The 72,089-nt window shown below is 35.6% G+C and overlaps 2 protein-coding genes across 8 annotated transcripts; one reads left to right on the top strand and one right to left on the bottom strand.

Annotated features, from left to right (window-relative positions):
* Positions 1-14,835: 14,835 nt before the first annotated feature.
* LOC132302863 (RNA-binding KH domain-containing protein RCF3-like) lies at positions 14,836-23,741 on the bottom strand. Of its 4 annotated transcripts, none has more exons than XR_009480946.1 (10): positions 23,586-23,741; positions 21,895-22,497; positions 20,676-21,068; positions 20,321-20,575; positions 19,971-20,234; positions 19,679-19,743; positions 19,445-19,518; positions 18,404-18,570; positions 18,283-18,320; positions 14,836-15,619 (listed from the first exon to the last, which is right to left on the bottom strand). XR_009480946.1 is itself a non-coding variant. In XM_059799849.1 (8 exons), the coding sequence occupies exons 2-7, from the start codon at positions 22,474-22,476 to the stop codon at positions 19,470-19,472; spliced, it is 1,608 nt and encodes a 535-aa protein (XP_059655832.1). In that variant the 5' UTR covers positions 22,477-22,497; positions 23,586-23,741; the 3' UTR covers positions 18,921-19,272; positions 19,445-19,469. The 4 variants fall into 4 exon arrangements, 1 of the variants encoding a protein (XP_059655832.1); XR_009480947.1 differs by having other exon boundaries at positions 18,038-18,320; XR_009480945.1 differs by having other exon boundaries at positions 14,836-18,320.
* A 4,940-nt stretch (positions 23,742-28,681) lies between these two features.
* LOC132302864 (SAC3 family protein B) lies at positions 28,682-42,400 on the top strand. Of its 4 annotated transcripts, none has more exons than XM_059799850.1 (16): positions 28,682-28,766; positions 29,077-29,192; positions 29,838-29,933; positions 33,603-33,836; positions 33,928-34,161; positions 35,996-36,142; positions 36,249-36,502; positions 36,880-36,980; positions 37,093-37,308; positions 37,538-37,765; positions 37,844-37,935; positions 38,026-38,119; positions 38,458-38,550; positions 38,651-39,420; positions 39,513-39,627; positions 40,536-42,400. In XM_059799850.1, the coding sequence occupies exons 1-16, from the start codon at positions 28,755-28,757 to the stop codon at positions 42,309-42,311; spliced, it is 4,578 nt and encodes a 1,525-aa protein (XP_059655833.1). In that variant the 5' UTR covers positions 28,682-28,754; the 3' UTR covers positions 42,312-42,400. The 4 variants fall into 4 exon arrangements, with proteins under 4 accessions (XP_059655833.1, XP_059655836.1, XP_059655835.1 ...); XM_059799851.1 differs by having other exon boundaries at positions 28,715-28,766; positions 29,088-29,192; XM_059799853.1 differs by lacking the exon at positions 33,928-34,161.
* The last annotated feature ends 29,689 nt before the right edge of the window (positions 42,401-72,089 follow it).

A 72,089-nucleotide genomic window follows, 5' to 3' on the forward strand; every position in this document is an offset into this window, starting at 1 on the left:
TCCTAACATAATTTTACAATCTTTTGTATATAAATAGAGGCTTAGACCTCCAATAAAGGGATCAAGCAATTCTACGCTTCTCTATACACTGTTCTTATTTATTCTTATTATTTTTGAGTGAGTTGTTTGATTTTTCTCAATCATTATTGGTTGAGCAGAATTTTGCACCTACACTTTGGCGCCGTCTGTGGGAAACGTATAAAAATATACTCCCACTTGTTCTTCAAATCAAATCCTTAGTCGTATCTGGAATGTCAAACGGAGAGTCAGCAATGAATCAACAGATAGAATTGATGCAAAAGATACGAGAGGAGTTCTTGCACCAATTTGAGACACTCCAGCAAGCAAACGATACGAGTGTCGCCCAGATAGCTGCGCTTCAGCAGCAGACTCATACGCTGCACACGGCAATGGCCAGGCTAACGCCACAACCACCACCAGGCGATGCTGCAGCACCACCCCCCACCCAGAATTTACCTCCAGTTCACCAGCCTCCGGCCAACGGGACACCACCCAACGGGGCTCGACCTAATGAGGTTCAACAAAAGCAAGGGACGAGGTCCGAGGCGGTTGCTTCGGATAATCTCCCGCGTCGCACACAGGACGAACAGGCCGAGTCCAACCATAGGCTTACGGTATGGTCCAATGGCGTTCCAGATGGCGCACGCGTACAAGATGCCTTCGACGAAAAGAAGCTATTAAGAGTTCAGACACCAGCCGAGATGGCTAGAGAGCACAAGAACTCCTTGGTCAAGACCCCCTTTACTGACGATGTGTACCTTGTGGAGAGACCAAAGAAGTTCACTATGCCATCCTTCACCTAGTTCGATGGGGCAGGAGACCCCTCTCGGCATCTCGATCATTATGCGCAAAAGATGGCACTGGACGATCATAACGATCCGTGGATGTGTAAGGTTTTTCCTACCAGTTTAACCGGAGCAGCGTTAGAATGGTTCAGGAATAGGCCGCACAAGTCTATCCCTGATTATGAGACCTTGTGCACTATGTTCTTAGCCCAGTATTGCGGAAATAAGAAGCAGAAGAAAAGTATCGCCAGCCTTTTCACCATAAGGCAAAGGAAGGGAGAAACTTTGCAAGATTTCTTATCCAGGTTTAACATGGAAGCCTCGGAGATAGCAGATTGCCACCCTGCCACGGCAATCGAAATATTTAAGTTGGCAATGATCCAGGGAACCAAGTTTCACACATCCTTGATCAAATATTCCCCCCCGGATATGCAAACTTTGAACGCTAAGGCACAAATCTACATTCTATTGGAGGAAAACGTAGCCCACCGTGCACAGCACGCTACCCTCGTCACAGTAGAAAACAAGTCTCGAGAGAAAGCTGCAAGCATAAGGATGCAGAAGGTTCCTCATACCGCCACACAAGTCACCTAAGCGCCTGAGAAGAGGCGAAGGACAGAGGACAGGCTTACCCCTCTCCATACTACCTTAGCGCGCCTATTCCAAGAGAATAAGACGAGGTTCGCAACTCCTCAGCCCATGAAACAACCCTTGGAGCAGAGGGACAAAAGCAAACATTGTGCCTACCATAGAGACTATGGGCATACCACCAATGACTGCAGATCCCTTCAGCGACAGGTAGAAAGCATGATAGCGAGATGAGAGTTGGTGGAGTATCTCGCCACGAAGGAGTACGTAAAACCTCGGGAGGTTAACCCTCGACAGGTAGAGGGCGGTTAGGTAAAGGTTATCCATGCCATATACGGAAGGTCAGAGGATGATGAAGAGTCTGAAGAGTGGTACAGATCCAGGCTGAGAGAGGCTCATAAGTTATGAAGATTGTCTTCGGTAAACACGGTTGCACCAGGCAGCATCAACATTGGATTCAGTAACAATGATCTGTCTAGAGTCCAGCGCCCGCATGAGGACCCCTTGGTCATTAGCCTCCTGGTAGCGAATTATATGATCAAAAGGGTGCTGATAGATCCGGGAAGTAGCGCCAACATCATTACAAAAGCAGCTTTTGATCAGTTGGGGGTTTCACCATCGTCCATCAGGCCAACTTCCAGCCCCCTAATGGGATTTAATGGTACTAAGGTGAATCCGCTTGGGGTGATCGATCTATCCGTTACTGCAGCAAAGAGGACTCTGAAGGAGAACTTTGTCGTGACGGAAATTCATCCATCTTATAACCTCATTATGGGGAGAGGTTGGATCCATCGTATGAACGGAGTCCCCTCTACCCTTCATCAAGTAATGAGGTGTTTATCCCCAGATGGCAGGGAAGTCATCGACCTCTGGGGAGACCAGGTGGCTGCAAAAGAATGTTACATGCTAACGCTACATGAAGCAAAGAAGGCGTCGAAATCACCTCAGTTAGAGGCGAATCCCAAAGACGCAATCAAATAGCAGTTACAGTATCCTCTGCCCAAGTATCTCAAGGCAGAGGAAGAAGCCGAGGCTGAAGCACCTACCGAGGAGTCCCTCGAAGCTATAGAGGTAGTCCTCGGAGACCCTCAGAAGGTCACCTACATTGGCTCATCTTGCACAGCCGAAGAGAAGGAAGCATTGATCAGGGTCATTCGGTGCAATTCGGATGTCTTTGCCTGGGATCACTCGGACATGGTGAGGATCGATCCTACGGTCTCATGCCATAGTTTGAGGGTTAACCAAGAATTCAGGCCAGTCAAGTAGAGGCACCGACGGTTCGCACCTGAACGGAATCGCATAATAGCCGAGGAAGTAAATAAACTATTACAAGCAGGATTCATTCGAGAGGTGCAATACCCACAATGGCTCTCAAATGTAGTAGTCGTTCAAAAGAAGAATGGGAAATGGAGGGTATGCGTGGATTATACCAACCTTAACAAAGCTTGCCCAAAAGATAGCTTCCCTCTGCCCAAGATTGATCAAATGGTGGATGCTACGACAGGTTATGAGAGGCTCACATTCCTCGATGCATACTCCGGCTATAATCAGATTCCCATGAATCCCGAAGATGAGGAGAAAACCGCTTTCATCACAAAGACGGGCACTTACTGCTACAGAGTGATGCCCTTCGGTCTAAAGAATGCCGGAGCCACCTACCAGCAACTTGTCAATAAAATTTTCAATAATCTACTGGGGAATACAGTTGAAGCCTATATCGATGATATGGTGGTCAAAAGTATACGAAAAGAGGAACACCCAAAGCACCTCCAGGAGGTCTTTGATACTCTCAAGAGGTACAATATAAAGCTGAACCCCACCAAGTGCTCCTTCGCCGTCTCGTCAGGACAGTTCCTCGGGCACATCGTAAATAAAAGAGGAATAGAAGTAAGCCCAGCTCAGGCAAAGGCACTCATACAGAACCAAGAGCCAAAAACCCGCAGGGAAGTGTAAGTTCTAACCGGCCGAATTGCGGCTCTCAGCCGGTTCATATCCCGATTATCTGATAAGTATAAACCTTTCTTTGATGCTATTCGATCCAAAAACAAAGATATGTGGGGACCTCAGCAGCAGGAAGCTCTCAATCAATTGAAAAGCTACATGACAAAACCCCCAATCCTTTCTGCTCCAACGCCCGGAGACACTCTCATCCTGTACTTGGCAGTATCAGCTGTAGCAACAAGCGCAGTGTTGATCAAAGAAGGAGGCAAGGTTCAGCACCCAATCTTTTACACAAGCAAAACGATGACGGATGCCGAGACACGGTACAACAAGACGGAAAAGGTAATCCTGGCGTTAATTTATGCCAAAAGGAAACTTCGACATTACTTCGAGTCTCACAGCATAGTGGTACTTACAAATCACCCTATACGGGCCATCCTAGCTAAACCAGACTTGTCTGGTCGAATTACAAAATGGGCTATTGAACTTAGCTCTTTTGATATCACCTATGCACCGAAGGTATCTCACAAGGGGCAGTCAGTAGCGGATTTCCTACTAGAGTATGAAGATCAATCTGAGGAACCGACACTTCAAGAGCCGTACTGGGAGTTACGGGTTGATGGCTCTTCTAACTAGAAAAGGGCAGGGGCTGGGATTGACATCACAACACCCGAGGGTACCAAGCTGCAGCAGTCAATTTTGCTAGATTTCCCAGCTACTAATAACGAGGCCGAGTATGAGACGTTACTTGCCGGACTTCGGCTAGCTAAACAGTTACAGGTACGGTGTTTAAAAGTTTTTAGTGACTCACAGCTTGTGATCAATCAAGTGACAGGGCACTATTATCCCAAGGAGGAACGTATGAAGTCATACAAAGATGCTGTAGAGAGTGTCATCCGGGAGTTCGATCAAATCAAATTCCATCAGGTACCACGAGATGAAAATGCCGAAGCAGATCGATTGGCCGCAGCCGCATCATCTTCAGACGAAGAGTTGATTCGGCTTGTTCCAATCGATGTTCTCGAAGAACCCAGCATTAATCCCCGGCAAAAGGTGATGGTGATCCCGGAAGTTCCACGCGAGCCATGCTGGATTAATCCAATCAAGGCCTACCTCAAGGAGGAAGTTCTCCCAAATCAAAAAGCTGAGGCAAGGAAGCTTAGGCTTACCGCGGCTAAGTACCCAATCATCAATAACCAGTTGTACCGAAGGTCATTCTCCGGTCCTTATCTCAAGTGTTTAACCCCTACTGAGGCTCTCACAATTCTAAAACAAATTCATGAAGGAGATTGTGGAAATCACTCGGGAGGAAGATCCCTTGCACACAAAATTCTAACCCAAGGTTATTTTTGGCCATACTTGGCTCGGAATGCCGAAGAATACTCAAGAAGATGTGACAAGTGTCAGCGCCATGGTCCAATAAAGCATCAACCTGCCGAAGGTTTGCACGCCATGGCTAATCCATGGCCGTTCGCCCAATGGGGGATTGATGTAGTAGGACCGTTACCCAAAACCATGGAAAAAAAGGAGCATGTGCTTCTGGCTACGGATTACTTCACCAAGTGGGTGGAAGCTGAAGCCTTCTTTAGCGTCACCCACGAAGAAGTAAAGCATTTCATTTGGAGCAACATTATTTGCCGGTTTGGGGTACCAAAAGTCATCGTAATGGACAATGGTAAGAACCTCGATAACAGAAGTACAAGAAAGTTCTTTAGCGAACATGGAATCCTGCAAAAATTGGCTGCAGTTAGTCATCCACAAGGCAATGGGCAAGCTGAAATAACTAATCGCACGATATTTGGGTGCTTAAAGAAAAAATTGGAGAAATTGAAGACAAAATGGTATGAGAATCTCCTTCAAGTGCTCTGGGCATATAGAACCACTCCAAGACGACCCATGGGAGAAAGCCCATTTGCTATAGCATATGGATCCGAAGTTGTCATTCCTACCGAGTCCATAATCCCAACCCTTCGGACATCCTTGGTACTGGAAGGGAACAATGAGCAACAACTCGAACATAGCCTTGATCTTGTGGATGAAAGGAGAGATGCAGCAGCAATTCGGCTCGCGGCATACCAATAGCAGGTGTGTAACAGTTATAACAAACGCGTCAGATTCAGGAGCTTTGTGGTAGGCGATTGGGTTTTGAAGCAAGAGACAGCTCATGTAAAGAAACTGGAACCTAATTGGACCGGACCCTACAGGGTTACCGAAGTAGTGGGGAAAGGAGCATATCGTTTGGCCGAAGCTGGTGGACGTCCCATTGCGCGTCCTTGGAACGCAATACACCTTAAAAGGTATTTCCATTAGTTAAGTTTGTCAATTTTGCTGCAAATTCTTCACAAATAAGGCTGAGTATGTCCACAGTCAGCCAAACTTTTCTTTATTTTGCTTCTATATTCAGTACAACTCTACTCTATTTATTTCTTTCTATAAAAATGGGGGCCATACTACTCTATGATTATGCAACTTTTATGCATGCGTCGCATTAGGCAATTTTTATGCATGCCAAGTCGCACTATGCAATTTTTATGCAATTAGAAGCAAGCTGCTAAAAAGCATTCATCACAATGATTTTTAAGAAAAAAAAAATAAATAAATAAACATGAGTTATGGCCTATGCTTAAAACTTTCTATCCCACATCGACAAAAAAGTATGTGTTACATTCTGTTATATATGGGAATATTCAAATAGTTAATTACGGTGTAAGGAGGGCCCACTGGTATTTAAGGCTGTCAAGCTCGATACCAAAGGCATTCCTTACACCAACCTTTTTGACAAAATTTAGTCTATATCCCACATCGGATAGAAATAGAAAAGAAATGCGGTTCATATATGCGTGGTCCACAACATTTGGTTGCCAAGAAGGGAGTATCAATGGAGGAGGAAAGTCTCCAAAGTCAACAAATAGGAAACTTCACAGCCACTGTTACTCGCTTTCTTGGCCTTTTATCATTTTTGAATCCTCGGCCTTATGATAAGTTGTTTGAGAAAAAATATAAACAAACTTCCCTCAGGCTCAGCGCCGTGGAGTAGTTCATTCACCTCGGACCCTAAGTGTCCGGTTCGGCAAAACCTCCCCTCAGGCTCAGCGCCGGGGAGTAATTTATTTAACCTCCCCTCAGGCTCAGCGCCGGGGAATAGTTCATTCGCCTCGGACCCTAAGTGTCCGGTTCAGCAAAACCTCCCCTCAGGCTCAGCGCCGGGGAGTAATTCATTTAACCTCCCCTTAGGCTCAGCGCTGGGGAGTAGTTCATTCGCCTCGGACCTTGAGTGTCCGGCTCGGCAAAACCTCCCCTCTGGCTCAGTGCCAGGGAGTAATTCATTTAAACCTCCCCTCAGGCTCAGCGCCGGGGAGTAGGTCATTCTTCTCAGTCCCTAGGTGTCTGGCTCCGCAAAAATCTCACCTCGGACCCTAAGTGTTCGGCTAAGCAAAAATCTCGCCTCGGACCCTAAGTGTTCGGCTCGGCAAAAATCTCGCCTCGGACCCTAAGTGTCCGGCTTGGCAAAACCTCCCCTCCGGCTCCACGCCAGGGAGTGTTTAATTCGCCTCGGATCCTAAGTGTCCGAGACAGCTTCGGACCCTAAGTGTCCTATTCAGCATTATTCCTCCACGACTCAGTACCGAGGGACAATTCGCCTCGAATCCTACGTGTCCGAGACAGCTTCGGACCCTAAGTGTCCTATTCAGCAATATTCCTCCACACTCAGTGCCGAGGAATAATTCGCTTCAGACCTCTGGTGCCCGGATCAGAACTCTTTCCTCCGGACTCCAAGTGTTTAATACCCTGTGGATGTGGATATATCATAAGTTCATCATGATCCACCCCACATCAGGAACACACGAGAAGGAAAGAATATGTATACGTCTACTACAGGCAAGTCAAAGGCAAGGAGAGTTCACTTAACAGTTAAATCATTGTCCATATGAATCATCCTGAGATATCAACTAAACTGTTAAAAGGATCTCCTTCTCCAACCATCCTTGCTTTTTCTCGGATAGCATAAATCCGAAGCATAAAGACAATGTGTTTTGTTTGTCATAAAAACATTACCAGTCAGAAAAATATGAACAGTATCAAAAGCATACAGCAAAAACAAATCAGGTATTGAAAGCCTAAAGCAAAAAATTATATTTATTATCCCAAACATACTGTCAATAAAAACAAAATACATGGTTCTACTTCCTCTTCGGATCGAAAGGAGTAGATTCAAAAGCATCCACTACAGTAGGACTTGGGGTAGGAGGAATTGAAGCCGCAGGGGCAGCAGAGCTAGGAGTACCCTTCAGGTGCACCTTTACCATCTCGACAAAGCGGATTTCAGCTTCCAAAGCCTCTGGCCCTTCATTATATGGGAAGTGCACCTCCACCTGCTTGTCAAAAGCGTCCGGATCCATCGTCCTAGGGCCTGAGCCCTGATTATAGCCAGACCGGAACGCTTTAGCGCTAGCCAGGAGTGCCAAATAGGAGTAGCGCCCCTGCATTTGCTTCCCCGCCTTGAAACAAGTAGTAAGAGCCTCGGTCAAGCGTTGAACTTCGGCCTGAAGAGAATCCACCTTAGCCTCGGAGGCAGCCAACTGCCTCTTATACACATCCTTGGCTTCAGAAGCTATCTTCAGATTGGTAGAGGCAGTGGTGGCTTTCTTCTTTGCATTGTCAAGATCCTTCTCCAACTTTTTGATGGAGAGGGATTGGGCTTCAGCAGTGGCGCAGAGGGCCATGGTGTGGTATAGACTCTGTATAACAGAGGAACAAATATGAGCATAAATGGAAACATAAGCAAGCAAGAGTAACATAATTCTGAAGGAGCAATGCGAACCTCTATGGCCCGGACCGGGGCAGAAGGGAGTAGTTGTTCCAACCCCATTTGGCTGATGGCTTCCTCGTCCTTTGGGAGCCACATCCCTCGAGCCACCGCCAGTGCAGCTGAAGGGTCTGTGATCACAGAATCCCCTGAATGCAGGACTGACTTGTCAGCCCTGGTGAAGGAAGGAGTCCAAGGAGCCCCAGTCTCAGCCAGAACAAATGCCCTGACTTCATCTTTAGGTTCGGCCTCTCCGGCCTTTTTCCCTCTGCTTTTAGAAGGGACCTTGCCCTTGCCAGAGGATGGGGGGTCGAGGCGAGATTTCTTCATTGGTGGTTCCTCAGCCTCCACCTCACCCTCAGTAGATCTAATAACGACCAAGGGTTGGGCATCTTCGGCTTTCTTTTTTAAAGCCTCAGCCCTCCGTATCTCCTCCTCAGTAATGGGGAAACTGTCAAAGGATGGTAGAGACAGATCCATGAGGTCTGCAGCAACAGCACTGGAGGCAATATCCTCGAGGTTTGAAGAAGTTAGCAGGTCCTCGATAGGCGAGGGGTCACTCCAGACTCGTTCCTCAAGAAAAGAAAGTCTGTTCCTTGCTGCGGAGGATGGGAATGTAGCTGAAAAAACACCAAGAAACTCATAAGTACGGCGAAACATTAAGACTTGGCAAGGAAAACAGCCAGAACACTTGGTATGAAGGGAGGTTAAGTATTCTATACCTAATTTCCCGAACTTGCGCGGGATGGGGAGCGTAATTGATTGGGGCACGAACCATTTTCCTTTAACTATAACCATCCTTTCTTTCCACTTCTTTTTGGATGAAAAAAGGTTCGTGCATATCCTCTGATGAAGGGGAGAGGTAAAAAAGAAGCGACCAGGCTCGGTCCCATGCTTAGATATATTGTAAGTAAGCAGAAGGTCGGCAAAGGTCAAATCCAGAGCCTCTAATTTCCGGCGCACCAACAGTGCCGAAAGGATGCGAAAGAAATTAGGATTTACCTGAAGGGGGGCAAGACCTAACTTGTTGAAAACTAAATGATAGAAGGGATGAAGAGGGAACCGGAGGGCGTTAAGATGCCCTACCGAAAGAAGCAATTCACTCTCTTTAATTCCCTCGCCGGAGGTAAAATCGGCACCCTCGGGATATTCCGCAATTTCTACTCCCTCAGGAATATCAAATTCTTCCATTATCGAAGCAATAGAGAACTTGATGCGGTGAATAGAGATGATTGCTTTCCTCTCTTCATGAGTAAGAACATAATCAGAGCCTGAGGTGGATGTCTCGGCTGGAAGGGGGGAAGTACCTAATTGATTCAACGAAAGACGATCTGTAGAAACCCTAGGAGGGGGAGCCCTAATGCGAACGGGGGAAGATGAAGGTGTGGATTCAGAATCCCCAATGTCTATACATTCGGGAGTAGATGAAGTACTCATAATGAAAGATTGAAGAGAAAGATGCGAAAAAAAACTAACCTGACAAAGCGATGGAATGAAGAACGCAGAAGTGCAGCAAGGGCGAATGTAACTCTTGCAAAATCTTGTATGACGAAGTAATAATGAAATACCTCGAACCGTTTCTGAAGCAAAGTAAAAAACCGATTTCAATTCCCTCTTTAATAGGAGCCGTCACTCAATTAAAAATGAAATTTGGGGCAAAGTGTGGAGGGAAAAAAACTCCCTCCAATAAAAAGCGCACACTTAATCACTACACATATCTACATTCCAAGGACATATAAGGTCCATCATGCTCAAGCCCAAATTGAGGGTATTTATAGCCCAAGACCATTATTGTTTGTCCTCCAACCTCCATCAAGGCCAAATCAAGAGGTCATCAGCCCAACTTGTTAATATTTAACATCCGGTCCGTTACTCAAGCCCAGCCGGATCAAAATATGTTCAGCCCAGTTATTCAAGAATGCACAAGTCCTACCAGTTGAAGGATTTACCGTAGAAGGAAAATTCTGAGATAGAAAGTTCTGTACAAGGCAAGTTCTATGTATGGAAAATTAGACAATGGAAAAAACTCTATTAGTAAAGAATGTTTATATAGAAAGAATTGGAGGGCAAGAAACGCGAGTCCTACCATAATTTTACAATCTTTTGTATATAAATAGAGGCTTAGACCTCCAATAAAGGGATCAAGCAATTCTACGCTTCTCTATACACTGTTCTTATTTATTCTTATTGTTTTTGAGTGAGTTGTTTAATTTTTCTCAATCATTATTGGTTGAGCGGAATTTTGCACCTACAGTCACCAATGAGCATTAGCTCAGATTCTATGGTCTCTCCCTTAAGGAGGGAGAGGTTGAGTGTTTAAACCATATTTTGTGCAGACTGTTCAGTGGGGTATTTCGAGTTATTTGTATTTTTTATTTATAAATTTTGATAATTATGCAAGTACCCCCGGAAAAAAAATTTGCATAGGACCTTAACAAAAGCCTTCCAAATTTCGGAAGACCCCTTATTTTTTAACTCATTTGCCTTTTTAAGGTAGAGTTCGAGTGTTTAAGCCATAGGAACAATATTGTTCAGCCAGCAATTACTTTTGAGTTATTTGTATTTTTTATATATAAATTATCATAATTATGAAAGTAACTCTACTGAACTAAAAAATTTACAGAGGACATTAAAAAAAAAAAAAAAAAAAAAGCTCATTTGCCCAATAAAATTTTCCAAGTTACAATTTTTAAAAATCAAAATTTAGAAATAAAAACCCCTTTTTGTTATTTATTAATTTGGTTCAAATTTTTCAATAGCATTATGCTGTTTTTGGAACTTTGCTTTAGGATGGGAATTGGATTTCGAAAGGGAATTCACTTATTTGAATTATGGTATTTTAAAAAGGAATTGGATTTGATAGAATTTCAAAGGAAATTTTGTAATGTAGAGAAAAAAATATGGTAGGATTTGGCACGTAATACCAAAATTATTCTACCTACTTTTTTTTGTAACTGTTACGTATCTTTACCCAAATTGGTATAAAAACTACTTTGTTACAAATTCCTTTTTACGTTAAATAAGAATCCTATTTTAATTAGGATCCAATTTCTTTTTTAATTCCAGTTTCAAATCCCAAAAGATTTGGTTCCAAACAAAATTGTTAATGGATGTGTACTTACTATTGGAAATAAATAAATAAAAATAAATAGAGAAAAAATTAGATTTTGGTGACCAAACTTAAACAAATCTATTCAAAAGTGATCCCAAAGTCAAAAAAAGATGAAAAGTCACCAATTTTGAAACTTAATTATTAATGAGTGACCAGTTGAGCGTAATTTGATCAAAATATTTACTTATTTATTACACATTTTAAAAATAATTTTTAGATGCTAAAATTGCCCTTGGATTCATCCACCTCGTTCTCATCCAACCCTTCTCTTTTTTGCTTTTTAGTTTACAAACTTACCAATTAAAACATTAAGTTTCTTTAATAACTCTATCTCTTAAAATTAGGGTTTATGTAAACCTTACCTTTTTGTCAAAGTTCTTCACTATAGTTGAAAGCAGACTAAGTAGATAACCAAAAGTAAACACAAATATTACTTATTTATATTCAATCACACGAGTTTATATATACTTTAAGTTTACCGTAAGTTTCTAAATCACACACCTATCAAATTATACCTATATGTGTGTGTGGTATATTATACAACTATCCATGTAACAAAGTAGTCATCACATTTTCTTAGTAAACATCTCAGTTTATTATTCTACAGTGTATGCATAATAATTTAATATGTTTAATTGTGTTTAATGTGTAAGGTAAATTTTTTCAATTAAAAAATAATATATTACTAGAAGGATATTTAAGTAATAAGCTAATAAATAGTCACTTGCTAGTAATAAAGTTTTAAAATTAGTGATTATTAATCTTTTTTCTCAACTTTAAAGTCAGCAATTTTGTTTATACATTGTCTGTTTCCCCACCCTATATTCTTCGGCTTTGATTGATATAATAGAGACTTCATGGAAATACAAGATGGAGACAATTCTTAGCACAAAAGCCAATGTTAAGGCTCATTCTCTCTCTCTCTCACACACACACACGAGGAATTTTCCACGCGTTAGAATGAAAGAAGTTGGATATATGAGATTTATATAGGTGAGGAGATTTGTGGAGAACAATAAACGTAAATCTGGTTATAATATATTACATAATATAATAATAATATATTCTACATCCTAAAAAAGCATTAGAGGATGGTCAAATAATATCAAAAATTTTGCTTACATGATGAAATTCCTCTTATTTTCTTTGGTCGATCCTGGCTTGTTTGGAACTTTGGACCGTATACATTGGTTTTTTTTTCTTTATTCCTCTGCTTTGATTGACAAAATGATATGATGGAGACTTCTCGGAAATTGATGTATCTTCGAATTTGATACAAGAATGGAGCTGCTTCCTGGAAATACAAGGTTGGAGACCATGTATGCTTAGTATAAAAGGCAATGTTAAGGCTCATTCTTACACACACACACAGCAGAGGAATTTCCCACACCTTGGAATGAAAGAAGTTGGGTATTATTAATTGGGATCATCCCCAGTGTCGAAAATGAATAAAAAAAATTCATTAGAGAGGAAGTGATTTTTGGAGCTGCCTTTGTCACAGTTATTGCTCTGCTTCTGCTTCCACTACTGCCGGCCATATCAGAAAATAGGTGGCAACCCAGTGCCAACCATCATCTTTAACGACGACAACCCTTCATCCTTCACTGCATTCGTTAAAGATGATGGTTGGCACTGGATTGCCACCTATTTGGGTCTCTCCCTCCCTCGATCATAATTCTAGCTTGATTTAGTTGTACAATTTGTTGTTTCTCTAGTTATGATGTAGCTGTTGGGAAACGTGCTAGTTTTAAAAACTTTTCGAGGGATTTAAATTCATAGATCTTGATTCATCACTTAGAGACAAGTTTTATGCAAAAATAAAACATGATGTATCATTCAATTAAAAGATTGAATACTTACATCAAGGTTTGAGTAAACCTTAGATCTCTCCTCTAAAGTGAATGTTCTCACTTATTGTAGATCCCTTTTGCTAGACACCTTTTCCATGGATCTCCATCTTCTTGGTAATTCTTTTGCCTTTAGGAATCACTCATATGCCTCCATGAATGACCTTGGAAAACTAGGCTTGTGGTAGCCTCCATTAGATGAGAACATAAACCCTAATTTTCTAGAGAGAGAAAATTTATTCCTTTTTCCTTCTCATAAAAATCACACCCTAAAATATACATAGACCATGTATATTTATAGGCAACATAAAAATAAAGAAAAGGAAACAACAAATCCTTCTCCATCTCTAATTCATATGTCTCAAATCTAATATGATTCCAATATCAAGTTGGGCTATGAGTGAGAATCCATTGGGCCTATTATTTTATTGGCTACAATGAATTAATAATTGGCCCGGTCCATGGACTCAATTCAATTAATTCATAAATTAATTTCTACTCCACTAAAAGAAATTAATTGAACTCCAATTAAATAATAAATAACCTCTAAGTCAATATTGCACTTTGACCCCTCTATGCATAATTAGTTATCGGATAAATATAGCCATCAATCCGACTACTTAATTAATATATTTATTTTGGTACCTTTGATTATTTCTGACTCGATCACAATAAAACATTTGTTTGACAAAAATAATAATTTAAATAAATAAATATATAATAAATCATTTTGTCTAAAAACACACGAAGGCCTTCGAATTTACTTTGTGATCAACCATAATCAATACAAAATAAATACAAGTAGCAATGATGCAAATATTGAAAATATAACCCTCTAACTATTAATTACATAACTACCCAAAGTGTCGGTCTAAGGATCCCGAAGAATCCGCCGAACAAATCAAAGTAATTATTAATTAATAAAAGAGTCTATACTTTTTTCATGCTTAAGAGTCAAATGCCATGACGGTGATAGGGAGTAATTGCATACGACGGCTCTCGCAATATATCTCAACCTAACGCGGATCCAGTTCAAGTCTTAATTAATTATGAGTCCATCCATAATTACCGACTATGAACAATTTATAATTACTATTTATATATCATGCATTGATTGTCATCACATACATATATATAAATATTTCTTGTAATTAACTGGACACTATCAATTTCATAGTGAATTGAAACATAATACATTGAATTCACCAATTATATAAATCATAAATATTTCAGATATGTCAGGAACATATGTCAATACAATCCAGATAGGAATTTGCTATGCCAGGGCATATAAATCCCAAAAGTAGCATATATGGGTATTTTTGGTTTCTCTCAACACTTTGCTTGCCCTTCTATTTTGTAATCGGGTGATTTTTTCTCAATTGGTTTGCAACTTACGGATGATATAGGAAGTTTTTATCAATTATTATTATTTCTCAATTGTTTCTCTTTTCTGAAAATTGTTTCTTCATTATTATTCTTCAGAGCGGCGGCAGAAGTGGTGCTGGGCAAGATTTATTTTTCTCAAGCATTGAAATTGACTCTTCACACATTGTCGTCTTGACTATGTCAAAACTGATATTCACTTGTTGACTTGATAGAATTTAAAAGGAAAATTTTTTGGAGCGTAATATCAAAATTATCCTTAGTTTCTCATTATAACTGTTACGTATCTTTTACCCAAATTGAATAAAAAAAAAAAGAATCAACAATTATAGTCAAGCTCAAATTGGGTGTCCAAATGAAAAAAAATCACTCTCCAAATTAAGTTTGAAATGAGATATCTAACTCTTAACGGGGTAACGTCTGTTTCTTTTGGTTTTATTCATAATTCAAGACACCCCGACACAACTAAAACGAAAAAAACGTTATCCTAATCAACAATACTTTTAATTACTAAAATGGAGAGGAGGAAACAATAGTGGGAGTGAACACTAAACTAATAATGAAATAAAATACTTCCTATAACTGCATCGTGAAGATCGTACAAACCAAATGATGCTCCGTTTAATGAAACTGAACCACCAACAACCATATAACGTTAGACCAACTGGGCACCAAACCCCAACCCGCAGCAGAGCGCACAATTGCTGCCATTAACAATAGCCACTTGCATACTTCATTATGCATGCACTTACTCTCCTTGAAGAGACAACACCAGAAGGCCGGCATTTTGCAAATCATTAGTCAATAGTTCTTGCAACTTCTGCAGAAATCAACTAGTGATCCAACTATTTATCGATTGCACTTCATCAGACAATCACATGATTAAGCATGCTGGAAATATAGACCCTGCAGGTTGTAGCATTGAAAAACCAGCAAGATAATGCACAAAATAACATTAAGCCCAATGATAGATTTTGAACCAACGGCTATTAAAGCACAGTGGGGTCCCCAAGAAAGCAGCCATATCTATGCAATCATCTTCCGTGTAGAAGCGGACATTGATCAAACCAGCTGTATCTATAAATGATAAAGAACTTCCTAGTACCCTCAAAAAATCAACATTTCCTGATTACTGCAAGGACAAAAAAGGAATTCACTTGATGCATATATCAAACTAGCAAACCAATTGAGAAGAAAACCCAATTAACAAATTGGGAGGAAATTGAAAATCCAGGTGACTAGTGATATAAAGATTCCAAAATTTTCTTGAATCTTATGTGCTTGAATTGGAACCAAAAATAGGAGGGAAGCAATGTCCTAAGAGATGGCAGTAGTACATTATAAAGCTGCACCACATAATCCGGTGAGAGACCAAAGAAGCACGCTACATAACTAGAGAAACAACAAATTGTAACACTACTAATCCAAGGGTTGGTGTGACCCTAAAGGAAGTCTTGGAGAAGGTTGTTCTCTAAGCATTTGAGAAGTGGTGTACTTCTTGTTCCGGTTTGCTCCCTACTCGAAAGGAGAAGCCTAGTGGATTGGGAAGTCTCAAGAAAGATCTTGAACCGTGAAGTAGGAGATTCTGAACCTCGCTAAAATCTTGGTGTCAATGCCATGTTTGGTGTGAGTGAATGGAATCAAATGAAGTAGGAATGGAATGTTTTTGTTTTCATTCTTTAGTATGGTAACTAACTTTTAAAGTTGAAATGATGATTCTTGTCCATTCTTCGAGAATGGTGATTCCCACTAATTCATTCCACTTTCCAACTAAAGGAATGACCATTTCATTCCCACTTTAATAATAATAATAATAATAAATAAATGAATAAAAAAAACATTTGATGGAACTACATATATATATACATACACACACACACACACACACACACACACACACATATTTTTTTTACAAAAATAGGATGTTTTTCTGTGCAACCAAACATGCGAATGAGAATGGTCATTCCATTCCCATTCCATTATATGATTCATTCCATTCCCATTCCATTATCTGATTCATTCCATTCTCACTTTATTTCATTCAACCACACCAAACTAACCACCCAAGTGTTTTAAATTTCTCTATCCCTTACCTATTTATTTTATGTTCATTTTTTAAATTTCTATCTAGCATAAAATTGTATAGTTACTTTCACTTAGATTTTGATTGAATCGATTAAATTCCATTGTTTGCCAAAGACCCAATTCACCCCCCTCTAGGGTCAATTATTGGGTAACATCTCTCTCTCTTTATATATATATATATATATAAAATCTCTCTCTTTGTGTGTGTTTGTACGAATGTTGTAGATCCAGTGCATAAAGGCAATTGGCCACAGTATGGACTATATGGTGGAAAGGTACTTGCAAAGGTAGGGAGCAAGAGGAGGGCAAGGAGAATATTCTTAAATTACTATTTTGATAAGTTACAAAGAATGAAAGAAACAAATAGGAATTTTTGTCTAAAAAGACAGGTACGACGCTGTCCCATTTCAAATCAGAAGGATTATATTATTCCCTCTACATGTAGTCCTTTTTTTATATTTTAAGTTTCTCGGATGATGGAGATTTGTTATGCAACCTGACTTGTTGACCCACACACAACTTTATACATCAAAACAAAGACATGGGTAGGACTGTTGTAGGGCTCATCAACCTCAACACCTCACCCTACATTCTCTTTCACTTAATAAAAGGAGTTTAGTCCTTACTGAAGTAAAGATTTGGATACATGCAATTGCAAATATTGTTGTGTTAAGGATAGCTAGATTGTAGTTCTACTGGCACTTTGTTTGGGCAGGCAGCTTGTACATATTGTACTATGCAAGGACGGACAGCCTACATTCTCTTTCACTTAATAAAAGGAGTTTAGTCCTTACTGAAGTAAAGATTTGGATACATGCAATTGCAAATATTGTTGTGTTAAGGATAGCTAGATTGTAGTTCTACTGGCACTTTGTTTGGGCAGGCAGCTTGTACATATTGTACTATGCAAGGACGGACAGCAATCGATTGTTACCAACTTCACGTGGCTGTATTTGCTATTGGAAAAATATGGAGGAAATTTGTGTGTGTGTGTATATATATATATATATATATTTATATTAGTTCACTTGAGTATATTTAAATATTTTATGACATTGCTTCGATCATATTTATAACCTATAACCTATTATTACACGTAGAATCCGAGAAAGGACCGGGAAGGTCTCATGGAGAATGAATCTTACTTGAATCCATTCCTACCACTACTTGGAGATCTAATCATAAAGACCTAAAGTAATGACACTCAAGGATAAGCCCTATATTTTTTAGTAGCCCTCCACTACGATTCTAGCGGTAATGTCTAGGAGGACGGCTGTTCGTCAACCTCAACAACATAGGTGGGACCAAGGTTTCAGTTTCGGTCACAGATGGTGAGAAAGTCAAAGCCACTCATAGGTGTCAATAAGTAAGCCTCTCTCCCCAAGGAACGAAGGGTAGCTGGAGGTTTGAAGGTTTGGGAACCGAATCTTTCTAAGATGTATTAGGCAAGCGAAATACTATCTACCTAATTCTCTCTGACTCAAGAAAGACTGCAGAGCAAGGATTCGAACCCGTGTGACCTCATATGAGCCTGCGAGCTACCAAACTGCTCCACCCGAAAACTCCCTCCATCTTCTGCATCGAGATAAAGGAATGGCTCTATTCAAGATGAACGTTAGTAAAGCCCAACAAAGGCTCTTTCGCTTTCCAGGTCAGTTACCTCATCTTATTTTGGAACATTACTTTGCACCTAGAAAAAGAGTAACTTACCTGAGTGTAGTGGCAACTGATCCAATCACACATCAAACCTGCCAAAATAATTGCACAAACATGAAAAGATGCATTTAAAATTCAAAAGGACCATCAGTATCATAACAGCGATTAGTAATACCTCATAGCTGATGGATCTTGGTATCTAAAATGTTACTGAACAGTCTGAACCTTTGACAGCATATCGAGCTCAAACCATCACTTCAGAATGATTTGTAGAGCTACCTCCCAGGGAATCTAAAGCTCTAATGATGCTTTTGCATTTGAAGCATAGTCTCAAAAGCTAACCTGAACATGACCATAAGACAAATTTACCTGCCTTAAAGCATTTGGTGGATTTAAATCGTACATGTCCCTCATTCAGACCCATTTTCAATACTACCTAAATATTGTAATCAAGCATATCCAATCACAGTTCCATCTCTAAGGGACACAGGAATGCTTATAAGCCTTTTGACAGAAATTTTTTTTCAGCATTGACTACAAAAAATTAAAAACCCCAGGGAACTTCGAGGAATTAGAACATGCGTGCTGAAAATAAATAATGATTAAATAATAATAATAATAATGCAAAACATGCTGAAAACCAAAACTCTTGCATGCAATTAAAACCCAGACAGACCGACAAAACCAACACATACAGAGGCAATCTTAATTCTGTAGTAAATTTAATCTCATAAAAAAAACAAAATAAAACCCAAAAAAAAAAATAGAAAACAATCAGGGTCACAGCTCTGAATCTTTGTTCTGACAAATAAGATATGATGGTTACATTGGCTTGGCAATAGTAGGTTTAAGGCAATCAATAATTTGACACAGAGTTGCATTGCCATATAACATTGGTCACCCTAAATAAGACAACAAAGGTGGGCCAGGTGGACCATGAATTTCTCAAATCTTGTTCATCTGGTCTTCTGGTCTAGGCTGGAGGCATCATCAAAAAGGGATGGGCTGGGCTGACTTCAGGCATCGTATATCACAGGCTCACAGCTGTTTCGATGGGAGAGGCAAGGAAACAGATGGAAAAAAGAGTATTAGATTTCCAAATAGAGGTTGTCTGTATGATAAAATCAAAGAGATGGGCATCTTTAATATTGACCATGTATAAAAGGTTTGCTTAATAGAACTAAAGGACAGAAACAATCATGGAGAAGTTGTTTACCTGCAGGCCACAAGAATCCTGGACTTTAATACCCATGGTGTTTCCCATGGGAAACAGGGTTATGACCCGATAACCTGGTTAAAAAGGCTAAAGATCAGTGGTCGGACAAGGTGAAGATCTATTAGTAAAACCAAAACCTCTTAGTTACAGTGAAGAAAAATATGAAATCAGTTTTGACATAGTTAAGACAATTTGTGAAGAGTCATTTCAATGCTTGAGAAAAATAAATCTTACCCAGCACCACCAGAAGGACCAGAAGAATAAATGCCATATGCTCCGTAACCACTTCTGCCGCCGCTCTGAAGAATAATAATGAAGATACAATTTTTAAAAAAGGATCTAAGTTCAAAAGGTTATTGATCAGTTGATAAATTTATATGTACTCCTCACTAATTGCATTTTGCATATGATAATATTTAAATGCACCATATAAAAACCAGACTAATAGCTATAGCTAGAATAATAACAATCCCTCAACTTCACAACCAGAGAAATAACTTGGGAAAAATAATTACAGATAGATTACCTGCGAACCACCATAACTTCCGTATCTGTCACTGAGACGCATGTCACTGGAATCATACTCATCAGAGTGAGTAGAATATCCACGTCCACGTGATTTACTATCACGGTTTCCATATTTGGAACCATCTGCCATGTCCACTGACATGGGAAGGTAGGGAACTGGTGGCAAAGTAGCTAAAGCTCCCTCCATTTCAAACAAATTGGCTTTTAACCGCATAGTTACTTGTACAAGGGCATTGCTAGCAACATTGAGGTCCCCAGTAATCTGTCAGCATCATAGCAAACTAATATTATAACCAAAATAAAGAAGATGAAAGACATGGCAGGCATGCAACAAAATCAAATTCTCACCTGCACCATCTCCTCGTCTTCAGCAGCAACTTTAGGAAGGTTTTCCTTCGAAAGAATGCGGATGCTTGCTCTTGTCACATTTCTCATCTCCGAAATGATAGATCCACCTTTACCAATAAGGCATCCAATTCGAGAACTTGGCACTAATAGACGCGTAGTGATTATGGAATCACCTGATTCTTTTTCAGCTTTCTGACTACATCTTGGTTGCAATCGCATTGCTGCGTCAATGGTTGGGGATGGGTCTTCGAATAACTGAAAGCATATTACCAGAATCATATCAACCTCATGGCCTAGGTCTGGAGTTACATTTTTATCCATTAAATAATCACCAAGATGATAGAACAGTGCTTACCTCCTTTGCGGATATGGATATAATGCAATCATCTCCTTCAGCACCTGAACTATCAACCTTAATAGATGCCCTAGATTCTTGTCTGATTTGGTTTATAATCGCACCACCTTTTCCAATAACACCTCCAATATTTTCAGTTGGGCAAACCAAGCGAAGTGAGAATTCCTTTACATAAGCTGACCGATCTCCAATATCATTCTTGTAACCTCCATAAGGACTCACAAATGGAGTTACACCCATGATTGGTGCATGTGGACCACCCATAAATGCGCCACCAGATTTATAAATACTTGATGAAGACAAGAGCAAGTGTTGAGATCTTGAAGGATTATCATGAAGACGAGATGCCACTTGGAAGAGAGCCTTCTTCACAAGTGAAGCTTCACCAGTTATCTGAAATGATAAACACTTCCAATGTCTTTATTATGATCAATCATTTCATACAGCCAACAATATGAATTAAACACCTCCTAGTATACCAATCACCAAAAAGCATACAAGCAAGCAACTGGAAGTTAACACAATGTAGATGAAACAATATACAACTAACACATATGAGAATCCAAAAGGTCGCTGAGAAACTTCATTATCTGATTATAACAACATATATATGTATTATTCAAAACTTTACTTACAACCTCAAAATTGTTCAAAAGAGGAGGATATTTTAGTTCTCAATCAAAATCATTATAGAGTCATCTCATATCCACTTAACAAGAAAACCTCAAACTCATATCCACTGACAAATAAAGGAGGTTGCTTAGTAATCAAGAGGGCAATGAGGGAGGGAGAGATTGTTCAGTTTTCAATCAATATCAGTGATCACCCAGCTTATAGCCACTAGCAGAGACTAGGGAATTATAGTGATAATCTTACTACTCAAGTTTCCAACGACATGGCATTGAAAATTTAAACAAAATACCAAACAGGGGACCACTAAACACATGGGAGAAGGTGAGATATTATTTGATAAAACAATCCTTAAAAAGACACTTGCCCTGAAATATTGCACATCACGTCACATTTAAAAATATCAGACAACCACCATTTATCTATTTTTCAAGGTGAATGAATCACATGCGGAAAATTTTTAATTTTAAAAATTCTATTTTGAAGAGTGGTACTAGGAAAAGTGAGTCGAATGACTAATCCGCACAAGTATACAGGTAAAAGAAGCTTGCAGAATATGGTAGAATTAGATGAAAATGACCCGAGTTACCTGGAGAAGCTCATCGGAACTCAAAGCGCAAGGTGGCAGATGTTCGCTACTTAGAACACGAATCTGAGCACGAGTTTCAGTACGCATGTTCTGAATAACTTGCCCACCTTTCCCAATAACACATCCAATCTGATCTGATGGCACCAGTAGTCGAATGGTAACTTGTTGAGACTCCTCGAATTCATCATCAGCAAGTGTTTCTTCAGCAACAACCCTGTCATGCACCCTAAACAGAGCATCTTGTGCGGGTGAAACAAGCTCATCAGTATCTTCAAAGTTATTGGTTTCCTCACTCGAGCTATATAGAGTAACAACGCGCTCCTCGCATCCAGGCACAGTCTCACCAATCCTAATCTTTGATTGAGTTTCTGCCCTTAATTGCTTTGCGATGTCGCCTCCCTTCCCAATAATACTTCCAATCCTTTTCACAGGGCATAAGTAACGGTATACAGTATCTTCTGACCCAATAGCATGCTGTTCCCTCTCATCAGTAGGATTTCTTCTCTTACTACCTTCACTCCCAGCGTAGTCAGACTGAGAATGGGATCTTTTGCCATAGTTAATCCTCTGCCCAGCCATCATGCAATGGGACTATCTACAACCCTAACAGATGTTTTTAATTTATGAGTTACAAAAACTGGGAACTGCAATGATGAATATAATCTGTAAAGCGGCGTATAGCTCAAAAAATAAAATAACTTTTTTAAATAAAATAAAATAACTTTTTGAGATAAGTATCAGAGTGGTATTTCTGATTTGCAACTTAAAATTAATTTAATACACATGTACATTACGTCGTAGTACAAGACAGAAGTTAATAACACAACTCATTCGATACCCATTTTACCAAATCAAAGTGAAACTGCATAGGAATCTCAACTCATCAGGGCTCTCAAACTAGTGCTGAACTGTAAATTTCTTATAAATATGACCATTATCTCATTTGAACAAGAAACCATATGAAATCAATCTTAGTCGTTACATCAGTAGCAATACAACAAATAAATAACTATAGCGAATATTACCAAAACTGGCAATTTGCAACAGATCAAACTATTCAATTAGTAAACTGATAATTTGCAGCAGACCCTTTCTTCCTTTGCTATGGTATTCTAATTAATAAGAAAGAGAAAACAATAATTTAATAGAACCCTAGATGGTAAAGTATCTCAAGATTCACAGAGTTTAAGCACAAAAAATATGTACTTCAACAAAATAAATTTGATTTTTCTCTAAAACGAGCAATAGTTCATCACGTAATCAACATATGCTTCCATGTATCAGAACACCAGCTATGAAAATATATATATACACTCAAATATACCTATGAAAAAACAATGAGCTTGTTCCAATCGCTAAAGATTGGATATTTAGGCAATGAACTCATGATAATATTCTAAAACTCAAATTAGTTTCAATATCTAGTTTCGACTATGCAATATTAGTTTAAACTCATAATTATATATCTTTTCCAGACAATATGTCCTTGTATGAATATGTATATAACAGATTAGCAAAGTAAAGACTAATAGCATTCATGAGAAATAGAATAATCAAGTGTGAACATCAAGATCTGTATAGATTTAAACCAAAATTCAAAAGAAAAGATAGATTAGCAAAGATTAAGCGTAAATTGAAGACTTATCAAACAATTATAATAATAATAACTGGTTAAAAGTAGAAGAACTGACTTGTGAGAGACGAAAAGAGAGAGATAGCTTAGTCGTGTTCTTGATGATTTCGTCGAATAGATCGCGTTGAGAGGTGGATGTGCAAGTGTGTAACCGCCTCTTGAAATATATGGAATATATATAAATATGTATCCGCGTATATATAGGAGTACGACTTTCTGAGAAAAAAATCTGCGGAAGGTTAGGCCATTAGATTCTAGGGTTTGAACCAGGGGCATGTTCAATTACTAAAGTAGCCCCGATGTCAAAATAAATTGATGAGAAAGCTTTTTTAAGATTCAAGCTTCCTCTATTTTTCTTTTTCCCTTTTTCCTGTATTCTTTTTTTTTTTTTTTGGGCAGCTTGTAAACTTTAAAATGAAAACAGGAAAAGAAAAAAGAAAAGGAAAAAACTATAGTGAAGCAATTATTTTTCCTTTATTCTTTTTTTTATTTTTTTTTACCCATGATCTTACTTTATTACTATTCTATTTTAGTTTGGTTTGGGAGATAAATCAAAATAATTAATTCATGAAAAGATTAAAGTACCAACTTTCTAAAATAAAATAGAAAAAATAAACCAAAGTAATATAATTATTTCTAGTGAAAGAATACTTTGTTACACTGGGATTGCTGTTGCCCATTTTAGGTATTTGGTGAAACATTATGATAAGTATTTTTCATAATTAAATTATTTTTAATTTATTTGGTAACAATATTTTTTAAAACACTTCCATTGTTAATTTTACAATAATATAATTTAATATAATGTTACCATATTTGATAATAGCAATTTTATAAAGGAATGAGTATAATTATCTTTATAACAAATAAAATAAATAAAATTGTCTAAAGAAAAAAAGTTACCTAAAATATTCAACCTATGCTCAGAACCTAGTTTTAATTTATTTCTTTTTCAAAAACTCTAAACTAAAATTTGTAACTACTAAAAGCGTTTTTAATGGTTACCAAATACATCTAAACAGAATTTTTTTTAAATAAAAGCGCTTAAAAACAGTCCTAAACAGGCTCTGCGTTTGGTGTAAATGAATTGAATGGAATGCAAATAGGAATTGAATGAGAATGAGAATGAAATCGAATGGTCATTCTCATTCTATTGTTTGTTTGTAAATATGAAATGTGTAGGAATGGAATGATAATAACCATTTTAGTGTTTGGTTGAACCAATTTAAAATTTATAATGGAATAAATTTCTGATTGAATTCTCTAAAATATCCCTCTTAGTAACAGATAAATTAAATAAAATTAACAAAATGATATTCTCTAATAAATTTTTAAAAATAAATGGTGGCAGTGGCGGTGGTGGATGGTGGAAAGCGGTAGTAGTGTAGATGGTGGTGTTAGAAGGCAGCGGTGGTGGCAATGGTGGAAATTGGTGACAGTAATGGTGGTGGAAGATGGCAGTGGTGTTGGTGGAAGGTGGTGACAATAGTGTGGTGGTTGTGGTGGAAGAAGATGGTGGTGTGACTATGATGGTGGTGGAAGGCAGCGGAAGTGGTAGTGGTGATGGTGGTGGTAGTGGAAGGCGGTGGTGGTGGTGAAAGGTGGTGGTAGTGGCGGTGGTGGAAGGTGGTGGTGATGGAAGGTGGTAGAAGGCGATGGCGGTGGTGGAAGGCGATGGTGACGTTGTTGGTGGTTGTGAAAAGCGGCGGCGGTGGTGGTGAAAGGCGGCTGTGGCAGTGGGGGAAGGCGGCGGCGACGGTGGTGGGTTGTGACGGTGGTGGAAGGTGGTGGTGGTAGTGAAAGGCAGTAGCTGTGGTGGTGGTGGAAAGTGGTGGCAGTGGTGAAAGGCGATGGTAGCGGTGGTGGTGGAAGGTGGTGAAAGGCAATGGTAATGGTGGTGGTGGAAGGTGGTGGAGGGTAGCGGTGGTGAAAGGCGGCGGCGGTGGTGGTTGCGACAAATGGTGGCGGTAGCGGTGGTGGAAGGCAATGGCGATGGTGGTTATGGAAAGTGGTGGGCGATGGTGAAAGTCGGTGGTGGTGGTGGCGAAAGGCGGAGATGATTGTGGTGGAAAGTAATGGTAGTTTTTTGACTTGGAATATGAGGGTATTTTGGGAAGTTGATTTTTTAAAATAAATTACTTGGGAATGGAATAGCCATTCCATAGGTTTAGTTGTGGAATTGATTTTCATTCTAATGGAATGGTCATTCCTCCTTTAAGTTGCATACAAAACAAATAAATGGTTGAAATGACATTTAATTCCATTCCTCAACACCAAACGTAGGTAACCATGATAAAGAGGATATTTTGTATTTATGGTGTGAAGGTATCTCGGATTTAATTTGAATCAAAGACTTTCCCATTACAATAGAGTTTGTAGTCTTACTAACTCGACATAAGTAAAACAATTTTTTTAATCAATCACAAAAGACTATTTTACCCTTTCTTTTTAAATTTGTCATTTCTTATTAAATTATTTTTTATTATATTTCTTCTTATTTAAATATTAATTATACCATTGACCTTAATTTTATAATTAGTATTAATTAATTATAAAAATGGAAAAAAAAAAAAATTTGTAACTATCATTTTCTAAAATGATTAACTTATTATAATAAAACTTATTATATTCACTTTAAAAAATTTAGTATAAAAAAATATATTCTTTTTCTAACAATATTCATGAAAAAATAAATTAAGTAAATAAAAAATATCTTCTTTTTAATGCAATATATTCATGAAAATTAATAAATTACTTAACTTGTTTCAAAATTTTCTATTTAAGATTTTTATTTAAATAATTAATTAAAAAAAATTAAAGGCAAACTTATGCAAATTCAATGGAGAATATTTCATCAAATTAGTATGATTTTTTTTTTTTTTTTTTTTTATAATTTATTTAACAAGAAAAATATATCAAGTGTAATTCAATAAGAAAGGAGATTATGATAATTTAATAAAAAATAGGAAAGATAATAGGACATTTTGTAACTAAATGTGATAGTTTAGGGGGTTTTAAGCACTAAATGTGATAGTTTAGGGGGGTTATTTGCAAATTTAAACATAGTTGAGGGTTTTTTTTTTTTTTTTACACTTTACCCTGATTTATATTGGGTAAATGCAGAAAACACACTTGAAGTATACTTTTCGTAGAATTTTTACCTCTATTTGAAAAAGTGTGCAATAAACACTCATAATCTTTTGATATTGTGCAAAATTGCCCTATTATCAGAAATCTAACGAGTGTTATAATATCCATTTTGCCCTTATATTATTCCCAAAATGCCCATGTAATCATCCTCTAAACTACAATCAATGACGTTACGGAGACTTGTTCTGGCGAGCTTCACAAGGCTCGGTTATGTTTTCAAGAACCAAACAACCCGAATTATTAACTCCGTATAATCAATGTGTTGTGATATTGAGTGCTTAAGATTTCCTTAATTATTTGCTTATCAGTTACCACCAACTATTCTTCTTCTTCATCATCATCTTCCCTTGTCTCAAAAGATGATCTTTTTCTTTCCGCTCTTGCAATACATTGAATACCCATCCCCCTCAACCTCCACTGCCTCCTCAGTCGCGAACAGCGTCGCAGGACAATTGCCACAAAAGCTCCATAAAGCAATCGGAATATTGAACCGCATCAGCCTCTTCCTCTTCTGCAACATCGATGAAAACAACGACCCACCGTTGGTAGAAGCCATAGTGAGTCCACTAGGTGGTGGTGGTTTCTGCAGTCAGAGCCTCAGCGGTGGCGACAACGATGAAGAAGGTGATTGAGAGATGACCCTTACCTTCGCCGGCGTTTTCCTAAGTTTGGTTCTCTTAACTCTGGCGACGTGTTGGCGATCTAAGTTTTCAATTTTAGGGATTAAACCTTTATTGTGATCATGAGAAGTGTAATTACTGATATGTAAATTCAACATCTCCAATATTAGTTCCGATGATGAAGATTTCTTGCTTGGTGTCCCATTGTGCTTGACTGGGCAATTGAGTGCCATGAATCTTTTTCAAACTCTCAGATCTACTTGGTTGTGGTGGTGGAGATTTAATTGGAGTATCCATTTGAAGTTACTTTTGTTTCCTTTACTTATTTTCTTGTGCTTTTTTGCTGTTTCAGGTGATAAACCATGCTCCATCATCCGAGGATGGTGGGGTTGCGGTGATTATTGACTAATTTTTGGGTTTTTAAAAATGATTTTGGTGTTGGGTCGTGGAGAGAAGATGGGGGGTAGTTGTTGAAGATGAATTATAGAGAAAGAAATGATAGAATCATTAAAAAAAAATTTAAAAAACAAATCTCATAATGCTAATTAGTTGTGGCAGACTCCCACCCAAGATTAAGACAAGAAGCAAAGGCAAAGAAGAACAAGGTCTTGTGTGGGGAGCAGGAAGAGGAGGCGGCGGCAGGGTCGAAGAGATGAGAAAGGGAAAAACAGAGTCCTTTTTGGTTTTTTTACAAAAAAAAAAAAATTATTTTTATATATTTTATAAAATTATTTTATAAGGGTAATTTAGTCAATTTAGATTTTAAATATTAATTATACCAAATTGAAACTTCAGGTGCTTTTTGCACATGCACATGTCAGGTGTGATATACACTGTAAGCATACTTCAGATGTTCTTTGCGCTTGATTCCAATTAATATAAAGAATTAAAGTGCAAAAAATCCTTATTTACTATTGATATAATATATAACAGTCCTATGTGGTAAAAAACTCCTTTATATTATTAATTTGATACAAAAAAATCCTTATGTGATATATAATGACGATAATAGTTAAATAAATTAATAACTATAAATATTGTTCATGCAAAATGACCTTTCATGTACTTATCCAAAAAAAAAAATATCGTAATTTTTCTTAAAATATTTGAGCGCGGCTAACAACAATAGCAAAAACTAGTAGGATGCACTAAATCTAAAATTGACGGCCAAGATTACTAGAAAGTCGACAAGGAAAGTTGAAAAAAAGTAGGATCCACTAAACCTACAATTGACGGCGAAGATTACTCGAATGTCCCCAACGAACATCCAACAGACCACGTCAATCATACTCACACTTGGAACTGGCACCACCCGAATTCTTCCTAATGTAAATATCCCACTACTACGTACTATACATCCCTATATATTAGTATATATTTCATTTACAGTAATCTGATTTTCTCTCTCTACAGAGTCGAAAATTACCCTAAATATTGTTGTCTCTAACCTGATCGCGATGTCCCTATCGGTAAACTTCAGTTCATGTACTTATGGAAATTATTTACAATTAATTGGTATTTATTGTAGTTGAATATTGGACACTGAGAGGTCAAATCTACGAACATAGATTGTTACTTTTTTATTTAAATTTATTTATTTTAGATTTATCATATATATTTTCTGATGTTTTGAGTGGCTAATTCATGCTTTGTGTTTCTGTTTTATGTTTGTGTCATCAATCATAAGTTTAGGGTTTTTCTTTCTTGACGATTTAAGTTTAGGGTTTTTCTTTCTTCCTTTTTTATATACAAATACAAAGCTTTTGATTCAAATTGCAGGGATTTGACAGGAACTCAGGTCCAAGAGTTCTTGCTATGGCCCCATTTGACCACTTCTCTCGAGCCCCTTCCCCAACTGCACCTCCCTCCGCTTCTCCGATCCAGCCATCTCCCAGGTATTTCTTTTATATATATATATATATATATATATATATATGTATATATGTATGCATTTTATGTTTATATATTGATCTCTCTTTTGAATCTTTAATTTTCATTGTAGTCGTTAATGGCGTTTCGAGAACCCAAGAATGTGATTTTTGTTTTAAACTATATGCAAACTGCAGAAACCCTAAAAAACTTGTTTTTAACACTTTAAGAGAAGGGTTGCAAGTGTCAGAGCCAAAGTGTTTTTGGGCCTCATAAGATCGCTGATCCAAGAAGGAGGAGAGTGTAATAAATAAATAAGAAAAAGAAATAGAGAAAGAAACTGATAAGCCCTTTGAATTTGTGGTGCTCAATTGTAAATGTTACGCTGATTTATAGGCGTCCAAGAAATTAAATTGTAGTTCAGTTGGTTCCCATCATGTTTATGGAAGTACCTTCGGCTTGGTGGGGTATTGGGTTGTTTCCTGATATATTTATATATATATATATATATATATATATATATATATATTGATAATTCATTACAAAGGAAAATTGATTAAAAAAAAGAGAAATAAAATATTGGACGGTGCATTTATATAAATATTTTATTTTGTTTATTTATTTATTTTTCCGTTGAAGAAACACTCTTATGGATTTTATTTTATTAACAGGGAACTGTTGTCTCCAAAGAGAACACATTCACCACATTTGGTTTTCAATAACAACCACTCTATTGTGGGTCCTTACCCTTCTGAAGGAGTCTACATGTAACAAAGCACGCAAACTTACTACTTTCTCATCTCTTATTTCTATATCCCTGAAACAGTTCATTTCTTTCTTTCTTCAAAAATATTTTTTTTCTTTCAAACTCAATCCTATTTGGAATGTCTATTTATAAATCTTCTAGTTTTATATCTGTATCCCAAGCTTATGCGGTATTGCAACATGTTATGTGAGCAAATGACACTCCCTCTATCACTTTTTCTTTCTGGTAGGTACAATTACGTAGAAACTCATAGATTGAGGAATAGAAATATAAATAGCTTTCCTATCTATAAACTTGATGTAGAAATGCATTAGGCAAATCATTTAAGGATTAACTATTACTTACACTTACTTGCAGGGGTGTGGCCTAGGTTATAAACAATGTGCTTTAGTTTTTAATCCCATTGAACTTCGAACTGCACAAAACAAAGGTTATATATGCTTATTGGTTATGTGTACATGGTTTTCATTTATGTTCTGGTATTTTTTTTGTTGATCTTTTTATTGTTTATTTATTTATTTATACTTATATCCTTTCATTAACAAGCATAATAATAATAACTGATAATTTAATTACTTTCTTGGATTCTTTGAGGCCTTAGCCTCGATTCCAATCTTGTAATTGGGATGCGTTCCTCTTTTGAACGTCTTTTTATTTAATTTTTACTTATGAAAAATAAAATAAAATTAACAAGCATAATAATAATAACTGATATCTGACATTCCTTACATGTGTTCTTTTCTCTTCTTCTATATATTTACAATAATCATTTTGTGTTCTATTCGTGCCAACCTAAAAAACTATTAAATGTTCCTGCCTTTTGTTTAATAATGTAAATGATATAACTGAATCATTTGCCTTTGCGGATTGTAAAAGTGATTCACCATATTCATTTCTTTCACTGAAACAGTGTCCATGAATTTTTGTAGATCCTGCTTGCTCAACTCCTATGTGATCCCTGAAATCACCTCATATAAATTTATTTTAAGACTTGGTAAACTTTGAATTATTTTTTCTTGGGATTCCCAATTTTTATCTATTTATTTGTGTGTATTTTCTTCTAATTATCCTTATGATGTTTAACTCTGTTGTATCTAATGTAATTTTAGTCATTATTAATCATCCCCCCTTATTCTAACTTCTACAACTCTATCTGTCACGCACTGATCTACTACTACACCTGCCCTATTTCTATGGTTATCTTCACTACTTATCAAAAAAAAAAAAAAATGGTTATCTTCACTACCCAAATAAATAAATTTGTATCCTTCTCTGATCTCTCTAGCCTTTTCTCCTTTCCATTTGGTTTCTTATCATCAAATGGTGTTAATTTTCCTCTTTTTCAACGTGTTTTTAAGTTCACCACACTTACCAACCCGTCAATGTCCCTATATTTATATATCCCTATATATATATATATATATATATATTGGTATAGATTAAATTCCAAATTTTTCCTTTTTATTCTTTTATATATAAAAAAAAAAGAAAAGAATTCATCATAATGATTTGATATAATTCTTACAATTGCTATCAATCTGACACCAACCCACCTCTTTTTGGATTCAACATTGGGTATTGACGATGGAAGAGTCAAATACCTAATGTTATGGTACTGACATTGTATTGTCTATTGTTATTGCATAACAGACCACGTAACACAAGTTCATAATAAATCAACAACTATACTAAAATATACAGTATATCTATGATTGAATTAAAGTATCTGAAAACAAAATATAACAGAGTGCCAAGTGCTATAAAATATCCAAGACAATATACAGCAAGTAGAACAAATGTACTAATATACATAAACATATATATTATATAGGTTCAGAACATTATATTTGCAGCCTATATATGCGGCAAATATATACAACGATATTCAAATAATATAGATTCTGTATACAAGTCAATGTGTATAGCAATATAAACAACAAACATAATGTATATATATTGTATATACAACAAATAGGACACTATATATTAATATATGTGCAGCCTATATATATAACAAATTTATGCAACAAAATTATATTTGTGTATTTATAGTATAGTCAAGTATATCATACTATAAACCATATATGTCACTAAATATTCTATATATAAGATTAATAAATCCGTATATTTAGAGAGAAAGAGAAGCATATCAGTGATAGCAGAGGTTCATTTTCTGTGTGGATCAACTATTCTTGTGGGTTCAAGATTCTCTACTGGCTGTTTTTCGTCAGTAGAATGAAGAACCAAACAAATTGGAACTACGAACCCATCTCCAAGTGAAGAAGAAGAGGACCAGGAATCTGAATGGATGAAATCAGTAGAAAGAAGTATTGATATATGCAAAGTTGCATAAAGTGTTTTGAAGATCATTGCGCAAGATTTTGGATTTTGTAAAAGAAAGATGTAACATCTGGGATTTTGGGTGGCAAGAAATTAAGAATGAAGTAAAAGGGTGGTCGGGAGAGGGATCGCCAGAAAAAGTAATAGGCTCCAATGAGAAGTTTTTCCTCAAATCAATGTCCTCCTGTTAGGTTCTTGGCCCTGAAGTTTATGCTATCGTCGGTGGTAGATGAGAAAGTACCAATGAGAGGTAGGTGAATGAATATATCACCTTGGGCACATAGCAGAGAAAATGGAGATTAGGGCATGTTCCCGGAGAGAGAGAGAGAGAGTCGTTAGTGGTAGATGAGAAAGTACCAGTGAGAGGTAGTTCAATGAGTAGATCACCTTGGGCACATAGTAGAGAAAATGGAGATTAGGGCACGTTCTCCGGCGGGGTGGGGAGAGAGAGAGAGAAAAAAAAAAAAATCAGTATTTTATCATTGCAATGATAAAATAGTGATATTTTAATGGTCATTTATCTTACAAAGTGTGCTGAAGTTGACCAACATAAGCGTTTGGGGGTCTGACGTATGGGATTATCTGAAAGTTACATGGCAAGTAAAAAGTGTCTCAATAGGAAAATTTCTAGAGAAGAGAAGTGGGATAAGATATCCGGATTGAAAAGGAAGCTGTGGTTATGTCTTGAGTAGTAGGTAAGAATCTGGTCTTACAGAATTTCAAAGTGGTTACTAAGATTTTATGAACAGCTCTGAACACATAGAAGTGGCGAGAAAGAGGTTCAAGGTGCTGTACAAGTGGTAACCATTGGTTCATTTCAAGTCATAGAAGCTGATTTTGTTCTTAGAATTGGTAGTTAAAAACAGAGGCGATCTTTCTTTTTGGTTTGTTTTCTATTAAGATATACAATATTTTCAATTAAGATATAAAACTACAGATACATATTTTTAGTTTGGATTTTCTAGCGTGTTAAGATATTTGTCCTAGAATCTAGAAAGTGAAGAAGAAAAATTCTTCTTGTCCTATGGTATCTTCACGATTGTATTTTTTGTTACCCTACTTGTTAGTTGTTGAATATGCAATCCCATGCTCCTTTCCTTTTAACATTTGTTAATGATTCTTGTTTGGTTAGTTACTTCCATGTGCCAACTTCTCACTTTAAATATATAAAAATAAAAAGGAAGGGGGTTGGGGGGTATTGCTATCCCCCTCCCATTTACATGAAAAGAACTTCTGTAAGTGCATAAAGTTTTTGCCACTTCTTGTATTTATGATGATAAAATTTGATAGTATAGAATGTATGATATTGATACCTCATATTTTCCTGTAGGCCTATTGAATCTCGTCCTCAATGGCATAATGAGCAAAAGTCTTTCTTCAACGGTTATAATACCCAAACTTATCAAAGGCCTCCTGCAGTTGCTTCTTTTGATGCTTCACATAATTCTGGAGCTGGCATTTCATCAAGGATTGCCCAGTTTCAAGACCACAAAAGATCCCGATCGCCTCCTTTACTGTCTACTAATGAAAATAATTTGAGGAATTCCAGAAATATCACCACAAGGTATATTCTGTCATTTCTCTGGTATCATATATGAGTAGCATTAACTTCTATTTTTCTCCCCATAATGTGCATACCTCATATTTTCCTGTAGGCCTATTGAATCTCGTCCTCAATGGCATAATGAGCAAAAATCTTTCTTCAACGATTATAATACCCAAACTTATCAAAGGCCTCCTGCAGTTACTTCTTTTGATGCTTCACATAATTCTGGAGCTGGCATTTCATCAAGGATTGCCCAGTTTCAAGACCACAAAAGATCCAGATCGCCTCCTTTACTGTCTACTGATGAAAATAATCTGAAGAATTCCAGAAATATCACCACAAGGTATATTCTATCATTTCTCTGGTATCATATACGAGTAGCATTAACTTCTATTTTTCTCCCCATAATGTGCATAACAGATTGTAGTCTATCCTTTTACATTTTGATGGAAACCCAAGAATATTATTGTACATAGAATGGAAGAATACAATGTAAGAAAAATTTCTTTTCTTTTCAAAGAACCAGTTAAAAACAAATAAAACTGAGACTGAGTCTCAATTCCAAAGCCTTGTTACTGTAGTACTATTCCCATTCTCATCCTTGCATGTTACTCCAGTTCCAAGTTGCCAGATTAGCTAAGGAATTTACATTACTGTCCATTTTTACTTGGTGTCCAAACATTTTAGATACCCCTTTATTGCTGACTTGGGGGACCTTGCCATGATCCAATCACTCAAAAGCATGGTTGTTAAAATCCCGATTCTAGATTTTAGAATCTTACGATTCTACAGTCCCAAATTGCCAAACCGATCCCGATGCCATCCCATCCAAAATCGCTGGGAAGTAGAATCTGAGTAGGATCTGTTGAATCGGAAGTATGATTGTGGAATCGCACGATCCTACTGATTCTACTAAATCGTGTTATTTTGTTCTTCTTCTAGATTTATTTGGGCCTACAATTAATTTTGGACTAATAATTTTAATCATTTAAATATAAAATCCAACTCTTTAGCCTAATTACATTAAATAATTAAAAATTTAAAACAAAAACCAAAGAACCGTTTTATTTTGTTCCTTTTTTTTAGGAAAAAATTAATAAATGACAACTTATTTTGGATAGTTACAAATACGATCATGTCCAAAAAGAATGGATGAAAAGTGGCACTTTAACAAAATGAATTGCTCCCTCTGCCCCATTTTAGATGTCGCCTTCGAAAACTGTGACTCACAAAGTTGTGAGTCACAGTTTTCGAAGGCGACATTTAAAATGGGACGGAGGTAGTACAAAAAATGACAACTTTACACTAATAATTTGGTATTTGACAATCACCTATACATTTGATTCCAAATTACCCCTTTATGCAAAATGACTTCTAAACCATTTATGAACAATCCCACCTACCACAACCCACTACCCACCCAACTTTACCTCCATCCTCACCGTCCGCCACCACCCACCATTTTTTCCGGCTCGAATCGGTTGAAAAAAACCCTTCATTCTTTATATCAATCCAAGCCAAACTCTTACTTGATTAAGAAAAAATAAAATAAAATTTTGGTGGTGTTACAGAGAGGGCAAGAACACATAAATATATGATGATGTTAATGGGTTGTGATGGCTTCACCGCTTCCGTAACCTCCTCTCAAGCCGTTTCAGTCCGCCAACACCCTCCCTTGTCATGGAAGCCCAGAACCCATCACCGCTGCCGCCGCCGCCGCCGACCACCAGCCCGCCATTACCATTCTCCCTTGTCATGGAAGCCCAGAACCCATCACCAGTAACTTCAGTGGTTGATTGCTCACACAGTCCTGACAGTAATCCTAATATCCCATTATAAAACCTAGATGATAGAACAATGAGATGTTCTGTCTGTTATGGATAAATGGACTGTATATCATGACTGTCTTATTACTTGTTCCTTTATTATGGAATATGAATAAATAGGAGAGTTCCATACTCTCTTTGTCATACTCTTACTATCCACACAAATTGCGTATTCCTTCCTTTCGATTAGTGGTCTTTATTGGTTGCTTATTGGTTTCTTAATTTTGGTTCCTTTTGATCCAGCACTTCAGTTACATAGTTTCGATTGTGATATATGGTTTCTCTTCTTTCCTCAGATCTCTCTAATTATGCCTTATTTTATATTTTTTTGTATGTGTTTGTTTTTTGCAGGCCTGCTTTATCTGATCCTCTATGGGGTAATCAGCCAAATATACCAGGCGGCTTCCGAGCTATCAAAAGAACTAGGTCACCTCCTTCCCACTCTGCTGATCAAGTCATTTTTGAGAATTCCAATTCAGTCCAAGATGATGATGAACGGTAAGATATTATCTGCTTAGAATCTAATTATCATTTGTTACTCTTGTTATTCATTATTAATTCCAGTTCATTATGTTTCTTATGTCTTTTCACTTGTGATTATCAGAGAATTGCAAGCCAAAGCAAAGAGAATGGCCCGTTTCAAGGTCGAACTAAGCCAACCATTGCAAAGCTCTCCTGGTAATGGAAACCAGAAATTCTCTACGAATAGACCTGATTGGACTATGGGAAGGCAAAAATTAATGGAGGAACATTCTGCCGATATGGTGGGGGATCTCTCCAGTGGCAATGCTTTATCTGATCTGGAAGCAGCAGAGTCATCCAATATTATAACTGGATTATGTCCTGATATGTGTCCAGGTATGGCTTTCAATTTTTGATCAATGTGCAAGCCTGTAAATTCATTGTTTTCGAGCTGCGATGTTGAGGTCGTAGGTCCAGTCCAATTTTGTCCATCCTGCTCAAAGTGAAAAAATGGTTACAATATTGTTTTCCATGTATTTTTAATTTTAAAAGAAAGAAACTGCCATTCTGGAAACAGATAATGTCAGTCTATTCTGAACTTGATATGAAATTATCTCTAGTTCATTGCTATTCTGAATTTTACAATTGAAAGTTCCATCTGGTTTTTAAGTACTCTGAGAAACTAGCGCACCTTGTTAGTAATGTGGGAGACTTCTGGAGTAAGTTTTGCCTAAAACTTGTAATACATGTTAGCCTCTTGTTTTATGTTTCAGAGCGAGAAAGAGCTGAACGAGAGAGGAAAGGAGATCTTGACCAGTATGAACGCTTGGAAGGGGACAGAAACCAGACCAGCAGCTCCCTTGCGGTTAAGAAGGTAATCCTCGGGCATTCTGAAATGTCTCCTGGCAAATAGGGATAGAAAACATTATCCCATACTTTGTATGTAAGAGAGGAAATGATGAATATTCTTATAATGATTCTTTCAGTATAATAGGACAGCAGCGAGGGAAGCAGAGTTGATACGACCCATGCCGGTCCTGCAGATGACAATTGATTATCTTCTAAATTTGCTAGATCAGCATTACAGTGACAGGTTTCTTGGCTTGTATAACTTCCTGTGGGATAGGATGAGGGCGATTCGGATGGACCTGAGGATGCAACACATTTTTGATGTGGGGGCTATTACTATGCTAGAGCAAATGGTCTGTCCTCTTTCTGATAGCTTTAAATTTTATTTTCAGAATATTTACATGCAGTTTGCTTTCTCATTTATCTTGGATCATAATCTTGACAATATGGCTTGTTACAATGCAAATTGAATAAAGACTGATTTTATGTTTTCATGGTTGTGCCGGATCAATTCTTGGTTGCTGAAATGCCATTTAGTTCTTCTCTACACTAAATAGTGTTACCGATTGCTGTTGTTGTCAGATAAGACTTCACATAGTTGCCATGCATGAATTGTGTGAATACACAAAAGGAGAAGGGTTTTCGGAGGGTTTCGATGCACACCTCAACATTGAACAGATGAACAAGGCATTAGTTGAATTGTTCCAATTGTATGATGATCACAGGAAGAAAGGAATAAAGGTGCCAAGTGAAAGAGAATTTCGAGGTTATTATGCACTTCTCAAACTGGACAAGCATCCTGGCTACAAAGTAAGTCGTCTGCAGTAGCCACACAATTGTACAATATTCATTCCAAAGTTGCCTGTAAAAATAAGATCTCCGTGCTAGGTTGAACCTGCTGAGCTCTCTCTTGAACTTTCCAAGATGACACCAGAGATTAGACGAACACCAGAAGTGTTATTTGCCCGTGATGTAGCAAGGTTGTCTCCTGACTCTCCATCCTTTATTTAATACATGCAGGTTGCTGAGTCGGATAAAATCTAATATTAATTGTTATTTTGCTCTTTCAGAGCTTGTAGAACGGGTAATTTCATAGCCTTCTTTCGGCTTGCAAGGAAAGCGAGTTACCTTCAAGCATGCCTAATGCATGCTCACTTTGCGAAGGTATGGGTAAATGCCTCCCATTGTTTTATGCTTATGCTTTAATTCGAGCCATCTATTTTGGATTGTTTGTCCACTGTAATTATGAGTTGCTTTATATGTATACCCATGAATTTAGCTGCCACAATAGTAAGTCCTGTGGATAATGTAACAGGTGGATTTAAGTTCCTTTTTTTTTTTTTTTTTAATTAATTTGTGCTGTCCATGCTTAAATATTTCTCTTTTGCATGTTTTAATTATGAGTTTGCTTTATTTCTCTTTTGTATGATATTACTGTGCATCTAACATGTGCGCATACACATGGAAATATGATAGTCTCATTGTTTTGTTGTCTTAATCAGTTACGAACCCATGCACTTGCATCCTTACATTGTGGTCTACAGAACAACAAAGGTATCCCTGTGGCCCATGTTGCCAAATGGCTTGGAATGGAGGTACTTTTTCTTTGGCTTGCTGGTGATTTGCCTTTGTTTCAAACTAGCGAGGAAGTTCCAACTACCAAATATTAATGTATCATGCTTTTACTGGAATTAGGAAGAAGACATAGAAAACCTTTTGGAATATCATGGGTTCATGATAAAGGAATTTGAAGAGCCATACATGCTGAAAGAAGGTCCATTTCTGAATGTTGACAATGACTTTCCTGTGAAGCTATCAAAACTTGTTGATCTGAAAAAGTCGAGAAGGATAGTTGAGGATGTATCGGTATCATTGTCTACTGAAGAAGTGAAAGAGCTCCGCTTGACTAAGATCTATGAGGAGAAACCTACACCAGTTCAACTTGTTGAGACAGGAAGTTCGGCCCTGGCCATTGATGAGGAAATGCCTGATTATGAAGCTATCTCATCCCCAAAAGATGCCACACAAGTGAGGCCGATGCTCAAAAAACCATTATTTACTCAACAGAATGGAGACAATAGCTGTCCAGTGGCTTCTGTGAGTCCTTTGTCATGGGAACTTCCCTTTGTTCATAATTCCCCTAAATCTCAGCAAACTAAAGTTGGGACCCTGGAGAAACCCCCCAATTTTGATACACGTTTCAGAAACTCCTTTGAGAAAAACATACATTCTGAGACAAAAGCAATGCCATTGCATAATATTTTTGGAAGTGTTGGTGAAGGGAGACTTTCAACTTCTCAAACTGATTCTCCTACGGGTAATATAGCACCGCAAACTAAGTTTGCTGAAGACTTCGATGATGAAGAGCGTACAGATATTACAGATATACACCAAGAAGTTGAAAATGATGTTAGGAGTTATAATGATGAAGAAGTTGCTGAGGCAAGACTAAAACTAATCTTAAGGTTGTATCTTATTCCTACTCTTTTGGCTCTAATTTGTTGCATTTGTTTTACTTATTTTTTTTCTTATTGTTCCTGCATTTCTCTTTTGTCAGAATATGGAGGCGGCACTCTTCAAAGAAAAGGCAGTTACGTGAGCTAAGGCAGTTAGCAGCAAATGCTGCATTAAATTCCCTCTCATTGGGTCCACCAATTCGACATAGGAAAGATGTAAGTCTTTTTGTTCCCTGCCTTCTCTCCAATATTATAACATGAACTAATCCCAAATCACAATATACTTTTTGTTATTCTATTACCTTCCTTTCTCTTCTGTTGGATTTCATTTTATTGCTTCTCTTGTCCCCTCCCCCCTCTTATCTTTTTGTCTCTCCAATATATAAAGTGAAGTAATCCCAAAAGATGAAGATATACATACAGGACTTTGTTTGGGCCATCTCCCATGGTCATACATCAATGCAGTCTGTAGTGATTGGAGAATCATGGTTGTAATGTCTAATCCTAAAGACAAAAGACCCTGGTTTGACATTTATTCTCATTTGTTTTGCCCCTTTGGCCTTGTTTAAGCAGGCATGAATGACTCACTGAAAAAAAAAAAAAAAAAAGTTTCCAAAATGACAGAAATTTTATCCATTATAAACTAAAGATGTGGAATTCTTGGAGAGGAGGTCAAATCGAGGGTGCCTTCTGTAATTTTTCTTCAATTAATTTTTTGACTTTATATGATAGAAAATGAACTAGGACAGACATGAGATGGCTTCTTTATAAGGCCATTATCCAATTTTGGTTTCCCCAATTCAAGATGGTGCTTTTCTATCAAGAATTTCCCCGCAGATGGAAGTTTGACTTAACTAACATATGTGCATAATACATAATTACCTTTTTCTTTTCACTTAGTGAATTTATAATTAACTACTACACATAAATACATGTTTGTGTACACACCCATTATAAGCCCCTCCCTCCCTGCCAAGACATACAGATATTCAATCGCTTTGCATATGATTATATACATAAGAATTGAAGAATTAATGGCATGCTATGGGCATATTCTCTCGTTCATCTTTCTCAACATTACTTTGTTTTGCTGAAGTTCCTAATTCCTTTTTCATCTTGTAAAGGAACCAAGCATGTTTGGCGAGTTCGACATTGATCGAGTTATGAGTCAGAGATACCAAAAACATGAAAGATCATGGTCAAGGCTCAATGTTTCAGAGGTGATAGCGGGCGAGCTTGGTAGAAAGAACCCGGAAGCGAAATGCCATTGCTGGAAAATTGTTTTGTGTTCTCAGATGGACAACCCAGTGGGAGAGAAACTGGGACAATGGAGCCAAGCTACCCCTTTAGCACCACACCCGTGGTTGCTTTCTAAGCTTATGCCGACTGGAAAAGACGACGACGATCTTGTAATTTCGTCCCCTGGTCTGTCAGTATGGAAGAAGTGGATTCCTTGCCAATCTGGTGGCAACCTCACCTGCTGTTTGTCAATCATCAAGGATACAAAAACTGATTATCTGAGTGAGGCGGTGTTAGGTGCAAGTGCCATTCTTTTCCTTGTATCTGAAAGCATTCCTTGGGAGCTCCAAAAGATGAGGCTCCATAACCTTCTTATGTCTTTACCTTCTGGTTCCTGCTTGCCTCTTTTGATCTTGAGAGGCAGACGGGAAGAAAATTCGGATTCTTCATCAACCGTGGTTGAAAATTTGGGGCTCCGTGATATTGACAAATCACGTCTGAGTAACTTTCTGGTGGTTCATCTCGTTCAGAACCATGAAGATGAAAGATTTGATGGGTTTTTCAGTGACGAGCAATTGAGAGATGGGCTAAAGTGGCTGGCAAGTGAGTCGCCTTTACCACCTGTTCTGAGTTGTGTTACAACACTTGAAGTGGTTCTGACCCATTTGAATTCTTCATTGGGGGAGCTTGATGAGATGAATGCTTATGATGTGGGTCCAAACCACTGTATCTCAACCTTCAATGAAGCCCTGGACCGATCATTGGGAGAAATTGGTGCTGCAGCTAATGCAAACCCTGCTTGTTGGCCTTGTCCTGAGATTTCTTTGCTGGAGGAGTCCAGTGATGAATATAAAGCTGTGAAGTTGTACTTGCCAAGCATAGGTTGGAGTTCAGCAGCAAGAATTCAACCACTTGCGAGTGCACTAAAAGACTGTAAAATTCCTGCATTTCCGGATGATATATCGTGGCTTTACAAAGGTTCCATTTCGGGCGAGGGTATTAAGAAGCAGATAGTACAGCTTGAAAATTGCTTGTTCAAATACCTGACCCAATCAAGTAAGGCGATGGGACTTGCACTGGCAACAGAGGAGGCTCATGTAATGCTACAAAAGAATGCTCGGCTTGAGCTCCATAATTCAAGCTACTATCTAGTTCCAGAGTGGATGATGATTTTTCTACGAATTTTCAATTGGCGGTTAATGAACTTAACCAATGGAGCGTTTTCTACAGCTTATATCTTGGAGCAGCGAGGTGTAGACGCTGCAACCTATGATGGTGTGGATAAGTTGGTGTTTAAAGGTAGCATATCTTCTCCACCTTGTTATTTAATTCGTCCATCACTGGATGAAATGGTTGAAGCCTGCTGTAGCCCGCTTATGTCCCGGATAGGTTATTCAGAGCATGAAGCTTCTCAATCTCCATCAGTGGTTGGTGAGGATCAAGATTCTTCTGCCTATGCAAATGACTTTGAAGATGAAATGAATATTGCACAGAGACAGAATGATACACTGGTAACCAATGGATCAAACTACTACACTAGTAGTGAAAGGGTGGTGGTGGAAACCAAGGTCACAAAGGAAGCTGACAAACTTAGCAAGTTGTTCGAACAATGTAACATATTGCAGGACAGGATAGACAATACGTTGTCCATTTATTTCTGATTCTTATTATCAGAGAATTATTGTATCATATATGTATATAATTGTATTGCATGGTGGAAATGAATTGGTAAAAGATTATTTTTGACAAAGCGTGGTTATAGAAAGTCATTTTGTTCAAAATATAACCCAAAAATAGGTTTGTCTTTGGTCCTCTCTTATTGGCACTCCCCCGTAGATTGCACTTTTGAGAAATTAGACCTTACTCTTTAGATGATTAAATTGTTAAAATATTTTTATTAAATTAAAAGCACAAATGTACACTAGTGGTTTTGGTAGTCTTATGTCGTAGTAATTTTTAAGAACAGGTTTTAAAATAAAAGTGTAAAGCAGGAATAAGTGCTTTGTGTATCGCGAATATTCCTGTTAGTAATTTTTAAGAAGAGACTTTAAAATAAAAGTATAAGCAGGAATAAGTCTTTTGTGTATCGCGAATATTCCTGTCTGTTATAATGCATAATTTACAAATCTATTAAACTATGTTAAAATCTTATTTCATTAAAAAAAAAAAAAATTCAAATTTAAGTTAAAATCTTATAGTTCTCTTTTTTCTTTAAAAATAAACATTTTTTTAACTTAGTTTTAAAAAAAATGAATCAAGTAGAATTTTTATTTTTTTTTAACTTCTACTGGTGGACTCCATTTTACTCTGCTTTACAAAATACATTCATGATGTTTCTACTTCTGTAATGAAAATTTGTCCTTTGGATATATATATATTCTATATCCATCTTTCTCAGTTTTACAAAATATGATGTTTCTACTTTTGTAATGCAAAATTTGTCCTTTTTATATACTCCCTTCGTTCTATATTAAAAGTCTATTTAGTTGACAAATTAAAATGGAACAGAGGTAATATATACACAGAGAGAGTCTTGATAAATTAATCCACACTTTCTATATGAACTGTTCGATTTAATATAACGATCATTTTTTATACCCACCTATATCCCTTTCCTTCTAAAATAAAACTACTCTCACCTTATTTTTAGATGATTAAATTGTTAAAAAAAAACTGAGTTTTCAAAAACACTGTTTTTTATTTTTATTTTTTTAATACAGTTTTCTATTTTCAATTTTCTGAAAACAGATTAAATCACAATTTCCATGTGAACCGTTAGATTAAACCTAACGGTCATTTTTTAAACCCACTTATATCCCTTTCCTTTTAAAATAAAACCACTTTCAGATGATTAAATTGTTTTAAAAAAATTGTTCAAAAAACTTTTTTTTTTTTTTTTAATACAATTTTCTATTTTTAATTTTTTGAGAATAGAAAACTATTTTTATAATTACAAACTAAGCATGCTTATATTCTTACCAGGGTGCCAAAATGAGTCATGACCCACCAACCCGCCCATATCTGCCCGCTTTAAAATGGATATAGGTGAACCATGTTAAAATATGAGTCAAAATGAGCGACCTATATTCAACCCATTTTTATAAAAAGTTAAATGGAAACGAAAAAGATGAGAACATGGAGAAAGCTTTGGATATGTTCAAGGAAAAGAATCAGATCATATCAGAATTGAGGAAAGAATTAGCACAACCAATTAGTATCAATTATTCAAGTTAAAGATGTGTGTCTTCCTAATCTAAAATTTTTAGTCGGTCTTGTATAGAAATCAGAGAAGAACCATTTGACCCATCTCTGTTGCTCTCTTGAATGCCTTGATTGATTTGATGCCCATAACTATTCATGTCGTCCATGATGGTGGACCGGCGGTGATGCAATTGTATAAATAAAACTCCGACAACTATCGTTACCTAATGCTTTAAGTCCCACAACTATAGTTACCTGATGCCTTATATATATATATATGTAGAGTGCCGTAAGACAATTACCATTGATACCTAACTAAAAAGTAAAAAAAATATATATATACATTTTTAATACAATTACTTACCCATCTAATGGTGAATAAAACCCACACCATATAATAACTTCACCTCGCTTTGTGGATGAGAATCATGAGATGGCTACGTCATTGCTCTTACTAACTTTTTCGTTATTCTCTTGTGGGCTCATGCCTTACCATGTAATTAAATTATCAATTTGGGTGCAAAAAATTGTCATAGCCAAGAAATCAAGAAAACGTTTTATTTCTCATCTTTGCCTTTTTTTCTTTCTCCTGGGATCCATCACCGACGTCCAATGAAAATTTATATTCCAGACTGCCTATAATAATTCATCTTAATTTGCAACTTGGTATATCACTGTATAGACTAACTGTTTTCACACCCAGATTAAAGCAATTATTATTTTTACCGAACATTTCCTGTTTATGTCTTCTTCACATAAACATAACATTATTGTTACCTGTACTTGTCAAAATAAACACCCATTTGACTCATTTTTATTTTTTTTTTATTTTATCCTCTTTCTCATTTGCACATTAATATAGTGATCTATCATACATATGCAATTATACCGATTCTGTCCTATTGCTGTTGTTCTTCAACCTTTATTTTTTTAATTTTTAATAAAAAACCTCTTAAATACAAAAATCGGAACAAACCAATTTGAATCATATTTAATCTATGAATATTGAAAACTATACTGTGACGACCCTGGTTTTTAGGCCAGCGTGTCCTGTGATGAACCGTAAGAATGATCCGATAACGGATCCGAATGCTGAAGCAAAAACAGAAAACAAGACTCTAAAAAGTCAAAGTGACCTTCCATGAAGTCATAGAACTTAACAAGAATTGATGCGGAAGCAAAAGATAAAAAATATGACAAATAAGCCCCCAGGGGCAAAATAGTCATTTTTGAAAACTATAGATTCGGGTGCCACCGAGCACACCGCTAGAAGGAAAACGAAAAAATAATCAAGATGAACTCAAGAATCGCATGATTCGGAGTCCAGATGAAGGAGAAACGGCATGACGAAGAAAAACGAGCACTTAAGGCAAAAAGGGTAAACTGGTAATTATCCAGGAAGAACCGGGTGCAACCGAGCACACCGTTGGAAAGACAGCGAAAAATTAGTCAAGTTCAAAAAAAAAATTCACTTGAATCAGAATCCGGACGAAGGAGAAACGCCCAAAAGAAGAAATGACGTCGCGGCGGCCCGACGAGGGGGCCATGACAGCCCCCCATGCTAGCCCATGCACGCCGCGCGCGCGCTGGGCGCACTCACGGCTGCCAGCAGCACAAAAGCTGCTATGTGCTTTTTTTTAAAAGAAAACCAGAATAGAGGCTGAATTTGGAGGCCTAAATGAATTTTTTTGCAAAAACACAAAGAAAAAACTCCCCTCAAAATTGAGTTTTCTACGTGACTCGCGAGAGAATTAAAAAAAAAAACGCAATGTAAAATGCCCAAAATGCCCTCCCAAGAAATCTGGTCTAGAGGGTCGAAAAAGCTGCTATATAGAAAACTGAAAGCTGAACTTCGTAAACGATTTCCGATGCCAAGACGACATTTTCTAGAAAAACACGGAAAAGAAACCCCCCCTAAAATCATGTTTTCTATTAAACCATATTGAAAGAGGAAAATAAAACCGCCGTGAAAGGTCCATAATGCCCCTAGATCAGAATATGCAAAAAAAATGCGAAATGAATTCACAAGAGGCTCAAAACACAAACGATAAGGTTTTGCCCGGAAACGACCATGCACGCAAACGTAACTTACCTATTTGGACGTGCTACAATGGTCCACGACTTAAAAATACCACCGATACAAAATCCGACCCCCCAACGGGCAAAAGGGCAAAAAGGCAAAAATGGAACTTGGAATGAAAACTCGAAATCCAAAAATACAAAACGTGATCAAATGACCGTTTGATCCTTGGCCACACTTCAAATATGATTAATAAGACCCTATGAAAGAATAAAAATGGAATTCCCACACTCGATGCAACCATGGTGAAACAATGACTTGCGATTTTTCAAGATTTTCACAATATTTCACGAAGTTAAAAAGTACATAGAACACAATATAATGGTCATTGGCCTCCGGCCTCATCTCATACATATCAAATACATTGAAAGAAGTGTACTTAAGTACACATTACATACATGGAATCAAATATACATATTTTGACATATAAGTCTACAAAATGACATTTCATGCTAACATTTGCATGAAATGGAAACTTGAAAGCTACACGACATCCAAGGAATGCTAGGCGTCACGAACCAAGTTTTCGTACCTGAAATATGCCCCAGTATCGTAGGGGTGAGTAACACAAAGCTACTCGTAGGAGATGAGCATGCATTGACCTAACATTTTACAAATCTATCACCTTAAGGTGAAACATGTTAAAGGGGCTCATGCCACCTAACGTCTATGTCCAAATGAGACTCGGGGAGCATCCTAAGCTACCTTAGAGTCTAAGCAACAAGAATCATGATATACATACGTGTATGAAACGAATCATGGTTGGGATAATCTAAGAACACGACAAGAAGAATGCTTGAGCATAGATTAACATGAATTGCATTTTCAATACAATTGAACTAGGTCTAGAGTAATCCATATAACATGACAAAAACATATTTGAATACAAGTTAACAAGAATCACATTATCCATGCAATTCAACAACAAAAGAGCATGTTATACAATGCAATAAGGTATAAGTTCTCAACGCCATCAACTTAGAATCTAAAGCACAAAATAACAGTGGTGGTTCATGCCACGTAACGTCTAAGTTCTAAATGAATCAATAGGATCAATCCTAAGCTATGTTAGAACGTCAAAACATAATTTTCAATATCGATGTAATTTAACCAACATTGGGACTCCCAATACAACGCATAAAACACAATTTCGCAAAGTTAACATCATGTAACTTAAAATGGAACGACAAATAAGGAACAACAAGTTACAACATCATCTAGTTATCAACTTGAAAATGAAATGCGAAGTCAAACAAAGTGGATACTCGGACGTCACGCCGGATCAGACCGACAACATAGTTACTTTAGGGTTACTAGCCCATGGGTAACCTCCCTATGTGCGCACTAGACCATATAGAGGGACTATCCCCCGTAGTAGAACCACGTCCTAGCCATAGTCAAACAACGACATCCCCAAGTTTCCAAAATCAAAAAGTTGTGCAACAATGTATATATCAATAGGAATATGCAAGATAATCAACTATCTACTAAGCATAACCAAATTTGAAAACCTATACAATACATGCTCTAAGTCCACAACTAATATGATGTGATGAATGTCGAATCTTCAGTGTGCGATTTGTTACACGCTATGCATGAATGATATTAAATACGAAATGTGCAAATCATTACACAAGGCAACAATATATTCAATAAGGAAAACATATTCTCATGAGTATAAACATAGCAATTATATTATCCAATACTCAAAACATAACCAAATAAATATACAACAAGTCCATGTTCAGGATTTTGATATAGAAACGACTTTCAAACACAATTAAATCCATGGCTCAATTCGATAGAATTTAATTAAATAAAAATAATTAAATCCCCTAAATTCTAATTCAATTCCAAATAACCTCAAATTAATACATATTAAAGAACATGGCATGGTCATCACCTATATCCATTCTAAAACTCAATTAGGTTATTGGAACAACAAAGTAGAACTCTAATTAAATCATGCTAATTTAATTACCAAGGTTCTAAAGCAACTTCAAATGGTCCATAATTAATATATACTAGTAAACAAGTCATGATCAATACAATTATCAAGTTAAAAACTTAATTAAGCTAAGGGGACCATTAAATAAATTTTAATTAATTCTTTTAATTAAAATTCCTAGATTTTCAAACTTAACCAAATGCTCTCAATTTAACATATCTTAGAGAACATGCCAAGAACTAATGAAATATCACATTACATGTTTATTTCATTCAATTTACGACCATGTGAATTAAACTTTCACTAAAGTTAAATATAAAATAAAAGTTGCAATTCTCATACAATTAATCCCAATTTTATATATGTGAACAACTATACCTAAACTTAATTTTCTAGCATGCCACAATTCAATTCCAAGTTGTATATCACCATGAGGATTAAATCTTAAACATGGAATTTAATTAAATAAAAGGTTTCAAAACCTAACCGAATATTCTAAATCAAATATATGTGAAACTATATGGCATGTAAATCAAGAATATCAAGTCGGAATTCAAAAAGAGTGAATAGTGCACTCGGGGCAAATTAATTAATTAAATTAATTAATAATTACTAACTTTCAAAACACCTTCAATCACTTTCAAATTCAACTATGTTGGAGAGCATGCTAATGCCTAATTTAATATGCTAACACATATTGATTTCAAGCTAGTTAAGGCCATGTGAATTAATCTTTCACCTAAGATAAATATTAAATAAAATCTTTAATACTTATTCAAATGTTCCAATTTTAATACACGACAATGAGCATATCAAGGGGTACTATAAAATCATACTACACGTTTAAACCAAGTCATGAGCAACCGGGAAAATTAGATCCCGTACAAGAAAAATAAATAATAAAATCTCTAAATTTTATATTTAATCATGCAAACAAGTATTATAAGCATCACAAGCATGCTATATAACAAGAATTTAAACCTAGAACATCTCCTACCTCAATTTGAGATGAAAATCCCAAAGGCCCACCAAAATAAAAGTGCTCCGAATTTGACGATACCGAGAGGTTTTGTCGGGGACAACACCGTGAACAAGAATCCGCAAGAAGCCCCATGAAAATCTCAACTTGACTCCAAACCCGAACTCGAAAAATCGTCTAAAATGAATTCTAATAAGGGTAAAAGATAGAGCACGTCGAGGGAAGCAATAAATGCTAAGGCCGAAGGATTTCTACCAAGGAAATTAAGTGGAGGAGAAGAAAGAGTGAAGGCAGCCCCTTGGGCTCCCATGGCTGCCAGCCAAGAGGAGGAAGAAGGTCTGAAAATCTGATTTTAAAAATTAGGGCAACCTATTTATAGAAATATCAAAAAGTGCCCCGAAAGGGCCCCGCCGGGTCCGGAAAAGTGAATTTTGAGCAAACGCGCTCAAACAGCAAAACTCTGTGAACAAAAAAGATTTAAAATAATAAAATATGAATAACGGAAGAAACGGTGTCGAAAACCGAGTCCCGAACAGAAAGTTATGCCCCGAACAAATTCGGCGGCAACTGGGTCTAGAAACTCTGAAACTGGAGAAAAATGATCAGAAGGAAATTCTATGAATTTACGAGTCAACGAAAAATGAAAATGAATCCCGTACGAGAATCCAAGCTCCAGACGAGACATTTTTGCAATAACTTTCGTTAATTGCACAATGGCCACTACAAAAAGGGTTAACTGTGAAATTGCCCCAGAATGAAAATATATTCCAAAAGATATTTTCTTAGATGCCCCTGAAATAAAATATTTTCAAAAGATATTTACGAAAAATACTCCAAGAAATGAAAATAATTTCAAAGAACTTTGCATCCATGCCCCTATGGACATCGGGAGCAACCAAAGTACTTTATTGCAAAAGTAAAGATACGTATTTCGTGGATACCACTCAAGATGGAGATACATGAAGTCAAAAACCAACTCCGAACACAAGAAGTGTGGTTACGCCAACAAAGTGTCAAACGGGGAAAAGACAAAATAGGGAAAATGACGAAATGGGGAAAATGACGAAAAGTGAATAGTGTCGAAAAACGAAAAATGTGAAAATGACTTGGTCCTCAAAGAAAGTTGTCAATCCACGGAAAAGAGTCTCAGGGACCAATTTCGAACACTCGAGATGACACTAAGCGACATGAAATAAACCTCAGAAAAGAAAATTAAACGAAAAAATTTCATTCGGAAAATTTCAGGAAAAAGGAAAGGAAGGCAAATGACTGGGTTGTTACAATTATTAGCATACGCAATCCTTGAGAAGTGTTTTCACATGATGTTAAAAAAAATAAAGGAGTTATTAGCACACTTTTTCAATAGGGGTGAAAGTGTTACCCGGAGTATACATTACGGATGTTTTCTGCACTTGACTCTATATATATAATAAGACATTTTTTTCATTACCCCTTTTTTTTTTTGGTTTATTGACTTTATATTGTTGGGATTTGTATACATTGGCATAGCAAATTCTTATTTGGATTGTATCGAATTGTTCCTTATCTGAAATGACATTTACGTATTATATGTACAATTGGTGAATACTAATGTATTATGTTTTCGATTCATGATCGAATTGAATATGTCCACTTGGTTATAAGAGATATTTATATATATATGTAATGACAATCAATATAAGAATATAAATAGTGATCATAAATAGTTCGTAGTAGGTAATTAAGGATGTACTCTTAGTTAACTAAGACTTGAACCAGATCTGCGATAAGTTGGGATTTATTGCGATAATCGTCGTATGCAATTGCTCCCTATCATCATCGTGGCATTTAAGTCTCAAGCATGAGAGAGATATATGTGAGTTGTGCAGTGAATATATTGTGAAAGTTTGAGGTTTTATCGAGAGATGATTTAATCACGTGTTTCTCTATTAAATTAATTATACTAAAATTACCGATTAATTAAACAATCACACGCAAAATAAAAGTAAGTAAAGTTTAGAGTACTGACACTAGATTTTAGCAAGGAAACCAATTGAAAAATCTCGCGGTTTTGTGCATTATCCCAAGCGTAAAAATATCCATTATGTATGAAGCAAAGTACATCGAACTTTGACTCAATCTCAAACCCATTCGCTCTACCAAGACTCAATTTGCTGAGCGTCCCTGACTTTACGACTTCCTGTCCAACAGCTCTCGACTTCAGATTTATGCCTTGAACCTTGTAGAAGGATCGCTGGTAGATCAATAACACTCCGCAAGTGCCATGATCCCTTCAAAGTGTGATATGAAATTCTTCTTATTTGAATCTAAATTTGATGTAGAAGAAAAAGATATGCTTTCTCTAATCGTTATAGATACAATCTTTAATAGACTTGAACACAATCACGATTTGAACAACACCCAAAATTCACTCGTGTGTATATAGTACATATGTATGCTCTTAAAGAAAATCTCATAAAAAGGCTTTCAATGGAAATCAGAATTTTAATGCAAAAAGCCACACAAACCTAGATGAGAAAATATATTTATATAGACTTTCAAAACCCTAGTTGTACTTGGAAAATAAGTTAATTTCATGCACAGGTTTTTCGATCGAAAGAAGGCTATACAAAATAGGAATTTAAAACATAGTAGGAAACAAGTTACTTAAATCTGCAAAAATACTTGAACCGGTTTAGGGACCTTGAACTGGTTCAAGTTGGCCAGTGTGGTTTTTGTGTTTTAAACAAAACGAAGCTTTACATCTTGAACCTGTTCTGCTGCCTTGAATTGGTTCAAGTTGGCCAGATCTAAACTGAAAGTTTAAACACTTAGAAATTTTTCCTTCCAACTTATCTTCTTAAGGTGTTGTTCTTAATTACCTTTTCGTAAACTTCAAGTTATTGAACACGAATAACGCTTCAATTTCGTAACCGATCTCTAACTTGAATTTTAAACTTAGAAATACAACTCGATCGGACTTGTTTTGATACCGAAATTAGTCAATTACAAAATATATATCTCACAATCTCCCCCTTTGGCAATTTTATGGCAAAATCCTAAAAACAAATTATGATCTACCCAAGCAGAAAAGGAGGATTACAACTTGTTAAACAAAATGAAATTTAAGAAAAAAAATTTCATGAACTCAATTATGCTTGAACTCAATTGTTGAAATCTCTTTAGATCATCACTTTGAATTGTTTATCAACCTGTTCTTTGCATAGTGAGTAAGCAAAATTACCAGTGAAAACTTAACAGAGAAGAATTAAACAAAAATCTACCCTTTAGTTATTAAAACTCCCCCTCAATAAATAGTATCAATTATATCTCCTCCGTTTTTAGAACAAAATTGACAAAGATAGATAATAAGGTGAACACAATGTCATTAATATCAAAAACAGTATCAAGCATAGCAATAACGTCAGCGAAAGCAAAACATGATGCATATGACTATGTATGAACATATAAGCACACATCATGACCAAAATAATATATATATATATAAATTGATATGGTCCATGATGATGGTGATGCAATTGTATAAATAAAATTCTAAAAACTACCACTATCCAATGCCCAATGCTTTGTTTGTCTCCATCATCTTAGAATTATTTATATAGTGCTATAAAAAAATTCGTCATTAGAAAAATATGATAGGAAAATAATGAATAAAAAGATAAAGTGAGACCTATATTGTTTGGCCGGTTGGGTTAATATTGATTTTTAATTCAAAAACAAAATTGTTAGTGATTTCGATGTAGGATAAAGTCTTTTCTACATTAGTGATATTATGTAACTAGTATTATCAATCAATTATATCTTCAAAATGTATTTATTTAGTGGTATTAACATTACGTGTCAAACTTAATGTCTTCAACATTTAAACTGAAAATGACATCCTTATAATATTTGACACATTTTTAATTTTTATCCTCTTTTCTCATTTGCATATTAATTCAGTTGTCTATTATACCGTGTGCATTCTATTCTGTCCTCTTACTGCTGTTCTTTTAGCCTTTACTTCTTTATATTAATAAATAATTTTTTTTTCATAATTATTAATAAAGACCTTTTAAATTAAAAAATCAGACACATTTAAACAATATTTAATCTACGATTAAAAATATATACTAACCCGTTTGATAGTGGGGAGTAATATATGTTCATGTCCAACAATTGAATAAGACAATCAAAATTGACTGCATTGACTCTAATATATAATAGCATTTGGTTGAATGGGCCAAATAAACAAACACCATTTTTTTTTTTTTTTTTCTTTATTCTTTTTCTTTGGACAAATACATAGAACCGCTTAGGAAGGAAAAAAAAAAAATTACTTTCACTTTCAACTATTTACTTGAGAAGGTAAAAAGAAATATAAGTAATATTATAACAGTAGGTTATAAATAAAAACACTATTTGCTTGTGAAAATATTTTAAAATTTGTGTTTGTATAGAACTAATCGTGTATCAATATATTTGTCTTTTTTTCTCCGTAATTTATTATGGTTAATATGTAACTTCAAGTTCACTTTTGATCAATCATAACAACATTGATGAATTTGGCATTGTGAATCAAATATTGCAAATAGACACTACCAAAGTTCGACAATATTAACTGTTTAGCTCAAAGCATGCCCCATATATATATTGGTAATTTGAAGTTCACTTTCAATCAATCATAATAATAATTTGTTTGGCTCATAGTACGTCAAGCAAAAATATAAAATTCTCGTCATTAACTTAAAAAAGTAAATAAAAATCAATTACAACCCCTTGAATGTTACATAGCCTTGGTCCTTGTTACATTCTAACGTCATTAGCCCCAAAGCATGCTCCATGAATACAACTTACAAATTAATACTTAAGTGAGTGTTTTTACTTCTTCCGCTACAGTGATTATTTGGGCCAATAGTACCCAAAACACGGTAAAACACCAAAATGGTGTTTCAACATTTGGTCCAAAAATTAATATCTGTTTTGACACTATTGGCAACAAAGCAGATTGAACCAAACATGTTTTGGACTAAAAATTACTACTGGTTTGCAACAAAAACACATGAAGAAAAACAGATATCAAACAAGCACTTAAGCTAAACAACTACAACATTAACGTAAGTGTTAATTTAACTGTGGAGTGTTGGAACCCATGGAGACAACATGGAGAGACCTTTGGACATAAATGAGTTCGACTTATAGTAACAGCTGAGCTAACTCAGCCGTTGAATCGATTTTTAGTGGATGGTTGAGATTCATCTCTATTTGTAAGTTGACATTTAGTCATATGAGAACGGACCTTAATAATTTTTTTTCTTTTTGGTAGGCTAAAATATACTGTAGTAATAAAAAAAATTTATATTTTTGGGGTGGGCTTGAGCCCACCAAAGCCCCCCTAGATCCGCCAGTGAGGGCCTGCCCTGGGCATAGGAGGCCTAAGAGGTCACCTTGGGTCTCCAAGGGTCTCAAAATTAGGACATGGGCCAATTTTTTTTTTCTCTAATTCGCTGAAAAGCCAATTATAATATTTTAGGACTAAACTACCTTTTCAAATTAATACATATTTCTTTTACTTTATACGTAAACTATCTTTTCAAATTCATACGTATTTCTTTTACTTCCTAATTGTGTGTATATATATATATATATATATATATATATATATATATATAGTAATAAAACACAGGATAAAAAGTTATTTTATAATCTTAATTAAAAAATTATATAAAAATTATCAAAATAAATTCACCTTTTTAAATAATTGATTAGTAATTTGTTTGAGTAATTAAAATTTTAAAAATTTATAAAGCAAAATGTGTTGTCAAGATTAAAATTTAAGAGTAAAACCTCAAGTTTAAAGAGTTTCAACTATTATTATAATAAGTATATAGTTAGAGAATGAAATATATAATATTCGAAAACTTATAGAGAAGGAAATATAAAATATTGCAAAACTTATTTGTTTAGTTAATAAATGCTGACATGACATAATTAAACAAACACAAAAAATTAAAAAAATAAAAATAAATTAACATGATTAATGCAATTCAAAAAATAAAATATAATTAAAAAAAGATAAAAAATAAACTAATTCAATCTCAAAAGGGAGTTATTGATAAATTTGTTATAACTAATAATCAAAATTTAACAAAAATTTCGGTGAAAGTTCGGTAAACGAACAATCAAATTATCTAAGAATTTGAAGATTATAAAATAATGAAATAAAAAAATATCAGTAACTTGATTCACAATAATAATCAAGAACAAGAAAAAGAATTGGAAGAAAGTGAAACAAGTAATCAAATAAATGATCCTCCTAAGACAAGAAATGAAGCTATATGTTTAGTAACGTATGAATTTGAAAATTTCGAGTTTTTATTGGGTATGCCTATTTGGTATGACATATTATTTGCAATTAATTCAGTTAACATATGCATATTGATATTGCCATATATCAATTAAAATGTCTTATTTCTTTTTTCACAAAATATTGAGAAAATGGATTTACATCTACCATTATTTATTTCAGTTAAAGAAATTACTAATGAAATGGAAATAGAACATTTTTTTTTTTCATGAAAAACGTATAATTTGGGAAAAAAAAAAGAAAAAGAATTTGATGAGAATGTAGATGATAAGCCAACTCAATCAGTCGAAAAATCTTTTAGGATCGATTATTTTTTATATATAGTTAATCAAGCTATTTCTTTGATTCATAGCATGTTTGAACAATTTAAAATATATGAAGATATTTTTAGTTTTTTGTTTAATTTCAAAAAGCTAAAATCATTAGATGATGATAGTGTTGGAAAAATAAATATGCTTCATGTAATATTTAAGATATAACAAACCTTATACTAATATGTCATGAGATAATTAACAATATGCTAAGAAATTATTAATTAAATATGCAACTCTATATTTAATTTAATTAAATATGTAAAATAAAGTAATAAAATAATAATAATAAATAAAGAACCTGGACCGAGGCTAGTATTAGATACTATGTCCTTAAGACAGATTCGCCCCGCTATGGTGCTTACAGACTCAGTGGCGTCTATCTCCCAGGATACAACGGTCTACATCCACCAGTAGTAGCACTACAAACTCGTGGATACGGCGAACCTTCTCCGTGTAATACTCTCTCTGACTCAAAAATGCATCTGTATTATATAAATGCTGAATTGAGTGCAATCCGAACCAAATGGTTCGAACCAATCTTAATATGGCTCGATGAAATTGGATTAAGGTTTAAGTGGTTCGGACCATTTAACCTATGGTTTGAACCCACTTGGGTTGGGTTCAAGTCTAGAGTGGGAGATAGAATAAAATGAAAATGAATGATTTACAAATGATCCAAAGGGGGGTATTTATAGGTAACAAGGTGCCTTTTCGGATTGGGTGCAACCCTTTGGAAAAAACTAAAAAGTAGTTTTTAATTAATGTGCCTTTTTGGATTGGATGTGTCTCTTCATCATTGGACACAACCATTTATATGTGTCTCTTCACACTAGACACATCCACTCCAATTGGTTACAATGTTTCACATAGTGTCTGTTCACCAATAGACACATCCACTCCAATAGGTTGTAATGGTTCACATGGTGTCTATTCACCAATAGACACATCCACTCCAATAGGTTGCAATGGTTCACATGAATAGTTATGTCTGTTGGTTTTAAGTTGCAACCCTTTAGAAACAGATGCAACTCTTTGAAAAACAAATACAACTCTTTAGAAATAGATACAATTTTTTGGAAAAAAAACTAACTTTTAATTTAAATTCAAAAATTAATCACCCATTTAAATAAGCCCAGCCCAAAATTAAAGGCCCAATCCAAGATTCCATTTAGTAAAAGGAATAATTGGACTTTACAATTAAGCCCAAGCCCAAGCCCAAATTTGGCTTATTTAAATTTCAATTAGTTTCAACATTTTTTCCATGTGGGACAAACACTTCCCACATTTTGCATACCCATTCAGGCTTATCAAAACACCATACTTTGGAGCTAATTTCTCATTCACTTGGAAACGGATTTGAGAAAGTAAATATACCACGTCCATCTCTTTGCGGAGAGAAATGCGCTCATCTAGAGATCCGCAAAAAATTATTAGCGGAATCTATTCCAAACCTCATCCAAAGTTTATGTTTTTAATGCCCCAGTTTCCAACAATCCCCCACATGAATGAAAATTTGCGTAAAATGCAAAAGATGATCATACAGACACTAGAGAGAGTATAGTCGGAAAGTTATTGCATCAGGATAGGTAGCTTTTGGCTTTAAACCTTCCCCAGTGTATTGCTATCGGATTTACTGGCTAACCAGTGAACGCGATGTCTTGAAATGTTCAGCCGTTTGTGTAAACCATGACAATAACAAACACACAGTACCTTTCCTCACAAAGTTGGTTCTCATTGTTGTGTTCATTTTGGCCCTGAACAACTCCTGGTATTCAATGAGTGCTCCAGAAAACTTAGCCTTTATAGTTCTCATAGAAGCGGCCCTACTTCACACTCATATAGGTGACTTCTTATTAAGAGTATCCTACCATACCCCACTTGAATTTTCAAGGTATAAGAGTCACTAAAAGCGTAGCTTATCCTAATCCTTGCTGTAGGTAGTACTGTTTCATCATAGAAATGGGCAGAAGATTTATATCTTCCCAGTGCTTCTGGTGAGTCACTCAGAATTTCTGTTGTCCTTTTGAACCTAGATTTTGGGATCTCTAGTCAACTAGGTTGGGTTTCCATTAAGGTGACTCGTTAGCTTTCGGCTTTTAATCTCATTCCCCTCGATGATCTGTACAATTGCTCTCTAGTACAATCCTCAATTTTATATGTGGCCACAAGGTTGTGTTAAGAAATATTACACTCTACAGAGATTTCTCCAGGTGAGAGCAACTGTATACTTTGTGCCCTAAAATTGCTTATTATTAGCAATATCATTTTCTTTAGTGACACAGGTATAGACTTACTTTGAAATGTCCTCTAGGTGAAGTCTATTGACTTTCCTATTTGATTTATTCAAAGTTTCTAACTTTGAGTTATATTAAGAACATACAACTGCACCTTTAATATAAAAGACATATCCACTCTTGGATTTGAAGTCTTTAATATCCCATATCCAGATTGTATCATTGTTACACCTCCAATTCAGTTAGATACCTTGATCTATGCAATATTGGATTTAGGGTGTATCTCAACTAGCCAATTTATTATTTTTCAGTGATCCGATCTTGGATTGAAAATGTGCAATTAAACACAGTTATTAAGATGCCTTGCAATCTCAACCAATGATATACTTTGACTAGTATTTATATTTAAGATTTACATCTACAAAAGGTAGCTAGGCTTTTGTTATCATAACTAGTATTATCTCAATCTCACTCTATTGAGAATATACTATGTTATCAGATGTTAAATCTTTCATATCAAAATACTAATTAGTATATCATTAATTTTTATTTATTTATTTATTTATTTTTAAGGCATACAGTGACTTATACATCACATTTATGTCATTGTCTTGGTACCAGCTTTAATCCACTCAAGAACTTATAAGCTTGCACACTTTACTCTTCAACTAGAACAAATAACTCAGCTCTTCCACTGGAAAAAGAACTCTTCTAGTTGTTCCATAATATTTTCCTCATAGGAAACAACATGCACTATTGTTATAATACTATAAATGATTTTTGGTTCTATCCAAAATCTCTTAGGATTAAGAACCTTGCATTTATAAGTATTTCTTATCTGGTGAGGTAACTCGTAGCAAATTTTATTTATGGACAATATCCCCCTAAAACTTTGGGATAATCTTGAAATTTTATATATGATATATTTCTTATGGTTTTCCAACTCTTGAAATACTATATATTAAATATTTCACCTCATCTACCTTTCCAAGTTTCTATATTCGCTTCTCAACAAACATGTATAATAGTCTCTAGTGCATATGTATTCACTTTATCTCTAACTTGTTCTTATAATATGTCACAGACGTTACTGTGAATTAATACTAGAGATATTAATTACAATGGGCTTTAATTAATATTTGCTTCTACAAATCTTGTATTTATGAATTGAGTTATTCATGTTTAGGTTCATGTTAAGTCAATCATCTTAACATGTCATAACCTTTCATGTGTCACACATCACATAACTCAACCATTTAAGCAAATAACTCACTTATTGTTTAAGCTTTGGATACATCAGCACAAAGTGAGCACTCACTTCTCAACTATCATTACTAGTTAAAAGTGAGTTTTTAAGCTCTCATTACTAGCTTAGATTAAGCACACTCTTCTCATTAATTACTACTAGTTTATAATGAGCACACACTTCTCTACTATTACCACTAACTTGAAGTTAAGTTTGCTCAGTTATCAATTCTAGTAGCTCTTAACTTTAGTACACACTTATCTAAGCAGTCTATCTTGGTAGTAGAATAATTTGATTTGAAGAATATTCTTAAAAAACTACTACTTTACAAGTAGTATTATTCCCTTCTACATGTGCAGATATGATGTATAACTCAAATAGCTTATGGCTAAAATGGCTACTCATCACTCTCATGTTTTTTACTATCAAGTTGAGAGCAAGAACCGACTAACAGATTTTCATCTTCCTCTCAGGTTCTGTGCACCTCATTAATCATTTTAACTTATGGCTAAACTAACTAGTTTGCAACTCAGTAACATTTTAGCTTTCAGCTAAATTGTGTCGTACAAAAATATGGTTTAATTATACCATATACTATAGTATTATTTATTTAAATATTGTCTGTAAATATAAAATAATATAATGCTTATATATATAATTGTTATAAAATAATAATCTATATATATAATTACTTATAATATATAGTTTAATAAAATAATCTATATATATATAAGCATTATATTATTTTATATTTACAGATAATATTTAAATAAATAATATTATAGTATATGGTATAATTAAACCATATTTTTGTACAACAATCTTAAGACAGATCCGCCCCTCTATGGTGCTAACGGACTTAGTGGTGTCTATCTCCCATGATACAACGACTTGTTTTCCTTAGGTAGTAGCACTGCAAACCAAAGGAATAGGCGAACCGGCTCGGTGTAGTACTCTCTGACTCGAATTCAGATTCGGAGTAACTGACTAAGGCTCGAACCCAAATACTAAGGCTCGAACCCACAGACTAAAGAGAGAAGGAAGAAGAAGAAAATTCAGAAGAAGAGAAAAATTCTCTGAATTTGGTGTAATTTGGAATGAACCCAAGGAGGGTATTTATAGGCTAGATGGTGCCTTTTTCGAATGGGTGCAACCATTGGTTCACAATGGTTCAGGAAAAACTGCTGGTGGTTTATTTTGCAAAAGGGTGCAACCATTGGTTCATAATGGTTCACAAAAAACTGTTTTATGGTTTTAAATTAAAACCCAAAACTGTTTTAATTCATTATGAAGCCCAGCAAACAGGCCCAATTTGGCCATCTTAATAAGCCCAGTAAAATAATATTAAAATCCAATCACATAAGCCCAATTTCGTTTAATAAAAAATTAAACATATTTCACAATCAAGCCCCGCCCTGCTATAGCCCGAACCGGATCGGGTGGGTGGCGCGCGCGTGTGGTAATTGGTCCGGACCCAAGCTTGTCTAGGTCCTTCCCCTCTTAAAAACTTGGGTGCCCTTGGGCCCAAACCCAAATCCCATACTAGGCTTATTTAAACTTAAATTGGTTTTAATAATTTTTCGATGTGGGACAAACATTTCCCACAATTTGCAAACCCATTTAGGTTTTATCAAACACCTTACTTTGGAGCTAATTTCTCATTCACCCGGAAACGGATTTGAGAAAGTAAATATACCACGTTCATCTCCTTACAGAGAGGAACGCGCTCGTCTATAATTCCGCAAAAAATTCTTAGCGGAATTTATTCAAAATTTCTTCCAAAGTTTATGTTTTTAATGCCCATGTTTCCAACAATCCCCCACATGAATGAAAATTTGTGTAAATTGCAAATGAAGAAGATATAGACACTGGAGAGAGTACTATTAGAAAGTAACTGCATCAGGATAGGTAGCTTTTGGCCTTGAACCTCCCCTAGTGTATTACTATCAGATTTACTGACTAATCAGTGAACATGATGTCTTGAATTGTTCAGCCGTTGATGTAAACTAAGACAATAACAAACACACAATTCCTTTCCGCACAAAGTCAGTTTTCACGGTTGTGTTCATATGGCCCTGAACAACTCCTGGTATTTCATGAGTGCTCTAGAAAACTTAGCCTTAGAAGTTCTCGTAGAAGTGGCCCCACTTCACACTCATATAGGTGACTTCTTATTAAGAGTATCATACTATACCCCACTTGAATTTTCAAGGTATAAGAGTCATTAAAAGCGTTGCTTATCTTACTCATTGCTGTAGGTAGCACTGTCTCATCATAGAAATGGGTAAAAGATTAAATCTTCCCAATGCTTTTGGTAAGCCATTCAGAATTTCTGTTGTCGCTTAGAACCTAGATCTTGGGATCTCCAGTCAACTAGGTTGGGTTTCCATTAAGATGACTCGTTAGCTTTCGGCTTTAATCTCATTCCCCTCGATGAACTACATACTTGCTCTCTTGTCAAGCCTTTTGTAAACGGATCCGCTAAATTATCTTTTGACCTGATATAATCTATTGAAATTATTCCACTTGAGAGCAATTGTCTAACGGTATTATGTCGTCGACGTATATGTCGAGACTTACCGTTATACATATTACTTTATGCCCTTCCAATTGCTTATTGACTATCGCAATGTATACATATAGAGGGTACAAGTTTACGCCAATTGGAATATCTTCTAAGAAATTATGAAGCCACTCAACTTCTTCACCAGCTTTATCCAAAGCAATAAATTCAGATTCCATAATGCATCTGGCAATACAAGTTTGTTTTAAAGATTTCCAAGATATGACGCCTCCTCCAATAGTTAAGACATAGCCACTTGTGGATTTAGAATCCTTCGTATCTGATATCTAATTAGCATCACTGTATCCATCAAGTACTGCTGGATATCTAGAATAATGTAATCCATAACTTATGGTATATTTTAAATACCTTAGAACCCTGATTATTGCAGTCCAATGGTTCTTTCCTGGATTACTTGTATATCTACTCAATTTATTAACTGAGTATGCTATATCTGGTCATGTGCAATTCATTAAATACATTAAGCTTCCTATAATGCGAGAATACTCAAGTTGTGATATGCTAGGACCCGTATTTTTTGATAAATGAAGATTTACATCAATAGGAGTCTTTACAAGACTACTATCTTCTTTATTAAAATTTTCTAATATTTTCTCAATATAGTGAGATTGAGATAATACTAGACCATCTGATGTTCTAGAAATCTTAATTCCTAGTATGACATCAGCTATGCCTAAATCTTTCATATTGAAATTTTTGGTCAACATCTTTTTAGTAGTTTTGATTATAATATCATTACTACCCATTATTAGCATATCATCCACATATAGGCACACAATGATATATCCATTTTGAGTGTTTTTTTACATAAACATATTTATCACACTCATTAATTTTAAAACCATTTGACAACATCACTTTGTCAAATTTTTCATGCCATTGTTTAGGTACTTGTTTCAATTCATATAAGGATTTTACAAGCTTGCACACCTTCTTTTCTTTTCCTAGAACTATAAAACCTTCAGGTTGTTCCATATAGATTTCTTTCTCTAATTCACCATTCAAGAATGCAGTCTTAACATCCATTTGATGTATTTCTAAATTTTGCAATGCTGTAATAGCTAGTAACAATCTAATGGATATTATTCTCGTGACTCGTGAATATGTATCAAAATAATGCAAACCTTCTTTTTGCCTGTATCCCTTAGCAATAAGTCGGGCTTTATATTTATCCATTAAACCATCAGGCTCCATCTTTCTCTTAAAAATCCACTTATACCCTAAAGGTTTAGTACTAGGAGGAAGATGCACCAGCTCCCAAGTATGATTTTGCATGATAGATTCAATTTCACTATTTATAGCTTTTTTCCATAAAGGAGCTTCAGGAGAAGACATAGATTCCTTATAGTTTTGTGGCTCATTCTCCAATATATATGTCAAAAAATCAGGACCAAATGACTTAGACGTTCTAGCTCTTTTACTATGTTTAGGTTCTTCCTTATTTTCACCATCTATAGACTCTTAGTTTATATTCTCTTGTATATTGCTATTAGCAATATCATGATTTCTTTTAAGAGGATTTTTACATGGAAATATATCTTTAAAGAAATAAGCATTCCTTGACTCAATAATTGTATTGACATGGATATCAGAAATGTCTGATTTATGCACAAGGAAACGATATGCACTACTATTCTGTGCATAGCCTATGAAAATACCATCAAAGGTTTTTGATCCTATCTTAACTTTCTTAGGAGTAAGAACTATTACCTTAGCTAAACACCTCCACACTTTTAAGAATTTATAGGAAGGTTTTTGACCTTTCCATAATTCATAAGGTGTCACATTTGTTTTCTTTTGAGGTATTTTGTTGAGAACATAATTAGCAAAGAGCAAAGCTTCCCTCCACAAATTCTGGGTTAAACCAGAACTTATCAACATAGCATTCATCATTTATTTTAAGGTACGGTTTTTACGTTCAGCAACACCGTTCTATTGCGGTGAATAAGGAGCGGTAGTTTGGTGAATAATACCATGTTCTGAGCAAATGTCATCGAATGGTACTTCGTATTCACCACCTCTATCACTTCTAAACACCTTTATCTTTTTGCCAAGTTGATTCTCAACTTCATTCTTATAATATTTAAACATTTCCAAGGCTTCATCTTTACTTCTTAACAAATATACATAACAACATCTTGTGCAATCATCAATAAAAGTAGTGAAATACTTTATCCCACCTTTAGTTGGCACAGATTTAAAGTCACAGATATCACTGTGAATTAATGCTAGAGGTTCAGTACTTCGCTCTATAGAGTGAAATGAGGTTCTAGTCAATTTTGCTTCTACACATGTTTGACATTTTTGATTTAAATCAATACTAAATTTAGGTATAGACTCCATGTTAATTAATCTATGAATCGTATCATAATTAACATGTCCTAACCTACCATGCCACACATTAGATGATTCAATCATATAAGCAGAAGAAGCATTAGCTTTATTATTATTATTAATAGTTTTGGGTATAGCAGTCATTACATTGAACTTAAATAGTCCATTACTTAGATACCCTTTGCCCACATACACCCCATTCTTAGTTAGCACAAACTTGTCAGATACAAAGACCAGTTTGAACCCATTCTTGCTTAGAAGTGACCCAGAGACCAAGTTCTTCCTGATGTCTGGTACATGCAGTACATTATTAAGAGTGAGCTCTTTCCGTGAGGTCATTAGTAGCTTGATCTTTCCTTGTCCTTCAACCTTTGCAGTAGACGAGTTCTCCATGTAGAGTTGTTCTTCATTATCTATAGCTTCATAGGTAGTGAACATCCTTTTTTCAGAGCAAACATGACGAGTAACTCCTGTGTCCACCCACCATTCTCTATTGTTGCTCACCAGGTTGATTTTAGAAACCACAGTTGAAAGATTTAGCTCTGACACATCAGCTGTCAACTTCTCTTCCTCAGCAATGTGCACCTCAGTGGTCTTTTTCTTGGGGTTATGTTGTGCTTTGCGGCTACGACAATCTTTAGCTCGGTGTCCTAACTTGCCGCATATGAAGCACTTCCCTGTGAACCTCTTGTAGTTTCCTTGGCTGGGACCTTTTCCAGAGTGCTTCCTCTTCTTATTTTTCTGTCCAGCTTCCACTACATTTGCCTTTGACACCATTGAAGAATTTTTGGCTTTCTTTTCAGATGTACGGTTATCTTCTTCAATTCTCAACCTGACAATAAGGTCTTCAAGCCCCATTTCCTTGCGCTTATGTTTCAAGTAATTTTTGAAATCTTTCCAAGTAGGTGGCAGCTTCTCAATGATTAAAGCTACTTGAAAGGATTCACTCAATGTCATCTTCTCAGCATGTATCTCATGTAGGATCAGCTGAAGCGCCTGCACTTGGCTCATGATTGTCTTGGAGTCTATCATTTTGAAGTCCAGAAATCGTCCGACCACGAATTTATTTAAGCCAACATCCTCTGTTTTATACTTTTTGTCTAGTGACTCCTAGAGCTCTTTAGCAGTATTTTGGACTGTACACATTATACAAAGTGTTATCCAATCCATTGAGGATATAGTTCTCGCATAGGAAGTCTCCATGCTTCCATGTATCAACAACTCCTAGCTTGGTAATGTCAGTCTCACTCTCATCTAGCACTGGGGCAGCCTCAGTTAGATACTTGCTTAGATTCAGAGTTGTAAGGTAGAACATCATTTTTTGTTGCCACCTTTTAAACTCTATCCCATTGAATTTTTCGGGCTTTTCCCCATGACTGACGGGAACATTAGGCATAGTAGTACTCGTACTTGCCATTTGTCTGATATATATTAAATATACAGACCACAGTCAAATTTACAGAAATAAAACAATAACAATATTTAAATAATTAAACTATAGTATAAACATGATATGTCTTAAGATTATTGTACAAAAATATGGTTTAATTATACCATATACTATAGTATTATTTATTTAAATATTATCTGTAAATATAAAATAATATAATGCTTATATATATAATTACTATAAAATAATAATCTATATATATAATTATTTATAATATATAGATTATTATTTTATAGTAATTATATATATAAGAATTATATTATTTTATATTTACAGATAATATTTAAATAAATAATACTATAGTATATGGTATAATTAAACCATATTTTTATACAACAATCTTAAGACAGATTCGCCTCGCTATGGTGCTAACAGATTTAGTGGCGTCTATCTCTCAGGATACAACGACTTGTCTTCCTTAGGTAGTAGCACTACAAACCAAAGGAATAGGCGAATCGGCTCGGTGTAGTACTCTTTGACTCGAACTCAGACTCAGAGTGACTGACTAAGGCTCGAACCCAAATACTAAGGCTCGAACCCACAGACTAAAGAGAGAAGGAGGAAGAAGAAAATTCAGAAGAAGAGAAGAATTCTCTGAATTTGGTGTAATTTGGAATGAACCCAAGAAGGGGTATTTATAGGCTAGATGGTGCCTTTTTCGAATGGGTGCTACCATTGGTTCACAATGGTTTAGGAAAAACTACTGTTGGTTTATTTTGCAAAAGGGTGCAACCATTGGTTCATAATGGTTCATAAAAAATTGTTTTATGGTTTTAATTTAAATTAAAACCCAAAACTGTTTTAATTCATTATGAAGCTCAGCAAACAGGCCCAATTCGGCCATCTTAATATGCCTTTCACAATCAAGCCCCGCCCCGCCTTAGCCCGGCCCGGGTCGGGTCGGGTCGGGTTGGGCGGGCGGCGAACACGTGTGTGGTAGTTGGTTCGGACCCAAGCTTGTCTAAGTCCTCCCCCTCTTAAAAACTTGGGTGCCTTTGGGCCCAAACCCAAATCTCGTACTAGGCTTATTTAAACGTAAATTGATTTTAATAATTTTTCGATGTGGGACAAATATTTTCCACAATTTGCAAATCCATTTAGGCTTTATCAAACACCTTACTTTGGAGTTAATTTCTCATTCACCCGGAAACGGATTTGAGAAAGTAAATATACCACGTTCATCTCCTTACAGAGAGGAACGCGCTCATCTATAATTTCGCAAAAAATTCTTAGCGGAATTTATTCAAAATTTCTTCCAAAGTTTATGTTTTTAATGCCTATGTTTCCAACAAATTGTACATTATAGCTAACTAGCTTGATTTAGCTTGTCTCAGTGTACTTGCTTACTGTATCCATAACATTTTCCATTAAACACTTTAAAGTTATCGAAAAATCTTATCTTATTCAGCTCATTCACAGCTATACGTGTCTTTAAACACTAATATAGATCTTTTTCCCTTGACTATCGGGAGAAGTGACATAGCTAGACTAGTCAATTTTTGTCTGTTGTATTAAATACACAAATCAGTCATGAACTCATACAAAATTAATAATATCACACATTAAATCAATTATATTGTAAAATTAAATTACTATGCACATTAAGTAATATTATAATCTCAATTAAAAGTAAGCACTTATATAAATAATATTGAAATCACATAAATAATATTATACCACATGATTAATTATATCATATAACTAATCTAAGAAATAATAATATTCAGGAGAAGACTTTGTTTTTTCAAAGCTTTGTGCCTCATTATCCAATAAACATGCTAGAAAATCAGGATCAAAAGATGTAGACATTCTAACCCACAAAAAAATGATATGCACTAATGTTATGAGCATTACCTATCAAAGGTTTTATGTAACGATCAACTCCACCACATAGTATGATATTGTCCGCTTTGGGATCGAGCCCGCAAGATTTTGTTATTGGGTTTTATCCCATAAGGCCTTCATACCAATTGGAGATAATGCCACCACATAAAACCACTTCACATTTCCCTTACCTAAGCGATGTGAGACTATGCACTAGTAGCTCGCCCAGTGTGGTTGCCTGTTAGTGCCTTTTGCACCCGTCCACGATACACCCACCTACAAGGTTGTCACATTTTAAATCCCACTTTAACTTTCTTAGGAGTAAGAACTACAACCTTAGTTAGACACCCCAACACATTTAAAAATTTATAGGAAGGTTTTCGACCTTCCCATAATTCACATGGTGTCACATTAGTTTAAGGTATTTTATTGAGAACATAATTTGTGGAAAGCAAAACTTCCCCCCACAAATTCTAAGTTAAATCAGAATTTATCAATATAGCATTCATCATGTCTTCATGAATGATATCATGTTCTGAACAAATATTAGCACAAGTGTTTTGATCTTTTTGCTAAGTTAATTCTCAACCTCATTTTTATAATATTTAAAACATTTCTAATGTTTTATATTTGCTTTTTAACAAATATACATAACAGTATCTTATGCAATCATTGATAAAACCAACGAAGTACCTTTTTCCACGTCCAGTTGGCACATGTTTAAGGTAATATCATATACTTCATAATATCATATTACAAAATTAAAATAATTCAACCAATATCGAATTATATAAATAATTCAATAATTTACTTATATAACATGCTTCAATTTCGCATAATATTGAACACATTAATATTTAGCATATTATCACATAATAATGTATACAACATTATTTTATTATATCTCAACTATTAGTATAATATCTATTTGTTTATATCTTAAATAGAAACATATAATAAAATCTACGCAAGGAACGAATCTGTCTTAAGAATGTTGGAAAAATAAATATGCTTCATGTAACATTTAAGATATAACAAACCTAATACTAATATGTCATGAGATAATTAACAATATACTAAGAAATCATTAATTAAATATGCAACTCTATATTTAATTAAATATGCAAAATAAAGTAATAAAATAATAATAAGAAATAAAGAACCTGGACCGAGACTAGTATTGGATACTATATCCTTAAGACAGATTCGCCCCGCTATGGTGCTTACGGACTCAGTGACGTCTATCTCCTAGGATACAACGGTCTACATCTACCAGTAGCAGCACTACAAACTCGTGAATACGGTGAACCTTCTCCGTGTAATACTCTCTCTGACTCAAAAATGCATCTGTACTATATAAATGCTGAATTGAGTGCAATCCGAACCAAATGGTTCGAACCAATCTTAATATGGCTCGATAAAATTGGATTAAGGTCTAAGTGGTTTGGACCACTTAACCTATGGTTTGAACCTATTTGGGTTGGGTTCAAGTCTAGAGAGGGAGATAGAAGAAAATGAAAATGAATGATTTGCAAATGATCCAAAGGGGGGTATTTATAGGCAACAAGGTGCCTTTTCGGATTGGGTGCAACCCTTTGGAAAAAACTAAAAATTAGTTTTTAATTAATGTGCCTTTTCGGATTGGGTGCAACCCTTTGGAAAAAACTAAAAAGTAGTTTTTAAGTAAGGTGCCTTTTCGGATTGGGTGTGTCTCTTCATCATTGGACACAACCATTTATATGTGTCTCTTCACACTAGACACATCCACTCCAATTGGTTGTAATGGTTCACATAGTATCTGTTCACCAGTAGACACATCCACTCTAATAGGTTGCAATAGTTCACATGGTGTCTATTCACCAATGACACATTCACTCCAATATGTTGCAATGGTTCACATGAATAGTTATGTCTGTTGGTTTTAAGTTGCAACCCTTTAGAAACAGATGCAACCCTTTAGAAATAGATACAATTCTTTGAAGAAAAAAAAACTAACTTTTAATTTAAATTCAAAAACTAACCACCCATTTAAATAAGCCTAGCCCAAATTTAAATGCCCAATCCAAGATTCCATTTAGTAAAATAATTGGACTTTACAATTAGGCCCAAGCCCAAATTTGACTTATTTAAATTTCAATTAGTTTCAACATTTTTTCCATGTGGGACAAACACTTCCCACATTTTGCATACCCATTCAGGCTTATCAAAACACCACACTTTGGAGTTAATTTTTCATTCACCCGGAAACGGATTTGAGAAAGTAAATATATCACGTTCATCTCCTTGCGGAGAGAAATGCGCTCATTTAGAGATCCGCAAAAAATTATTAGCGGAATCCATTCCAAACCTCATCCAAAATTTATATTTTTAATGTCCCCGTTTCCAACAGATAGTTTGAAAAAATAGTCTTAATTTAGAACTATTCATAAAATATGACGAGTCTTTGATATTAATGGTTTAAATTTATTTTCAGAATTAAAAGTTTTAAAAGAAATTTTACACATAGAAACAAACACTCCAATTGAAATATTAAATTATATTAAAAGACTAGATTTTTTACTGAATATTATTGACAATACCTGTAATTGTTGTTGTAGCATAAAAGGAGTTTTTCAAAATTAAAATTGATAAAATCATATCTACTATGTCACAAGTATTGAAAAAGATATTTTAACCACACTTGAATATAAGAATTTAATTAGTAATTTTACATCTCAAAAAACAAGAAGAATGATTTTCTTTAATTATTATTTAATATTAATATATTAAATATTATGGTACGAAAGGCTATTTTTATTTTTTTGCCTAAACCCCCAAGTTACATCAAGTCGCCCTGGCTAGTGTCCATTTACCGCACCAGTTTCGCTGACCTTTCCATCAATAACTAGAGTTATCCAATGCATGTATCCATTGCAAATTATTGAAGTAATTGAACCAATAAAACAAAATAAAAAAGAAAGAATACCTCCCCTTTTAAAGGTGCATTTGGATAATTAGGAGAGAAAAATAAATAAAATGACAAAGGAAGGAAAAAGTGAAAAAAAATAAAAAAATTAATAGGACGTTTAAAAACTGATAACACAAAAAAAAAAAAAAAAGGAAAAAAAAAAAGAAAAGAAAAATGTAAACGAACATTTTATTTTTGTGTACCCAATGGACAAAATTCATTTCTTATGAAAGATGCGGAAGAAAGTAGTAGTGCTTATTAAATTTCTAATTTTAATTGATTAACACAATCCCCCTTAATTTTTTTTTAAAAAACAGAGATTTATAATTGTCCTTCGTTTTCCTTCTCTTTCATTTACTTCAAATTTCTTCTACGGACCATTGCTCTTCCATTTGGAATAAAAAGAACCATCATATGACCAACATAGCGTACATAATTAGCTTCATAATTACTAAATCATCAAGATATGTGATCTAGTGAATTTTTTTTTTCTTCTTATTCAAGTAAAAGATAAAACAAAGTATTGTGACAGTTATTTGCAAACTAAACTATAAAAAAAAAAGAAAAAGAAAAAAAGAAAAAGAAAACTTCATGTTTATTACTAACCCAACTACTTTATTAGAACAACAAAAACAACTTTATACATAAAACATTACACTCACATACAATACTGTTTTGTACAAGTAAGCACACCAGCCGCAAATATAATGAAGCTCACTCCAAAGAATTACAATACATCAAAGAACCAGCGAATAACAAAAGCAACAATATATACATGCCTGCTGGAGACGAAATATCTTTATTGTACACAACCAAGAAATGAAGATCACACCGTTTTTATTTCTTTATTTTTGCAGCTCGAGGATGGCAATCATCCTCCTGGGAACCATCACCGACCTCCTACTTTTCAAACAAATACAAGCAAAAAGAAAATTTTCATTAGTGAATATTAATATTCTAGAGTTCTTCCAGTGGCTTATAGTAATTCATCTTGCTATATATATTGTTAGTTTTGGTATTGATATTTAATTAAACTCCCTTGTGGTGGTGAAAATTCCTCTTCAAGTCTAATACCCTAAATGCATGAGACTATTTAACTTTGAACAATTTAAATACGTATAGATCTATGGATAACACATAGAGCAGTGCTACTCTGGCCGAAGATTTCAACTGAAATTCTTGGACGAACATTGTTTATGGACTAAATATAAAAAACATTTACCTAACACATACTTGGTGAATTGGCAAGGGACAAACCTGATCGCACAGCCATTGAGTCTTGAGTGTGTCATGCCTTACAGGGAAGAGTTACTGGGACCTGCCTCCGATGAAGACTGACTGGGACCAGCTGCCAGTACCGGAGGCCATTCCTAAAAAACCATCCCACTGTGAGGAACGTACATACACAACCATTGTATGTCATGTCCACAAAGAAATATGTATGATCTTTATGATTATAATTAAATTAATAGAATATAATCTATACGTACATGAGTCCATGCATGCCTATTATATATGCTCAATGATACGTACCTTCTTGTAACAAATTTTGATGACGTCATTAAGGTTGTTGCCTTCGAGCATAGTATCTATCCTCGAAATGCGTTTGTGTGGTGAGTCTGCTGACGTGAATTCCATTCTCACTTTCTTCAGTCGGGGTGTTACTTGGTCTCCATAACCAAAAGTCTGGATATTGGGACAAGCTCGGAAATCCAGCATTTCCAAAGATGGCCACTCTATAGTATAACGTCCGGTGCAGAAACACTTCAACATGCGCACAAATTTAAGTGACATTGAGGACAAGCGAGGGAATACAATCTTCCGAGCTGAAGCCACTTCTTGTTCTCCTTTCTTATCCCCAATTACATTTCGCAAAGCCTTACAGGAGAGTACTTCCAAATTTTTGAGTTTGTCAAGATCACCTTGAGCAATGGAGATTGAGAAAAGGCATC

This window comes from Cornus florida, unplaced genomic scaffold, assembly GCF_030987335.1.
Source record: "Cornus florida cultivar Cherokee Brave unplaced genomic scaffold, ASM3098733v1 CherokeeBrave_3.0.0_Hap2_Chr04, whole genome shotgun sequence".
Lineage (NCBI taxonomy): Eukaryota > Viridiplantae > Streptophyta > Magnoliopsida > Cornales > Cornaceae > Cornus > Cornus florida.

Bases quoted from the DNA above. Each gene is read 5' to 3' on its own strand.
- LOC132302863 (XM_059799849.1), bottom strand. From the start codon at position 22,476: ATGATGGCTGGGCAGAGGATTAACTATGGCAAAAGATCCCATTCTCAG. The intron at 21,069-21,894 runs GTAACTCGGGTC...TTATCATTTCAG, and splicing joins GTTCCGATGAGCTTCTCCAG to ATAACTGGTGAAGCTTCACT. The intron at 20,235-20,320 runs GTGAGAATTTGA...TGATGCTGACAG, and splicing joins AAGACGAGGAGATGGTGCAG to ATTACTGGGGACCTCAATGT.
- LOC132302864 (XM_059799850.1), top strand. The intron at 36,503-36,879 runs GTATGGCTTTCA...TTTATGTTTCAG, and splicing joins ATGTCCTGATATGTGTCCAG to AGCGAGAAAGAGCTGAACGA. The intron at 39,628-40,535 runs GTAAGTCTTTTT...CATCTTGTAAAG, and splicing joins CAATTCGACATAGGAAAGAT to GAACCAAGCATGTTTGGCGA.